The sequence below is a fragment of the Mercurialis annua genome, linkage group LG1-X (genome assembly GCF_937616625.2).
Source record: "Mercurialis annua linkage group LG1-X, ddMerAnnu1.2, whole genome shotgun sequence".
Taxonomy (NCBI): domain Eukaryota; kingdom Viridiplantae; phylum Streptophyta; class Magnoliopsida; order Malpighiales; family Euphorbiaceae; genus Mercurialis; species Mercurialis annua.
The window spans coordinates 44,699,414-44,771,502 of NC_065570.1; the positions used below are offsets into that span (position 1 = coordinate 44,699,414).

A 72,089-nucleotide genomic window follows, 5' to 3' on the forward strand; every position below is an offset into this window, starting at 1 on the left:
AATTTTAGAGGGAGATTTAGGATTTTTTTTAGAAACTGAGCGTGTAGTAACCATTTTGAGAAAACGAGTATGAAATTAAAAAACTGAACACGAACAACACTAAGTAATCGTGGATAAGCAGTTAAGTAAACAAAATTCAAAAACGAAATGGAACGGTTAACAGAGAAAACGAAGGAAATTCAAACATGCAATGACAGACACAACACCTAGATTAAAGAGAAAGGATTAATAGCTCTGAGATAATTAAAATGTGTTTAACGGTAAAAAAGGGAACAAAAAAGTACTGGTTTGCAATAAAAAGGAAGCAGAGCGTAAAAAAGATGAAGGTTGGGCCGCGTAGTGCTGATGAGAATATTTAGGGCTTTTGACGTGCTGGGCCTAATTTCCACTATGAGGAAATTAGGCTGACCAACGGACAAGCCCAATATAATCTCAATAATGTGGCCCGGTCATTCCGCTTATAAAAGTAGAGGAACTTGCACAATAATTAAGAGTTTAACTTTGATAGGAAATAAAATTGAACAAAGGATCACTTTACCCCCGAACTTGGCACAAAGTATCAAAAATGTCCAAATTAGCAAAATCGGATCACTTTTACCTTGAATTTGTCAAAACCGTTTCAAAAACACCCCTATGCTGATGTGACACCCTAATTGGAGAGTGAGATTCTAATTTACTCTAATTAACTCCAATTAACCATAATTAACTCCAATTAACCCTAATTAACTTAATCTAATTAAATATTTAACCCTAATTAATCTATTTTAATTAAAACTTTAATTTAAATTTTAAAAACGATAAATTCATCGGGTTTTGTTTACCCCACCGCTGCCGCTATCCGTCTTCCTCCACCTCTACCAACCACCACCCAAAATTCATCAACCACCGCCCAAACCCAACAACAACCGCCCGAAACCCACCCGCCACCCATCTCAATTTCTCCGGCGAACCCAGATCTGGGTTCGAGTCGGTTCGTCTCATAGAACTGAGTTTGTCTCTCAGAGACGAACTCAGCAGCTGCTGGAAAAGATTTCCGGCAGCTGCTGATTATAATTTTAAAAAAATTAAAATTATTTTATAAAAAAGTATGAAAAAGTCCTTCATATTTTTAGTTAATTTAGTTTTGATGTATAAGATTTTAAAATTAAATTTTTTTTAATTATTAGGGACTAATTTATAAAATATTAAAAAAATTAGGATCATTTTAAATATTTCACCATTAAAAACCACATAGGAAAAAAAAAGGGCTTTTTATATGAAATACTATTTTTTTTTCAACATTTACTTTTTTACCAGCCCTTTTAAATCCTTACATTTCATACCAACTTTTTTTTCTTTTATACTACTTTTTGGGCTAATAATCATGGACAGTCCTCGACCTTTGCACCAAGCTTCCCTAAACCCCCTCACCTTTCAAAAGCTTCACTAAACCCCCCTGACCTTTATGGCGGCGCCATTCACGGCCCTTCTGAAAAAAAAACACAGAATCGCGGCGCCGCCAACGATTTAATCGTTTGCATGCGTTTTCCTCGCCACCTGTCGACCCACGTGACCTGTCCTCTGTCAGTGGCAACAGTTCCTCCCTCTGACATGCCGGTTGACTTTTCAAATTTTAAAATCAAAAAAAAAAAATTAACCGACTGAGTTAATTTTCTCTCTCTTTTTTCACCTTCTGACATACTCTTTCTTCTTCATTATATTTGTTTTTGAAATCAGTCTTTTTCGATTTCCCATCTCCTCTGACCTAGACGTTTGTCATCGTCGTTTGGTTGCTCTTCATTTTGTCTCGTTCTGTAGTTCGCCTGCGTTGCATTTCGAGGAAGAACAAATCCGGGTATGAAAAAAAATGGTTGATCAATTTTTGTAGAGTTACTGTCATGTGCACACATTTTTGGTATTGATATCTTTATATGGTAAAACAGGCTAAGAAGATAATGGGAAAAGAAAAGATCTTCTTCGGCAGTGATGAGACGAAAGGGAAGAAACGGCCAGGTTCGAATTTTAATTTTAGTGTTTAGGGTAATTTTGTTGGTTTTTGGGTATGTGTTTTTGGGTACTTGAAATTGTGATTTTAGGTTTATTGTAAATTTTTAGGTTTATGGGTATGTTTTTTTGGGGGAGTTATTCTCAAGTTGGTTGTAAAATTTGTTGATTTGTTTTGCGTAATGTCTGTGAATGAATGTCTCTATATTGTTTGTTTGAACAGCCCGTACTGTGGAAGTGGATTCTGAGATCCTGGAAATTGTTCTGCACTATGATGGAGAATTTGGAGAAGGTGGTTATTTGTGGGACGAGGTGTGTGCAAGATGTTTTGACATTTCCCAACTGTCACTGAATAGACTTGATTTGTGGGCCAAAAAAATTGGAGTGCAGAGGCTGGTTATGTATTATTGGAGGCAGCAAGAGTTGGACTATCATCGAGGGATAAAACCTCTTGAACATGATAGAGATGTTGAGGAGATGGCAAGGGCTGGACTAAAAGAAGGTGTGGTTGATGTCTACGTTAGGTACTTAACCTCTGATGATGTGCATAATTTGGTGCCTGAAAGTGGACCCAAGTTAGAATTGAAAGAAATTGAAGAAGATGGTGGTCTAGTGGAGGCAGTTGAAGATGCTGCAGGAGTTGAAGAAGATCCAGGTGATGAAATATTGTTGCTAGAGTGGTACGGCACTGAATATGAGGGCCAAGTAGAAGCCTTGGAAGTGGAGATTGCTGCTGCTGAAGGCCCATCTGATGTGGCTGAAGGTCCAGAAGAAGGGTGCAGCAAAAAACAGAAGAACAAATAAAAATGGAAGAACAAATAAATGTAGTGTTGTTTTGTTTTTCCGGATATGTTGTTATTTTATTTTAAAACACTTATATGTTTTTTATATCTGCTATTTCATAATTTAGCATTGTTTATTATTTCCCGATATTATGTTATTTTATTGAAAGACACTTATATGTTGGAAATTTGATAAATTTAATTTTAGAAAAATGAAATATGTATGGTTCATGCATGACCACTGTCTTTCATTCTTATACTTTTGTTCACATAAGGTCTCTGACATTTTAAAATGGATTGAGCAGTGGACCCTGATATTTGTTACTCTGGACAAAAAAATGTACATAAAACATATAGAACATACATTACTTACATTACTTACAGAACATGTAAACTATAATTCATAAAGACATATAAACAAGCATAAAAGTAAGAATAATAATTCACTTCATTAAATATTCAAACATTTCAGAACGTTTAGACAAAAATTACATTAACATCCATCTTCACTAAAATTAACCCTGAACAAGAACAAAAACAAGAACAAAAATATCCATCTTCACCAAAATTAACCAAAATAAACATAAACAATGCTACATAAACCAGTCATCCTCTTAAGCAAGCTCCGGTGCGCGATAAACACAAAACTCCATCTTGATCAAACCGTCAGCAAAAAATTCGTGGTCACTATCAAGAAGGAACCCTGAAAAAGAACGATAGTAATTGCCGGTGCCTTGAATGTTCTGGGTAGTACTGTGAAACTTGTGACTTGAGTTGGCATTCACTTCAATTTCATAGGGGCAGCATCCAGCTGCTAACGGTCCAAGACAACAGATTGTAAGAATATTCCCATAAGAACACGTTGTGTTGTTCAGAACAAACACAATGTCTGTATTTTCCTCTTGGAGAATAAAGAAATTATCATTCAGCCGAACAGAAACAGGAAATTGACGACCAAAAACAAACGGCTTCATAAAATCTTTATGCATCACTTTACAGTGAGCATAAATCATTTCAGAGGTTCCCTTGACATTGCAAACTTCAATGGGGCATGAGCACTCTATGAAAGAACAGAACTTTTCGTGGTTGATCTTTTCGGGGTACCTAACAGTTGCTGGGCATCCATAATTCTTGAACGAGCAACAAACTCTCAAAGAGTCAGCAACATCTTCAAGAATCCGGTTCCTCATTCTTCTGATAGGCAGGGTGCAAGAATGGCACTTCTGAGTCTTCTCCGAGCATGAGTTGCATGTTGCATGCCCATTTTCACACTAAATATAATTACAGAAAAAATACAATTATTAAACAATACAATTACAGAAATAAATAACAGTAAACGGTAAAGATAAATAAATGGGTAAAAACCTGAATAATTGGAGTTGTTAAGGGTTCACAGCATATTGGGCAATCCATGAGTTCCATATTAAGTGAAGACACAACAATATTATCGGACATCTTCTGGTTATTTTGAGAATAAGAACAATTTGTGTACTCTGAAATGGTTGAATCAGTTGCTGTGGTTGCCTATTTAAATAAGTTACCATCATGACTCTTCAATTTCTTTACATGCCCTTTGTGGATGTAATGAATTAGTGGTTGTAGTTAACGAAGAGGCTGCATTGGAACAATACAACTGATGGAACGGGTGTAATGAAAGGGTTTCTTGGAAAACCCATTGCTAATCTTTGCCATTAAGTTTTCATTTTTTTGGCGGTTTATTTGTCTGTGAAGTCTAATATAGCCCTTGACATTTCGACCAATTATGAAAGACAGCACCTGAACTTATATTTAATTATGAAAGACAGCACCTGCACTTAAATTTTATAATCAACGACAGTACTGTAATTTAAATTTTTGAATCACACAAAGTTTTCCCAACAAGCAAATTAAATGAGTTTAAGATAATACAAAAAATTATTGGAACGCAGTTTACTAACAACACTGCACAAACACAAGCCATTGTCACTTAATAGAAAATGCATCATTTTTTCTTCAAACAAGCAACGGATAAACTGCAACCGGCAACTGCAAATGCCACAAAAAAACCAAGCTTCATGATCTTGTTTTTCCTCTCCATGTCTGAGCACTTGACTTCCATCAGCTTGACGTGTTCCTTCAGAGTGTTTATCTCCATAAGTTGCAGACCACTATCCTGGATCATAAGCACATTTTCTTCGTGGTACATCTCAATGGACTCATTCAATCCCGCGAAGGCCTCATTAAGTTGCTCCAGTTCGTCAGTTTTAGCTGCCACCTGAGTATGGGCACGAACTAGTTCCAGTAGAGCTTTGTTGCGTTCTTCAGTCATGCCATTAAGCTCACTTTTCAAATTCCTGACCATCGTCATCTGATAGGCCATGTCGTTATCCACCCACGCAAAAAAATCGCATTGATTCTGTGTAGTGTAGGTCAAACGACAGTTAAATGGCAACAAAGGAAGATTAAGTTTTAAAAAAATACTTACATTTCTCTTCGAAATGCCGTAAAATCTAAAATACTTACATTTCTCTTCGAACAGCCGTAAAATCTCCGTCCTGGATTTCGTTCGGTAGAGGAAATCTGCATACGGCATGGAATTCCACAGTCGCACACAACTTGTTTAGCTTGTCCTTCCATTGTCGTTATGTCTTGGGAGTGGAGATCTATGGGAAGGCTGATTAGAAAAAAAATGAGACGAGGGTTTTCAGAAAGGGGTTGAGTGTTCAGTTGAATAATGTGTTGCACCTTCATTTATGCAGGGTTCAGATTTGCTTTTTGTTGTCAGGTGTGACAGATGTCCCTTTTTTAATTTCTAACGAACCTTTATTGTTTTAATTATCAAGGTTAAGTACGTTAATTGATAATTCATTAAAAGTTGAAGTACCGTGGTTGATCCTGAAATAAAAGAATGAGGACCGTGGCCGATATTTAAAACATAGCATAAGTACCTTAGTTGATTATATAAAAGGTTGACCTTATGGTTGCTAAAAAACAATAGACAGACATAAACTGTTATAAACTGTTATAGACGTGACACCTTTCCATTTGTGTCGATTTTAGGGTTCTTTCTTGTGTCGATCTCCTAATTATGGCCGAAGGATTTTCAGAAGAGGATTATGTAGATGGATTCCCTGTGTGCAATGTTCCTAAATGCAAATGCGGATTGCAGGCGAAGGTCATGGTGTCTTGGACTGAAAAGCATCCTGGGAGGCGATTCTTTCGATGTCCAAATGCTAAGGTTAGTTGTATGAAATTCTTCTTCTTGTGTAAAACGGCAATTTTTTGGGTTTCTAATTTGGGTCATTTGGATATTAGGGTTTGTAAAACGGTAATTTTAGGGTTTCTGATTTGGGTCATTTGGATATTAGGGTTTGTAATTTTAAGGGTTTCTGACTCGATTCATTGTGATTTTAGGGATTTCTGATTCGATTCGTGTGGATTTTATTAGTTTTAGAGATTGTGTTGATTCAATGTGTTTGTATTTTTTATATGGCATTTTCTAAAGCCAACTGTTGTGTATAGATGCGGGTGAATCGATGCCCCTTCTTCATGTGGTATGACGAGGAATATGCTCCTCACCTGAAGCACATGTTGTATACTATGAAGAAATCAAATGGAGAGCTACAGAAAAAGAAGGGGAAAAGCTCAGAGGAGATGTATTCGAGCTGAAGCATTTGATTGACAGAGCAAGTATAATTGATGCAATTGAAGTGGAGGACGAGCTTATTAAAGCTGCTAACAAAATTGAGGGGATGGAGCTGGAGCTAACAGACTTGTATGCTGCAAATAGGGGACTGCAGATGGAGATTAGAGAATTGAAGAATGAACTCACAGCTGCTCGGATTAGAGAAAAAAAATAGGGGAACTGAAGGCTTATAAAGCATTTGTGAAACTTGTCTTATTGCCAGTGTACTTATTATCTTATGAACTTTTTAGAATGGTTGTTTGTAAGCTTATGTGGTTGTTGGAGAATGACTGTTTTAACCATATTATTATGTAATTGATCGTTTTATTATGTAACTCAACTTTTCTGGTGTTATTTTGGATTCTGAAGTCTTTAGTTGAGTACTTTTATATTAAGAATTTTCATGTCTGTACACTGATTCATGAATTAATTACATAACATTCCTAAGTTTCATAACATAACATTCCTAAGTTTCATAACATAACATTCCTAAAACTACCACAACATTGTGGCTCAAAACATTCTAAATCATGGTTCAAAATACTGCCTATGTGCACCACAATAATAATTAACAAAATAACTACCACTAATCCATGTTCCAGCACTACGTTTTTTTGGATCTCTTCCTCAGGATGTTCATGTATCTAGAGGGAACATCTTTAGCTCTCCGCTTCCCTTTTCCTTTTTCAGCTTGCGTCGGGATAGGTTGGGACGGAGCTCCATCTTCAACACTGCTCCGTTGGCTGTTGAAGGCATTCTCTTCTGCATCACCTGGGTGGTTCTGGTCTGGTTGGCCTTGGTCAGCAACCGGAGGTTCCGCCGGAACTGCTTGATCCACAAATGGAAAGGTGTCACGTCTACTCGGTGACCTATAAACGACTTGACTTGTACCCTGCCATGGAAAGACACAGACCGAAAAAAAAATTAATGGAATAATAAACCAAAAAACTAAAAACAATAAAACCACACATTCACTTACATCCATCATCCAGCGGAGGGTGACTGGAGAGTCATGAAGCACATGTTATCGTTCAGCAGACTGACCACCAGGCTCTCTTTCAGCAGACTGACCACCAGGCACTCTTTCAGCTGACGGACCACCAACCTCATGAGTTGACTGACCCCCACTCCTCTTTAGGCAACCCCTCTTATTGTGTCCAAATTGACCACATAAACTGCACGTCATTCTCATATTTCCTTTCCTTGGCAACTTTTCCCTACCTGCAGCGGCTTCCTTGGCTTTTTCAACCCTTTGTTTCTCTAGTTCCTCCGCCTCTTTTTTCCTGGCCGTTGGTATTCTGCCCCTCTTCTTCTTATGTACTGGGGATGGTGGGAGTATGATATTGAATGGCTCAGGGTCTGTTTCCCACATGTCTGGCCCATTCATAGGGTTGATTACATAGCTGTATACCCTCTGATACGTAGCTACACTGTAGCAATCATCCACAAACTCTTCAGGCCGTTGATTATTTCCATATATGCATGGTGTAGCGTGCGAACATGGGATTCCACTAAGCTGCCACCTTCGACATGTGCATGTTCTGTTAGCCAAATCAACCACGAACTGGCCCCCTGGGCCCTCTACCTGCCACTGAGGGCTACCACCAGGATCTGCGGTGAACTTCCAACCATAATCAATGATTTTAGCCAGCTTCTTTCTGATCTTTGGGCACAGCTCACTATCCATGTTTCCCCCAAACTTCTGCTTGTCATTAATCCTCTTCATAAGCTGCGTCCTTATCATTTCGAACATTGTCAACACTGGCTTCTCTCTTGCAGCAAGTATGTACTTGTTGAATGCTTCAGCCAGGTTGTTTAGGAGGATATCACATTTGACTTTCTCTTTGAACAGCGCTCTACACCAGTGTTTCCTGTCCCTCTCTTTGATCCATTGGTAGCCAGCGTCATGTTTGTCTTCCAGAGCTTTCATTGCTCTATCCATGGCTGCTTTGTATGTTGCTGTTCCAATGTTCCAGATGAAGGGCTTCATGTGTTGCGTGTGAAATGTGCTCCTGAAATTGGCCCACAAATGCCTCCAGCAAAATCGATGCTCTGAATATGGGAACAACTCCTTCACAGCATTCAACAAACCCTGCACAAGCGCACGAAATATAATCACCCATGCAATCAATAACACACCCTATAGTTTGTACATTATTCACCAAAGGACCCTGATCTTAATGTAAAAAATCTAATACAGCACATTAATCAAGATAACTACAATCAACTAAGATTGTTCAACCATGGATTGTACCTTTTGTTTATCGGACATGAAAACAGCGGCATTCGTAAGGTGCAGATCAGCTGATAGTAGCCCAATAAACCACATCCAGGTGTCAGTGTTCTCCGTTTTAACCCAGGCATATGCTAAGGGGTACATACAGTCGTTTGGATCAATCCCTGTTGCAGAAAGAAGTTGACCCCCGTATTTACCCTTCAACCAGCACCCATCCAGACAGACAAGCTGTCTCATCCCATTCACGAAGGCCTGCTTCAACCCATCAAAACATACATACATTCCCTGGAACTTCCCCCTTGCTTCTTTAAACTCCACCGTGCTGCCTGGGTTGGTTCTCAAAACCTCCCTCTTATAATCATACAGCTTCCCATATTGCCGGTCTTCATCACCCTCCAATTTGTCCAATGCTGCCCTTCTTGCTCTTCTTGCCTGCTGAATGCTTATTGATTGTTTTAGGTCCGTCTGAATCTTCTTCACAAACACTTCAGACTTATATTCAGGTTCGTTTCTAAATTCTTCTAAGTACTTGTCGGCGAGGACTGCACTAGTCAGGTGGAAGTTTTTGCTCACTTTAGGACATGTATGGCGCAGATCAAGGGTCTTCACTCGGAATGTGTTGTCATTGGGATCTTTGAGGTGCAGCTTTGAGGCAAACACGTAGAACTTACATTTGCTCTTTGAGTAGCACTTTGCCCTCACCCTTGTTATCTCATTTACAGGGAAGTGCAGTTGGTACCTGTGGTGTATCCCCCACTCACGGCAGGCCTTCTTAAACTGCTCCCTGTCAGTGAACAACATCCCAATAGAGAAAGTTGGACCCTCATGGTCGTGGTCTTCATCAAACACATTAAAATCCTCCCCCCCCTCTTCTTCTGAATCTGAAATAGATCTATTACCATCAGACTCTACGTACTCTGAATCACCACCCACAGTGTCCTGGTGAATTGTTCTGTCAACACCACCAGACTCAAATTGGGCTTTACCTTTGGGTCTCCCACCAGCCCTGTTCTGCGAAGCACCAATATTCTCTTCGTTCTCTTCATTCTGTTCATTCTCTTCAGGCAACTGACCGTTTGACCTCAACTCGGTAGTCAAATCTTCATCACCATCCAAGATGTCATAATCAGGATCCACAATGTACTCATCTAGATCATCATCCCAATCTTCAACCCATTCATGTGAATAATGAAGCTCTTCTTCAGTGGGCATCGGTGGCTGGTCTTCACTTTGCCTTTGCGGTAATTCCCTGTTCTGGTCCTCAAATAAACCCTCAAAAGGGGGCTGATGTTGGGTCTGGAAGAAATTGTCGAAGTCCACATCTTGAGTTTGTTGAGTAGGACCCTTATCATGCAGCCCCTCTCCCTCATCCATGTGCGGCCCATCGTCAGCCCCCAAATCCTGAGCTTCCTCATGTGGCCCCTGAATTGGAACTTCTTCCTCTTGTGGCCCATGCTGTTCACCAGCCCCAGCCTCAACCCCATTCACTTGCCAATCTTCAGCAGCCCCAGCCTCAGCCTCAGCCAAATCCATAGCCACATCCATAGCCTCAGCCTCAGCCCCATCCATAGCCCCATCCATAGCCCCAGCCTCAACCTCAGCCCCATCCATAGCCCCAGCCTCAGCCCCAGCCTCAGCCCCATTAAGTTGGCAATCTTCAGCAGCCCCATCCCCCTTATCATGGCAATCTTCATCAGCCATCTGAACGCTTGCCTCTTCATTTGCCCGCTCACCAGCAACCTCATCATTCCCAGTGTCAGTTTGTCCCAAAAAATCTCCCCCTTCATTCCCCTGAGCCTGCGTATCTCCCTGGACCATAGAAGCCCCTTCACTTACATATTCACTTACATATGGACTCATCCATGACCCCCCACTTTCTGAAGGACCTTCACCCACAGCCTTGGTACCCAGTGGTTTACTCCCACCAGCCTTGGTAGCCAATGGTTTACCCCTTACTTTTTTCACGGGAGTGGGATACACATAAGCTAAATCTTTGGGGTTTGGTATCTCCTCAATTACAACATGTGGGGGCGAGGGGGGCGGAGGGACTAAAGACTCAATGTCTTTAACGGTCAGTTTCCTAACATAGACATCCACTTCTCCATCCCTCTTCCCAGCACTTGCCATTTCCATAACATCATTTTCGTGATTTATCGGTCTAATCCAATCATGAAATTCCTTGTCTTTTTCTTTCCAATAATAATCAACTAAGCCCTCAACTTTTTCTCTTTTCACCCATCTATCTAATTTCTTCATAGTCATACTAGACACAGAATAAATGCCGGTGAACACTTCCCCATCATGGTAACCCCATTCCCCCAATGCCCCATTAATATGAAGGTTGATTTGAAAAAATTCAAAACCTGGTGACACTGCAAACAGACAAATATTTAAACACACCAACAACCATCAAGCAACACAAAAAGAATAGTAAATGCCAACCAACAGAAACGTGAAAACAATAAACAACTCGTACAAAGATTAAACAAATCAAACCAACTAGTGGTCCTACAGCAGTAAACAAACATAAAGCAACTTGTAGTCCTATGTCCAAAAGCGGCTAATAAATCAATGCATAGAATAACAAACATTTACAGAAACCAAAGTACTATGTGGTCCTACATACCTTCCACCACTTCGTCACTATCGCTCTCATCCATTAAACCCCATCCAGCAGTTCCAGGTGGTCCCGTTCGTTCTCTTTCCTTTGATTTTCCTTTTCCTTTCTTTCTCATTTTTGTAATTCTTTCACTATAAAAACCTGTGACACAGAGAGCGTAAATACACCACGTTAATCAAACCCTAAACCACATGAACCAGATAACAAGAGTAAAAATCAATCTTTCTCACTCTAAATTTATGTTTTGTTCCTTCGTTATTTTTTCTTCTTCACAATGCAAAAACACAGAAAGCACGGAAGATGAACAGGCAATCGAAGAAACAATGGCGGTGTGAAAATGAGAGTTTCAGAAGAAAAAAGGGAAGAGAAGGAGTTTCAGAAGAAAAAAGGGAAGAGAAGGATGAAAGAGTATGTCAGAAAGAAGATGAAAGAGAGATAAAAGTTACCGAGCGGTTAATTTTTTTTTTTTTGATTTTAAAATTTGAAAAGTCAACCGGCATGTCAGAGGGAGGAACTGTTGCCACTAACAGAGGACAGGTCACGTGGGTCGACAGGTGGCGAGGAAAACGCATGCAAACGATTAAATCGTTGGCGGCGCCGCGATTCTGTGTTTTTTTTTTCAGAAGGGCCGTGAATGGCGCCGCCATAAAGGTCAGGGGGTTTAGTGAAGCTTTTGAAAGGTGAGGGGGTTTAGGGAAGCTTGGTGCAAAGATCGAGGACCGTCCATGATTATTAGCCTACTTTTTGAAAAAAACTTTACTTTTTATATTAATTAACATTTTCCATCATTTTCTTTCATCATTTTTAATTTTTTTTCACCATTATATTCCTGCACTTAATATTTATCACATATTTTAATTTTATTTTTTTTTTAATTTTTTTAACTTTTTTAATTTTTTTTTAATTTTGACTTTTTTTTACTGCTGATGTTTTTCGTCAGTTTTAATATCGACATGAAATCAACAGGAAATCAACAGGAAATCAACATATGTAATAAATTCACTAATTTAAATTTTTTAATCTTTTTTGCACTAATTTTTATTTTTTTAACATTTTTTCAATTCGATTTCAAATTTTTTATTTTATTTTACATATAATGTGTTCTTTTTTGTTAATGTTAATAAATCAAGTAAATATCAACATAATATCAACACAATATCAACATAAGATCAACATTGTAACATTACAATAATTTAACATCATTATTGTCTTCTTCGCCGATGATAAAATCAACAAAATATCAACCAAAAATCAACACAATATCAACACTGTAACATTACAATAATTCAACATTATTATATGTTTTCTCCTTGATTCTACCATATCATTTTCTAGTCTCAATTTAATTTAATTTAATTTGTTTAGTTAATTTCGCAGACAATATTATCTTATTTTTCAATGTTAAAATATAAAACAATCAGTTGATATCAGCATAAAATCAACAATACTGTAACATTACAATAATTCAGCAATCAATCATCATCAAGAAATCGTTATGTAGAATAAAAAAGCGCAGAAACACAAAAAATTTGCAGAAATAACATAATTTTATTCCATAAAATCATAAAATTATTCTACATAACATGAAATGAGTATTAGATTTTTTAAAGATACTCTTTATACATGTTTAATGGTGAAAAAACAGTAATAAATAAACAAATTACAGATCTGAAAATAAAAAAAAGAACAAAAATTTCAGATCTGAAACCAAAACGATAAAAGAAAGCTAACGGCGAGACGAAGGCGGAACAGCGGAGGCAGAACGACGAAAATGGAACTGCGGAGGCAGATTGATGCAAAGAACAAAAGGTGAGTTGAGAGAGAAAAGAGAGAGAAATCTGAAGAGAGAGAAAATAATCTTGTTTATGAGGGTTTGTGCTATTAGGGTTCTATTTAGGCTTAATCACTCAAAAACCACTCAACTTCAAACTTTTTTTCAATTCCATCCCGACGTTGAAAATTTGTCAATTTTACCCACTTTTAAATTTTCCGTTTTCAATTGTACCCCAATATTTTAACTTTTGTTATTTTTTTTACTTAAATGATGAAATCATTCAATTAATTAAGTTTAAACATGAAATAAATTCTTTTTTATTCAAAAAAGTACAAATACTCCTTTATTTTTAAAAACTAACTAAAAACCATAATCAAATTAACACTAATTTAAATTCTTAATTAATTTAACTAAATTTAAATAAATTTTAAAAATATAAAATTAATATATGCGAGACATGGAGAATGTTTTAAACAAATTTCCAAACGCAGACGTTAATTTAATTTTTCAGGGTACAATTGAAACACAAAAATGCAAATTAGGGTAAAATTGACAAATTTTCAACGTCAGGGTATGATTGAAAAGGGGCTAAAAGGTCGGAGTTTTTTTTAAGACATTAGGCCTTCTATTTATATGAATGGTATAAAAGTAATATTTTTTTTTGTATGTTAGTTTTAAAATGTCAAATATGAGTCAGTATAAAAGTAAATCAAACTTGAATGTTGGTTATTTGAGTAAAAAGCACAAAAAAAAAACCACCTCTAAAACCAAAGAGTGTGGCTCACTCTCTTAGGTGAGAGTGGGGAGGGGGGGGTTTTGTACCAAATTTGATAAGTTCAGGATAAAAGTGATCCCGTTTTACTAATTTGGACGTTTTTGATTCTTTGCGCCCAGTTCGGGTACCATGTTTACGGAAAAACAATATTTAAGTAAATAAAAGAAGGGCAAAGTTATTTGGCCAGAATTTATGTGGACCGAATTTGACCACAAACATTTGTTAATTGCAAGTAGGGGCTGCGGCAGATTATATTTATACATAACCCCTTTCAATGAATGACATGTACTTTATATAAACCTTCTATTTGCACTTCATATAAACATGTCTGATGCATTTATTATACCAGATGAACAATTTAATTTAAGAAAAAAATACTACTGCTTTTACAAGTCTAGATTATAAAATAAAATAATTTTTTAATAAAATAAAATAAAAATTTGAACATTATCACTTGCAACTAATTATGTAGAATTTTAATTAAAAAGAATTAAAATATATTTAAATTTTATTTCACTTTAATTTAAACAAATAATTGTAAAAATTATTTTAAAATTTAAATTTAAATATATAAAATAAAATTAATTAATTGAAATTTAAATACTTCAAAAATTATTTAATTTGCAAAATGATCCTTTTCAAATTTTTGATAAAAAAAACAATTTATCATTTATATATTCCCAATAGGATCAAATTTTTATTCCCACTACAATTAACTCGGTGGAACTATCCCGATACTCATCTTGATCGTTGATTTGAGAAGTGGTATGAATTAACTCGGTGGAACTATCTCGAGACTATGCCACATGGTATTGGTTAACTCGGTGGAATTATCTCGGGACCTTACCATTTAAATTAACGAAGTTTTGTGATGATAGGTTTTGAAGTAGTTCAGTTCGTTTATGTTATAAGTTTAATATTAGGGTTTTGATCGGATCTAATGTTTGGATTGTTTTGTCATATGTTTATGCAAATTTATTTTGTATAATATCGTAAGTAAATGTGAACTCACTCTGTGTCGATTGATCCTCCCATAGTGTTTTCTTTTCAGGTAAATAGCATTTTGGTATGGCGGACTTTTATTCTTGTTCTAGAAGTACTTTTGAAATATGAAAAGGAAAAGAAGATTTCAATCGATAGAGCTGCAGTTGTCGAGTCCTAGTGATATGTTGTATCTGAAAAACAGTTTGATTGTATCGCTTATACTCTGATGTTTAGTATGATTGTATCATATTGTATTTTGTATACCGTTTGAGTTTGTTAAGGTTTGAATCATATTGTATGTCGTATTGGATGTATAAGATGATATTGATCGTTGTTTGATAGATGTCAGTCGTATAATTTAATCATTCAAGGTGAGTATAATTTAATCATTTAAGTTAAGAAAGAATGATGTAGTCGTATTAAATTGTATAAATGTGAAATTTTTTCCAAGTTTTATAGAATAATATTTTTTGTTATTTGTTGATTTTACTTATATTATATTTAGTATACAATTGGGAACATGTGTTAAGAGAATTAAAATATTATAATACAAAATTAAAATATTAAATAGTGGCAGATATAATTACATCCATGACATCTCATCAGTGACGTATGAGAAATCCGTGACATCTCAGTGACCTATGAGAAATATTAATTAGGGGCAAACTGTTAAAAATTGTCAATTTTTTTTAATACCAAATTAAAATTGAATATGAAAATGAAAATACCTTTTTTTTTCAAGGAAAAATTGCACCATATTTTTATTATGTTCATTTAAATATTTAAACTTGCTTGTTTTATATCAACCTAATATTTGTAACCTGTTATAGCAAAATTTGCAGGTTAAATAAAAATATATTAATGAATTGATTTTCAAATTTTTACAAAATATTTTTTTAAAATTAATTAGTTAATTTTAGAGAAAATAATAAGAAAAATCATAAATCATGATTCTTTTTCATCAACTACCATCTTAGCGAGAGTTGTTTCTTTATTATCAATTAGTACCACAAAACCCATTTACTATTTGAGTACAAATAGAAGTTTTGTGCATAAATATAATTTTCTCTATTTATAAAGTATTTAAATCCTCAATCATGGGATTCATTTAAAATGGTTATCAAACTAATTTAGGAGGTGTTTGATAACCCAACTTATTACTTAAATTAATATATTAAGCACTTAATTGTTTTAAGTTGGTTTGATAACTCAAAAAAGTTCAACTTAACTTATTCAGTTAAGTCACAAACCACTTAAAATAATAAGTCAAAAATTTTGACTTATTTTTTTTACTGAAAATATTAAATTATTAAATATTAATTTTATCATTCAATAAATTTTATATATTTAGTATTTTTAATTATTACTCATGAATAAAATTATTTTATCTCATATATATTAATTTTTTTTATTCTTTTCAATATCATAGTGAGCGTATTATACTTAAATCGACACTAAAATTTGCAAATTACTATATTCTTCATTATGAATATTTTATTTTCTATTTTTATTTTTATTTTTTTAGTATATATGTCATTTATTTAATATATTCGCTCTTAAGTATTATTTGGACTTTCGTTTGTAACACATAACATTAATTATCAGATTTAAACGGTTTTTCAGAGGTTTAAAAACTACTATTTATTTTAAGGACTAATTCTCAAGTTAAAAGGGTGCATCATTATATCTTTAAGGACTGATTATCAACATATTCAACTAAAATATATAATTTTTATTTATAATATGTGTAATATTCATAATATTATTTAAATATTATTTATTTATATTTTAAAAATTATTTGTATTTAGTAATTTTTTTAAAATAGTTAATTTTTAAAGGTTTCATATGCAAATATAATAATTTCAATAGTATTCAGTAATTGCAGAATTGCAGTTATCAAACAGACTTATTTAATTCAGCACTTAAAAAAATCAGCGATTATTATTTTCAACACTTAAAATTCAGCACTTAAAATTCAGCACTTAATTTTCAGTTTTATCAAACGCCAATAATACTTTTAAAATAGCTAAAATATTGCTTAATTTAGATAAGATACTTCTAACTTAGCTAAAATATTGCTTGCCAAGAATTACATATAAAAAAATATCCTAATAAGTAGTAAAATTTACGTAATTTAAGAAGTTACGAAAGTGTAAATATTAAATTGTGTTTGTATTTATAAGAAATTCAAGCATCTTTCTTTGAGAAGATAAATTAAAAATAACCAATGAAATGTAGCTCAAATGGTATAAACGCTCAGCAGAAAACTGCTAAGGTTGTAAGTTCAATTCTTTCCACAAGCGCTCCCCCTCCCTCAATTATTAAAAAAAAGATAAATTAAAAGTAGTAAATTTAATTTATGTTAGAAAAGGTTAATAATATTTGTATTTATAAGAAATTCAAACATCTTTCTTTTCAAAGATATATTGAATATAATAAATTTAATTTATTTTTAGATAGTAATGTTGCAAGATCAAATATTTGATGATGCCACACTTTTGGTAGAATTTAAAAACTAATGGATAGAAAAGGGTCACGCGTCTACGCAGCACAAAAATAATATTCCAATTGAAAGGCATGCATTTTAATCTATGTCTATAGTATATAAAAGTTTATACAGAGGAACAGTCAAATTATTAAATAACTCTCGATAATTAGGTATTCCCTCCGTTTTAAAATAATTGTCGCTTTAGCCATTTTCACACGAATTAAGAAGACAATAAAAATGTCTAAATTTATAAGTATCTTTACTAAATTAATACTTTTTGAAATTTGTTCATATTAATTATCATGAATCATTATTTGTATATTTTGTATTTTTTTAATGAATTAATGAATAATATATATGAAAAAAATAGCAATAGATGTTTTTTTGACCTTCTAAAATAGCAAATATTATGAAACAAAAAACTTTCTTAAAGGGACAACTATTTAAAAACGGAGGGAATATTAATTAAAAACCTAATTAATAATTTTATAGTTATCAATCAATTATTTATAAAATAAAAAAATTAGTTTAATTATTTATAATATCCCATAAAATTTTACATTATTTTTCGATAATTTTCGACAATTCCGGTCGTTTTGAAGTAACTTCAATGATAGCGGTTTGATTCGAGTTGGTTCGGGATTGGGGTTGATCTAGGTTCAACCATTTTAAACTTTATTTAAAAAAAAAAGATAGATTCTCGTTCGAGAATTTTATGATTCTCGAACGAGAATTGTATTTGAGGCCTGGTCTCGAACAGTTTCGAACGAGAATCAGGCCTGAAAGACTATTCTCGTTCGAAACTTTTCAACCCTTGCGTGGGGGCATTTTCGTCCTTCGTTCTAACCTATTCCGACCTAGTTATATTCGAGTTTTTGACGGATTAGTGCCTACGAAAATTATAAAATTCCATTCTTGTGCCTGTGAAAAAATTAATTCCAATTTAGTGCTTGGATCCACTCAATCCGCGATCTAAAATCGCGGATTGAGTGGCGTGCCATTAATTACTAATTAGGGGCAATTCGCAATTCATGAATGCGGATTGCATTCTCAAATTATGGCAAACATTACTATTTGATGCTTAACTTAAACCAATAACTTATTTATTCCTTCTTGTTTTTGTCTCTATTATCAATAGGAAATATGGTTAATGATCGCCTCAATCCTTCATTTCTTTAACTTATACAATATTTCTTTTAAATTTTTCTTTTAACTTAACGATCAAATACTCGATTAAATTCGATTATTTACGTATTATTTAAGTGTAAAATTAATATATAGGTGTCCTAGGAAGTAGGTCGTAATTGTAGGAATTTAAAATTTAAATTTAAGAATTTAAATTTTAATAATCGGTGTTGAACGGAACAAATGAAATTTAGAAGGTAAATATATCAAAATCAATATATCAATGTACATCTCTAAATGTAGAGTCAAACGTTTCGAATAGAACCTCAAAATTAAAATGTCAAAATATAAAAATTTCGATGTAATATGGAAGTATATAAATTAATATATATATATATATATATAAAATATAATTTATGTGTGAGGCGAAAAAATTTAGAGATTAAACCAACCTTTTTTTTCTTTTTTTTATTATATATATTTCTTAACTTATATGCTTCCATATTACGTCGAAACTTTCAAATTTTGACATTTTAATTTCGAGGTTTTATCCAAAACTTTTGACTCTACATTTAGAGGTGTACATTGATATATTAATTTTGATATATTTACCTTCTAAATTTCATTTGTTCCGTTCAAAACCGATTATTAAAATTTAAATTCCTAAAGTTAAATTTTAAATTCCTACAATTACGACCTACTTCCCAGAACACCTATATATTAATTTTACATTTAAATAATACGTAAATAATCGAATTTAATTGAGTATTTGATCGTTAAGTTAAAAGAAATATTTAAAAGAAATATTGTATAAGTTAAAGAAATGAAGGATTGATGCGATCATTAATCATATTTCCTATTGATAATAAAGACAAAAATAAGAAGGAATAAATAAGTTATTGGTTTAAGTTAAGCATCAAATAACAATGTTTGCCATAATTTGAGAATGCAATCCGCATTCATGAATTGCGGATTGCCCCTAATTAGTAATTAAGGGCAATCCGCAATTCTAGATCGCGGATTGCCACCAGGCACTAAATTGGAATTAATTTTTTCACAGACACTAGAATGGAATTTTATAATTTTCGTAGGCACTAATCCGTCAAAAACCCTAATTCATTCTCCTCACTGCAGACAATCCATAGCCGTCTTCCGTTCACTTTTTCTCTGAAGTTTAACGCTCCAAAATCCTTTCCAAAGTTGTTGTCCTGTATGTGTTCTTAAACTCCATTGATTTCAGTTTTCGGTTTTGAACGGCATTCCGTAATTTGATTCGTTCTCTCTCGTTTTTAGATCGAAATCGATACCGTTTGTTTCTAGACGTTCTAGACTCGTGTGCCTTCGATCCCCCACCTCGTTTTCGTTGAACGGTACGCTATCGATCTCGTTCCATTCGCCGTACGGTTTCCGTTTTTGGAATTGCCTTAACTGTTCTTGAGATTATGGTTTCTGCCGTGATTCTTTCATTTCTTTTGGATTGATTTTTTCATCCTTGGTGTTTATAATCTCGTGGCTTACTGATTGTTAAACGTTTGGCTTTTAACTTATGGAATTTTGAAAGAAATCAATAAGGATTGATTCGGGTTCTTTCGTTTCCTTTCGTCGAAATGAAACTGTTACATGGTTGGGATTTTGAGTTATTGTTAGGTTAGGATTAGTGATATGGATTGAATTGTAAAGCTTGGTAAATTGATTATGTTTTGAAGGTTGAAATCTTGTTTGAGAAATGTTACAATAGCCATGAAAATGGTGTTATGGTTAAGCTTTCATGGTGGGCGGGGATGGTTCTGTTTTTTATAAAAAAGGATGGTCAATTGCCGTGTTTGGTCACCAAAAATGTGTTGCTTAAATCAATTAAATCCTTAAGTTAGATTTTTAGCATTTGTTTGACAATAACTTTTACAATGGTTTGAATTGATTTGTTAACTTATAAGTAATAATTGTTTGCAATTAAAGATAATATAATTACTCGGGTAATTATATTGGGTTTCGAGATTAAAAGTGGCAAAGGTACAATTTAGCCCCTAAACATTGTAAAACTTATTTATATTAAGTTTTTGATTAGTAACGTTATATTTTGTATTAATTATAAACAAAATTAATTAATTTGATTTTAACTATCAAATTGGCTAAAATACAATTTAGTCACTAATTGGCAAAAGTACAGTTTAGTCCCTAATTGGCTAAAGTACAATTTAGTCCCTGAACTTTTATAAGACTTATTTAATTAAGTTTTTGGATTGTAACTTGGGTTACTTGAAATTTAAGTTATTGAGTTCTGCTTTTAAAATGGTTTATTATTTTATAAATATAAACTCGGGTTTATATTTGATAAATGTGTTGAGTCGGGTTAGACTTGGGTCACCCGACAAGTGAGGTTAGCTTGGTAGTTATTAGTAACTCGGCTAACCCACTATTTGGAAATTAATTATTATTTAAAGTTTATTAAATAATATTTATAAATTGGATTTTAAGCGAGAACTCAATAGACTTATATTAATTGGACTTTATTACCTTTTGGGTATTTTTGTGTTGCTTTGGATTATTTAATTCCGACATGTTATTTGTGCTAGTCCTATGTGGTGTCTAATACTCTCTAGAGTTAGGGTATGTTTTTAATAATTATTTTATTTGTCTAGACCCGTCTATTGTTCGTGCTCCAAAAGCGAACCATGATTAGTTGCTTGCCGGTTTTCACGTGGATTAGCAAGCAGTGAGTTTGTACTTACTATTTACCGCTTTATTAAGTAAATTGTTATTTTAATATTAAATATATATACTGTACGTATATTTCGAACTGTTTTTATATTATGCCTTCTAGTTGGAACATGCTACCTAATGGGCATCATTAGGACTGCGTGCGCACCGGTAATGATCTGGGTAAGGTATTTATGGAAATGTGGTAACTCGGTGTGAGCGTAGCTCTCGGGACCAAATAGAGTAACTCGGTGTAGCACAACTCTCGGGACTCTGGATATGGTAAGTGTGGTCATGAGTAACTCGGTGTAACTCAGCTCTCGGGACCAGACCTATTGGATTATGTCTATTATTTAGAATTGTGGATTAGGGTTCCAACTATTATTCGTAATATCGTTATTAAATGTTTTAAACGGTTTGAAAGGTTTTCCACTTAATAAATGTAGATAGTGGTATAAACTCATCTCAGTATATCTGACCCCGTTGTTTTCCCAATTTTTCCCAAGGTTATGATCTGAGAGAGTCTGGTGATCTCCGCATTTACTTTTCCTCGGAGGTTCCATTTATTTTTGATAAACTGTAAAACTGTTTTATTCTTAGACCGCAGTAACTAGACGTCTTTATTATTATTATAGTTTTGTCAGATTGATCTGACTGATTATTTATTGCTCTGGCATGTTAAACGATTATTCCGGATTATTTATGTTAAGCCGAGTAAATACTATTATCGGAAAGCATGTTATTTTAATTTTTGAATATTATAACTGCTAGATTTAGGCTGAAGTCTCGGTTTCCCCCGAGCATTGGTTTTCTGCAGGTTTACGTGTTTATATGTTAAATGAAAGGCTAGCTACGGGTTCTGGTACTACATTACCCATACCCTAGCGCCGGTCGCGATTCATGAAAATGGGTCGTGACATTATCAAATGGTAAAAATATTAATCTATTACTACTATTTTAATAATACAAGAGATTTAAATTGTAATATCCCGTATTTTTTTAAAATTATTTTTTAAAATTTTAATTATAATTTTTCATTTAATGTATTATTATTATTTAATTTTATTTGAGTCGTTCGTTGATTCGGTTGTGGTTCGATTCGTGTTTGGTTTGTATTATTAAATTTTGGCGTATGCATATTATTTGTATAAATAAATAATATAAATTATGAATGCATAGAATCCATGCATGCATAAATTAAAAAAAAATCCATGCCTTATTGTTTTGTTATCCACGTAACTTTAGCCCATTTTTCTTTTGGCTTAATACATAGTTTGACCCTTGAACTTGTACCCTTTTACCCATCTAACCTCTAAACTTAACGTCTCACCTATCGAACCTCTGAACTTGTTAAATAATCCGATTTAACCCCTGAACTTGATAAATACGTAAATATTGAACCTCTCCGTGCCACCTGTCACTTGAAACATTCTAGAAGAAATTGTGTACGGAGGGGTTCAATATTTACGTTTTTATCAAGTTCAGGGGTCAAATCGGATTATTTGACAAGTTCAGAGGTTCGATAGGAGAGACGTTATGTTTAGGGGTTTGATGGGTAAAAGGGTACAAGTTCAGGAGTCAAACTATGTATTCAGCCATTTTTCTTTTATTAGTAACATGAGAGGCCCATTCCTTTATCTTCATAGAAAGTCCAATACAAATTGTTACAGACTCATCTTCTTCTTCTTTTTATATGCTTATGTGTCATCGTTATGTTTTTTTTCGTTTGTATTTCTTTGGTTTGTTAAATAAAACCCTAGCCGTCAAATACTCTAAACTCATCTGCGACGTATCATTCTTCGTTCCATTCGTTCAATCCGGTAAGGAATCGTCTGCACTTTTCTTGTTATTATTCGATATCGTAATATCGTTCTTAACTCGTGCTTTTATTATTCTAGCATAAATCTGAAGTTTCTTACGACGTTTCATCCTTATTCTTCGACCTCGTTAATCCCCACGTGTTGGAATTGAATTGGGTGCGTAAATCTTATTTGTTTAATTGCCGCTACGGTTCATCGATTCATTGTTATATTGCTGCCATTATATAGTTGCCGAATTCTGTCCATTGTTGTAGTCATGACTCTTGTATAATTTATGATTATTATATCATGTATTTAGTTGTTAATTGGTTTACTGTTGATCGTTTCCACTGTTTGTTCTTTGTTTTCATAATTGTGGTTAAGCATTCTTCACTTTTTGGTTACTGTTGGGGTTTTAGATTCAAATTGTTTGGTTATGGTTGTTAATATTGATAGGCTAAGTGACGTGATTTGAGTAGAGACGAAGAATTTGAATTGTTATTATCAGTTGGGTTTTCCTTTTTATTTTGATTTCACAATTGGCTAAAAGGATTGATAATGGCGGCAACTGGTGGAGTTTATATTGATCCTTTCTTATTCAAATTGCTTTTGATTTTAATTGTCGGCAATATGGATTTTTGTCAATTTTGATGCTTGGCTTTTATTACTATTTCTATTTGATTACTCATTTTTATCATTCTTAATAAATTGATCATTATTCTTTCAAATCTAAAAATAATGTTAGTTTTATTTATTATTTAATTTATGTTGATATTTATAAACGGAAAGTGATAATTATATTTTTAATCAATAATTTATAATTACTTGGGTAATTATTATATTTGGATTTATTGACTAGACGTGTCAATTTGACGTTATAAATTTTGAACGTTCTCTTAATTTATTTTAATTAAGTAAATTGTTAGTAACTATTGGTTACTTGTGTTTTAAGTTATTGAGTTCCATTTTAAACATTAATTTACTATTTTATCAAATGGTTATTTTTTTTTATAAATTGTCGTTTATAATTTTGGATAAATGTGTGGGTCGGGTTAGACTTGGGTCGCCTGACATTCGAGGTTAGTTTGGTAGTTATCAGTAACTCGGCTAACCCATTATATGGAATTTAAATTAATTTATTATTTAAATAATATTTTCTGAAACGGATTTTAAAGCGGGAACTCAATAGACTCGATTTGTTATGGCATTTTAATTTTTCTGAGTATTGTGTTTACTCTGTGTGATTTTACCTGACTTGTTGTTTGTGCTAGTCCTATGTGGTGTCTAGATTCTCTAGATTTAGGGTTTGTTTTTAATTATGATTTTATACCTTGTCTAAACTCGTCAACTGTTCGTACTTCAGAGGCGAACCAGATTTAGATTGCTTTCCAGGTTTCACGTGGAATAGCAAACAGTGAGTTTATATCTCTATTTACCTCTTTATTAAGAAAATATTATATTTTGTATATGTATATGTATAAACAGCTTTTGAAATGTTTTTCAGCATTGTGGATTTGATTTGGAACGTGCTACTCGATGGGCATCATCGGGACTGCGTGCGCACCAGTAATGATTATGTTATTGAGGTAGGTTTGAGATACGTCTCACCTTAGTGAGGGCACCGGTGAAAGATACGTCTCCTGGGCTCACTATTTATTTAAGTGGTAGTCGGGGATCGGTTATTGAGATACGTCTCACCGACACGACAATGGATTTAGAATTGTGGTTTAGGGTTTCATTGATAATCCATAATGAAAATGTTTTATTAAACGTTTTAAAGGTTTTTAACTTAATAAATGTAAATGGTTATATAATCTCTACTCAGTAAATCTGACCCCGTTGTTTTCCCAAATTTTCCAGGTTTGTGATTTGAGCATTGGTCGATCTCCGTTTCTTCATTCTCGGAGGTTCTTTATTTTATTTCAGAATAAATGAGTCGAACTGTTTTTGAACTCTTAGACCGCAGTAGTAGTATCAGTATTTATGTCTTAGTCTTATACGTTTATATTTTAGACTATTGTTTGTTGGATTGGTCCATCTATTATATTATCAGCTTTGGCATGATTACAATGTTTATGGTATTTTATATATTGCCATGCTGTTGAGATTATTTGAGATAAGCGCACTTTAAATATATGTTGCTTTTATGTACTGCTAGACTAGGTTGGAGTCTCGGTTGCCACCGAGCATGTGGTTTTATGCAGGTACATTGTTGTTTATGATATTTATCTGTTATCCGCAAGGCTTGCTACGGGTTTTGGTACAACCATACCCATATCCTAGCGCCGGTCACGATTCATGAAAATGGGTCGTGACAAACTTGGTATCAGAGCTTTTGTTTCAAACCAAGGCCTTTTAAATGTTAAGTGTTTAATTGTTTTGGCATGTTAAGTGGTTACTTGCCTTAGGAACTACTGCGGAATTAGGATTCGAGTCTTGTCTTTGAAACGTCATCTTTTGTTTTCAAAACTTTCTGCCTACTCCTATAGAAATGTCGTGAGTCAGTCGTGTAAATTTATTTGCTTTATTACTTATTATTTGGTTGTTTTCACTTGGGTGATTATTGTTGCTTTTGATTTCTCGAAAAATCTTATATTGGCATTTTTTTTTAATTCATACTTGGGTATGATGTTGTTTACCTTATCTTGTTGATGTTGCATTTCACCTGCAAAAAAATTGTCGCTTAGTTGCCTTTAATGATTTTTAATAACGTTTAATTTTTGGTGAGTAGTTACGGCTTTGGCCGAGAATATTGATTATTAAAATTTATATTATTAGGCTTTAACCTTGTTTCGGGTGTAAATGATTTAGACCGTTAAATCATCTATCATGTTTCGTGGTCATACATTGTTTAGCCACATGTTGCTTAAAGGGTTTTTATTGAGAAAGAGGTTTTGCTTTGAATTGTGTTTTGACACAGAATCAGAAAAGGAATTTGATTTTTAATTCTTTAAAAGTTTGATTTTTGGTTAAGTTGCCAGTAAGAAGAAATTCTTGTATTTTTTGAAATATTATGTTTGATTTGCTTTTAACAAACGACGATTTCAAATGAAATTTTTATGAGATGAGTCCTTGTTTTGAAAATTTAACGTGAAGTTATTTTACCATGTTGTGGTATGTCAGCATTTTGAATTTTTGGGATTCACGGAATGGATGTTTGAGATCAAAGATTTTTCACTTGAGTTTTAAATTATCGTTTAGCGGTTGGTTTACGTTGAGCTCTAAATTTTGAAAGGATAGAAATTTTATCCAAATATTTCTTTTTGGATTTACAAATATTTTGTATACGTTTTATAAACAGTTGTATTGAGTTTGACTTGGTTTACCCAACTTTAGGAGTTGAGCTCGTTAGTTGTAATGAGTCGGCTAACTCGATAGTTTTATGGATTGAGGTACATTGTAAATTCTTTTAAGCAATGGTTTTAGAGGAATATATTTTCCGGATTCTAATTACTCCTCTCACAAACACTCTTTTTACTCCAATTATATAAAAAAAACATCTATAATATCATTACTAATCAAGTTTAGAGATAATAGTGAGATTGATTGAAAAAAGTGTTGCAAGACATTCGATAAAAAATATCTTGTTCCGTATGACACCTCATATAATGACGGAGCAGTACGTTCACACTGATTGAAGATGCAAGTTTTTCTTAAAAAAAATTGCATCAATGATGTATGAACTTTATAAAATCTTATATTTGGATGTATATATTTATTTATTTATTTTTTTAAATGTTCGAACTTCTTTGTTTATATCGAACGAGTATTTGTGACATATTATTGCATGCTTTTTGAGTTAAACTAAAAACAACTAGTTGAAATCTCCATTAAAATTGTTTTAAAAAATTATAATTGGTAACTAATATACATTAATTCACTTTTTTATTTTTTTATAATTATTAAAATAAAATTTAGATTAAACAAAATTATAATTTCTATTTATATTAAAATAAAATAAATATAAAGTGTTTTAATTATATAAACTAATAAATAAAAAATAATTTATACATTAAATTGGTGATATAAATACGTAGCCCTCCCGTTAAATCCGGAACCAAAACAGAAGATTGTTCTAGTCTGATCATGGTTTGGAATTTAAAAATTTGATTAGACATATCGTTGACCAATTTTGATAGGTGTTTTCTAGTTTTTTTCGATTTTTTATCGGGTTGATCAAAATGAAGTATAAACATTAAAAAAATCTATTAAATGCGTAGTTTTAAGATCTGTCAAACCAAGCGTTTGGTAATTGTATAAGTATGTAATTTATATAATTATTTTGATTTATTTTTAGTTTTTAATTTAATTTTTGAGTTTATACAATTACTACATAGTACGTATTAAAAATGAAAAGTTGAATTAAAATATTAAAAGTATATTTTTAATATAAAGATTAATTTTAAAAAAAATATTTTGTAAAAATTTGAAAATTTGAAAATTTGAAAATTGGAAAATTAATTCATTAATATATTTTTATTTAACCTGCAAATCTTGCTATAGTAGGTTACAAATATTAGTTTGATATAAAACAAGAAAGTTTAAACACTTAAATAAATATAGTAAAAATATGGTGAAATCTTTTCTTGAAAAAAAAAGTATTTTTATATTTAATCTTAATTTGGTATTAAAAAAAAATAAACAATTTTTACAGTTTGCCCCTAATTAGTATTTCTCATAGGTCACTGATGAGATGTCATGGATTTCTCCTACGTCACTAATGAGATGTCATGGATGTAATTATATCTGTCACTATTTATAGAAAATAAAAAAAAGAGTCAAAATATTACACATATATGATACCTTAATAAATGCATTGATTCGTTAGAATTGTACTGGTTTCTAATTTGGAATTTGGCTTCATAAAAAGTATTAAGGCTATTAATATGAATTGATTAAACTAATAAATGTGATAGCCTGGAAAAGTACTAAGACTATCAATGTGGATTAACACATTAATAGCCTTAGTACTTTTCTAGACCATCTCATTTATTGCTTTAATCAATTTACTTTGATAGCTTTAGTATTTTTAATGAAGTCAAATCCCAAATTAGAAACAGAGTCAAAATATTACATATATCATATTTTAATAAATGCATTAATTCTGTATAGTTGTACTGATTTCTAATTTGGAATTTACTTCCATAGAAAATACTAACGCTATCAATATAAATTGACTAAAGCAATAAATGGGGTAGTTCAGCAATAACCTTAGTACTTTTCCTGAACTACCCCATTTATTGCATTAATAAATTCATATTGATAGTCTTAGTATTTTCCATGCAGCCAAATTTTAAATTAGAAATAGAATCAAAATATTACACACAGAGGCGGACCTAAGAAGAGCGTATGGTAGGCAACTGTCCACCTTATAGTTTTGAGTCCCTTTAAAAAACGTTGATATGCAATTGAAAAATATGATTTTGTCACCTTAAATTATATAGTTTGCACACCTTAAAATTTATTTGTTATCAATTTTACTCATCTTATAAAGTTTCATTATAATTTTGACCACCTTATAAAATATTTATGGGTCCGCCATTGATTATGCATATATGATATCTTAATAAATGCATTAATTCTATTGAGTTGCACTGGTTTCTAATTTGGGATTTGGCTCCATGGAAAGTACTAAAGCTATTAATATGGATTGATTAAAAAAATAAATGTGGTACTAAGGTTATTGATAGCCTTAGTACCTTTTCTAGACTATCCCATTTATTGCTTTAATTAATTCACATTGATAGCCTTAATATTTTCCATGGAGTCAAATCTCAAATTAAAAACAGAGTCAAAATATTACACATATATGATATTTTTAATAAATGCATTAATTCTGTATATTTGTACTGATTTCTAATTTGGAATTTGCCTCTATGGAAAATACTAACACTATCAATATGGCTTAATTAAAGCAATAAATGGGGTAGTTCAGCAATAACCTTAGTACTTTTCCTGAACTACCCTATTTATTGCATTAATCAATCCATATTTATAACCTTAGTATTTTCCATGCAGCCAAATTTCAAATTAGAAATAGAATCAAAATATTACACACAGAGGCGGACCTAGGAAGAGCGTATGGTGGGCAACTGCCCATCTTATAGTTTTGAGTCCCTTTAAAAAACGTTGATATGCAATTGAAAAATATGATTTTGTCTTATATAGTTTGCCCACCTTAAAATTTATTTATTATCAATTTTACTCATCTTATAAAGTTTCATTATAATTTTGACCACCTTATAAAATATTTATGGGTCCGCCATTGATTACACATATATGATACCTTATTAAATGCATTAATTCTATGGAGTTGTACTGGTTTCTAATTTAGGATTTGGCTTCATGGAAAGTAGTAAAACTATCAATGTGGATTGATTATAGCCTTAGTACTTTTTCTAAACTATCTCATTTATTGCTCTAATTAATTCACATTGATAGCCTTAATATTTTCCATGGAGTCAAATCTCAAATTAAAAACAAAGTCAAAATATTACACATATATGATATTTTTAATAAATGCATTGATTCCGTATAGTTGTACTGGTTTCTAATTTGAAATTTGTCTCCATGGAAAATACTAACGCTATTAATATGGATTGATTAAAGCAATAAATGGGGTAGTTCAGCAATAGCCTTAGTACTTTTCATGAACTACCCTATTTATTGCATAATCAATCCGTATTTATAGGCTTAGTATTTTCTATGCAGCAAAATTTCAAATTAGAAATAGAATCAAAATATTACACACAGAGGCGGACCTAGGAAGAGCGTATGGTGGGCAACTGCCCACCTTATAGTTTTGAGTCCCTTTAAAAAACGTTGATATGCAATTGAAAAATATAATTTTGCCACCTTAAATTATATAGTTTGCCCACCTTAAAATTTATTTGTTATCAATTTTACTCATCTAATAAAGTTTCATTATAATTTTGACCACCTTATAAAATATTTATGGGTCCGACATTAATTACACATATATGATACCTTAGTAAATGCATTAATTCTATGGAGTTGTACTGATTTCCAATTTGGGATTTGGCTCCATGGAAAGTACTAAAGCTATTAATGTGGATTGTTTAAAGAAATAAATGTGGTAGTCCAAGAAAAGTACTAAGGTTATTGATAGCTTAGTACTTTTTCTAGACTATTCCATTTATTGCTTTAATTAATTCACATTGATAGCCTTAATATTTTCCATAGAGTTAAATCTCAAATTAGAAACAGAGTCAAAGTATTACACATATATGATATTTTTAATAAATGCATTAATTCTGTATAGTTGTACTGGTTTCTAATTTGGAATTTGTCTCCATGGAAAATACTAACGCTATCAATATGGATTGATTAAAGCAATAAATGGGGTAGTTCAGCAATAGCCTTAGTACTTTTCCTGAACTACCCTATTTATTGCATTAATCAATCCATATTGATAGCCTTAGTATTTTTCATAGAGCTAAATTTCAAATTAGAAATAAAATCAAAATAATACACACAGAGGCGGACCTAGGAAGAGCGTATGGTGGACAACTGCCCACCTTATAGTTTTGAGTCCCTTTAAAAAACGTTGATATGCAATTGAAAAATATAATTTTGTCAGCTTAAATTATATAGTTTGCACACCTTAAAATTTATTTGTTATCAATTTTACTCATCTAATAAAATTTCATTATAATTTTGACCACCTTATAAAATATTTATGGGTGCGCTATTGATTACACATATATGATACCTTAATAAATGCATTAATTCTATGGAGTTGTACTGGTTTCTAATTTAGGATTTGGCTTCATGGAAAGTATTAAAGCTATCAATGTGGAATGATTAAAGAAATAAATGTGGTATTCCAGGAAAAGTACTAAGGTTATTGATAGCCTTAGTACTTTTTCTAAACTATCCCATTTATTGCTTTAATTAATTCACATTGATAGCCTTAGTATTTTCCATGGAGTCAAATCTCAAATTAGAAACAGAGTCAAAATATTACACATATATGATATTTTTAATAAATGCATTAATTCTGTATAGTTGTACTGATTTCTAATTTGGAATTTGCCTTTATGGAAAATACTAACACTATTAATATGGATTGATTAAAGCAATAAATGGGGTAGTTCAGCAATAGCCTTAGTACTTTTCATGAACTACCCTATTTATTGCATTAATCAATCCATATTTATAGCCTTAATATTTTCCATGCAGCCAAATTTCAAATTAGAAATATTATCAAAATATTACACACAGAGGCGGACCTAGGAAGAGCGTATGGTGGGCAACTGCTTACCTTATAGTTTTGAGTCCCTTTAAAAAACGTTGATATTCAATTGAAAAATTTATCACCTTAATTTATATAGTTTGCCCACCTTAAAATTTATTTATTATCAATTTTACTCATCTTATAAAGTTTCATTATAATTTTGACCACCTTATAAAATATTTATGGGTCCGCCATTGATTACACATATATGATATCTTAGTAAATGCATTAATTCTATGGATTTATACTGATTTCTAATTTGAGATTTGACTCCATGGAAAGTACTAAAGCTATTAATGTGAATTGATTAAAGAAATAAATGTGGTAGTCCAGGAAAAGTACTAAGGTTATTGATAGCTTAGTACTTTTTCTAGACTATCCCATTTATTACTTTAATTAATTCACATTGATAGTCTTAATATTTTCCATGCAGTCAAATCTCAAATTAGAAACAGAGTCAAAGTATTACACATATATGATATTTTTAATAAATGCATTAATTCTGTATAGTTGTACTGGTTTCTAGTTTGAAATTTGTCTCCATGGAAAATACTAACGCTATCAATATGGATTGATTAAAGCAATAAATGGGGTAGTTCAGCAATAGCCTTAGTACTTTTCCTGAACTACCCTATTTATTGCATTAATTAATCCATATTGATAGCCTTAGTATTTTCCATGGAGCCAAATTTCAAATTAGAAATAAAATCAAAATAATACACACAGAGCCGGACCTAGGAAGAGCGTATGGTGGGCAACTGCCCACCTTATAGTTTTGAGTCCCTTTAAAAAACGTTGATATGCAATTGAAAAATATGATTTTGTCACCTTAAATTATATAGTTTGCCCACATTAAAATTTATTTGTTATCAATTTTACTCATCTTATAAAGTTTCATTATAATTTTGACCACCTTATAAAATATTTATGGGTCCGTCATTGATTACACATTTATGATACCTTAATAAATGCATTAATTCTATGGAGTTGTACTGGTTTCTAATTTGGGATTTGGCTCCATGGAAAGTACTAAAGCTATCAATGTGGATTGATTAAAGAAATAAATGTGGTACTAAGGTTATTGATAGCCTTAGTACTTTTTCTAGACTATCCCATTTATTGCTTTAATTAATTCATATTGAAAGCGTTAGTATTTTCCATGGACTCTAATCCCAAATTAGAAACAGAGTCAAAATATTACACATATATGATATTTTTAATAAATGCATTGATTCTGTATAGTTGTACTGGTTTCTAATTTGAAATTTGTCTCCATGGAAAATCCTAACGCTATCAATATGGATTGATTAAAGCAATAAATGGGGTAGTTCAGCAATAGCCTTAGTACTTTTCCTGAACTACCCCATTTATTGCATTAATCAATCTATATTGATAGCTTTAATGTAATACCCCGTATGTCTGGCGTTGCCAAAGTCGACCACGTGTCCGATTTAAAATAATGAAGCGGTTAGAAAAGAAGTTATCGGAAGGATTTAATAAGAAAATATTTAAAAAAGGACGAGAATAGGTTGATATAGAAATTTAAATAAGAAATTTAAATATTTATAATGCTTAAAATAGTTAGACGGGACTAAAGAAAATCGTAAGAAAAGTTGGAATTTAAAATAAGTTAAAGTCCCCGAGAAATTGGAAAATATAATTTTATTGCCGGAAAATATAATTTAAATAAATTATTGACGGGAATTGAATTGAAGATAATAATATCGATTAATTTGATACTGATATTTGTTAAATGAAAATAAGGACGAAAAAGTTGCAAAAAGTGCATTTTATTTCAAAATTGAATTTTGAGCGTTTTTAGCCGAAAATTGCTAAATTAAACTATCGGAAATAGAATTATGAGATATTAGGGTGATATTATTTATTTGGACATAAATAATACACAATTTATCGAGATCAAAAGATTAAGTGATCGACGGACTAAGTTAGACGAAAGAGAAGTTAGAAAGTGGAGTGTATGGAGGTGGCAACTTAAAGGATTCAAGGAGGTATTTTTCCAACCTATTTAAGGGTGTTGCTTATGGAATATTTCTCGTTTTAAATCATGTTTCCAGAATTTAGGTAGAGAGAAGAGTTCATCTTCTTCACCTCTCCACACCTTGAAAAAAAAAAAATCTTTGCAAGCTCACCGAATCTTCGTTTCTCATCGGAATTACATGATTCTTGCGACTGCGGAATGAGGGAGAGATCCTCTACTGATCTAAATCATCAATTGAAAGTAAAAATCACAATTCTCAGTTAGGGTTTAGAGGAATTACGGCTGTTTTCGTATTCATTAATGGTGTTGATGATTTTGATGCCAAGATCTTTAAAACATTGTAGATTCTTCGTTTGATATCGGAATTGAGCGATTCTTGCGGCAACGGAAAGAGGAAATTCATAGCTACTGAACTAGACTAATATATCAAGGTGAAGAACTCTGTTTATTGTAAGGGTTTTGGAACTTTAGTTCGGTTTTGGTAAGATTAGTGGTGATGATTAATCTAAATGCTAAATTGGTGTTTATGAGATAAATTGATGAGTTGTGATGGTTGTTTTTGAGTTGTGAGAGTTGTGTGTATGTTAGCGTATGGTATCTAAAATAAAGAATTGATGCCACCCTTCTTTGGTGTTTGAATGCGTTAAGTTCCACGTCAAATACAAAGCTACGGAGTTAGTAAACGAGTGCGACGTAAAAACAATTTTGAAATAGAATTGGAGTTTATTCATTAATGAGTTTAAATTCATGATAATGGCATGATTAGAGTCTGAATTATATGGTATAATGTTGAGTATATAGGCTGTTTTAATCAATCAAAACGTTAAAAGAATAAGTTAGGAATTTGATGATGTTGCTGGAATTATCGCGCTGCAAGACAGCCATATTGCAGGGGTCATATCTCGAGTTGTATACGTCCAAATTAAGTTCCGTTTATTGGTAAGAAAACTTAATGATGTTATCTACGAATGTCTAAGTTTAAGTTTTTGTCGAATCGGACTCTAAACTGCTCGTATAAGGCAGAACATTATGTTGCATATAGCAGCTCTAAATTTGGACAGCCCCAAGTTATTAACTTCAGGGCCAAATTCCGACACCTTCGGGTGCGAATCTCAGTCCGAGACCTAAATGAAATTTGTAGGCGACGTTCTGAATTTTAAGAATGTCAATTTTGTTTAGGAGTCGGACTGTTTTAAGTAAACGATTTCGATAGCCGAAGTTGGCTAGAAACCTACTTTTGGATTAATTAATTATAGTTAGAGTGTAATTAATTCGAGCTATTATCGAATTTGTGTAGACTTGACGAGGCGACTACCAATGGAACCCGAAACTTACAGAACGCGACATCGCTTAGCTAGTATCAGAGATTATGGATAGCAAGCAGTGAGTATATTTTACTCACTCTTATTATCGTATTAAAAACTATTTTATATATATACTATATATTATTATTACTAAATGCATCGCACAAATTGTATAGTTTGACTTGATTGAATTATTCTTGTTGGTTTGGATAATATTTGAATTGTTGATATATGGATTGTATTGCTTTGTTTATGATTTGTTAATTAATGCCAATGTGAATTTGTATACGATCCGAAGAAACGAGCTACCTATTGGGCGTCAATAGGCCGTGTGATCACCGGTGTTTATAAGAGTCTAGATATTCGTACATTGAAACGTTTGATATGAGCTCATTAAATGTTGATCATATTTATAATTATGAAATGGAATATGTTTGGGTATCGAAAAGGAGGATTATAGTTTTGGCAAATACAAGGTAACTCGGTCGAACTATCTCGAGACCCGTATCTGGTTGGTAACTTGGTCAAACTATCTCGGGACCCACAACTTGGGATTAAGAAGTGGCATGAGTAACTCGGTTGAACTATCTTGGGACTATGCCACGTGGTAGCGGTAACTCGGTCGAACTATCTCGGGACCGTACCACTTGGATTAAAATGATTTGATTCGAATACGATACATGTTAGGAAAGGTTAAGGAGTTTAAGATTAAGGTTTTGATCGGATCAAATACTTGTCTTAAATGAATTATTTGCAATTGCTGTGATTGTATACGTTGGAATTGTTTAAAAATGTGATTGTATTAATATTTTAAAAATGTTTTTAAAATTCGATGCTTATTTTGATAATATGGTAAGTAAAGTATAACTCACTCAGCTTAATAGCTGACCCCCCCCCCCCCCCCAATAGTGTGTTTTTCAGGTACCTTGATTCTAGACTTGACTAGAAGTCCGTCTTTGACCGGAAGTCCCTTTGATTATGTACAGTCCCGATTTCCGCAGTTGTTGCAGTAGTATAATGTCTGACAAGTGTCATGGCCTAGTAGAACAGTAAAATTTTACATTATTTATAGTTGCTGTCTGTTGTGTATATTTTGGTTTGTCTATGATACTTATGCTTTGTGCCACGGAGGTAGATTCCCATGATGTAACTTTGACACTAGTAGTATATGCCGGGTTAGTACGTACAAGGTATTGAAACGATAGACCCGAGCAAGTTGTAATGTTTTACCAGTGTATATAAATGTGTCTTTGTTAAATGCTTTTGTTTGTAGGTCAAGTTTTATATGATAATTGCGAAAACGTTTTAGTGAATTTCAGGCTTGCTACGGGTTTCGAAACTATAATTCCCATTCCCTAGCGCCGGTGGCGGCCCTCGATTTTGGGTCGTGACAAAGTTGGTATCAGAGCAGTTGGTCCAGTTACCACTGCCAGCCTTTGAAAAGTGTCTGTTTGACCCTAAGTACCTAGGAACTACTGCAACGTATAGAGTCGAGCCTTATTGATAATATGTGTCTGGTTGAATTTGCTTGATGTTATAGGCTGTCTATTGCCTAGTAGAACGCGTGTGTGTGAGATTGCTTAAGTGTTTAAGTGAATGTGATATGCTTAGATAGTTAGTCAAGCTTTAAGTTAGATAGTGCATATCATATATTAAATTATTGGATATTGTGGAAAAGTGGTTTGAACAATATCACATGATTAAGTATTGTTCTTGTTCAGCATATCTGAGCAAAATGGAGCTCAGCTACATGTTGTATCAGAAGAGGAGGAAGCGCCTCCTATTTATCAAATGGATTTCATGTGGATACTAACAGACTATCGGAGATACGTCATAATGAGTGCATATCAGATATTCAAACTCAAGGTGGAACCATTGTCCCGGAGATAGAAATTAGTGTGGAAAGCGAGTAAGACCCATCCGAAGAGGAAGCATCAGAAGAGGTGAACCGTTACTAAATTAGGGGTTTAGGACCCGACTTTGTTGAGCTTTACAACGATGCATCTAAGTATTTAGGAATGTTATCCAATAGAGCTCGTCTGATAGCAAGCGATCATGAGTGAAACGACGATTCCATTCCACCTTTCTCCTTTCAACGTGAGAGATCGACATTCCCTTTTCATAGGAGTACCGTTTCTAGTATTTGGCATAAACCCGCAATTTTGTATAGAGGTAGAGGCAGTGCTAGACGCGCTAGAGGACACGAATATGGCATTGCGACCCGAGAAGGGTAAGTCTAGTCAGACGCCTCCAAGTACGAAATGATTTCTATGCTTATGTGCCAAACATGTTTATGTGATTGATATGTTTGTATTGTTTTGTTTATTTTGTGATTGATTAATGTGGTATGAATTGATAGAATCATCATTGTTAGAATAATGCCTATAGAGATCGATTGAGAAACCCGCGAATATAGGCGTTATCCTAAACATAATTTATTATACAATAATTGAAACTAAGAATACATAAAATACATAACATACATAATATATATAGCGTGAAACGTAATCCCCTATATTACGTTTCTATTACCACAAGGATGGTAAATGATATTAAAGAAAGCATGGTATGAAAGATTGACACGTGAGCCTAAGGGCTACGTGGGATAAGAATATGATCGAGGTGGTGAAGTATAAAGATGGATGAGTATCGAAGACGGGGAAACGAAATATTTGTTTAGCAATGCGAGAAGAGGATGGCATTGACTATAAAACACCTAGATGAGTGTTAAAGGGTGACGAAAATTCCAATATCGAAATTATAATAAACCCCAATAAATTATAATGAAAAGCCATTAATGTCGCAAGATGTGTAATCTGAAGGGACTTACGACTGTTTTCAAGGAAAGAAAATCTTGTGATTTTAAATGGTGCAATTGTGCTAAGACCTTGCATATGATACATTATGATCACGTTAGCAATGCATACAAAAATGATTTTCAAAAATATAGATCATGCATCATATTTATTTAAACATCGAAAAGAACGTAATTTTATCCCGCAACTCTTTGGTGATGAGAGGTGTCATCACTCTGAGCTACAATTGTACCAATGTTTTCAAACGATTTAAAGTAAAAGAATTTGAGTCGAAAGAAGAGTTTGAAAGACTGGTGCACCAGCAATGTTTGAAATGTATTTGTTTTGTAAGAAACTCATATGTAAAGCCCTGCGACAACAATAATAACAGATTCTTGATAAACAAGAATGAACGCATGTGATAAAATACACCCCAATATAAGAATGAAGCCCTAATGATAATAAATATTATTGCAATTTGTCGATGTGAGACGTGTAAGATATTGTTAAGGTATATAAGATTGGTGCTTACTCAAGTATGATACGGGGTGAAAGTACAACATATAAGATTTATTTTTAGTTTTTAATTTAATTTTTGAGTTTATAAAATTACTACATAGTACCTATTAAAAATGAAAAGTTGAATAAAATATTAAAAATATATTTTTAATATAAAATTAATCTTATTAAGTTTAAAAAAATATTTTGTAAAAATTTAAAAATTAATTCATTAATATATTTTCATTTAACCTGCAAATCTTGCTATAATAGGTTACAAATATTAGTTTGATATAAAATAAGAAAGTTTAAATACTTAAATGAACATAATAAAAGTATGGTGCAATCTTTTCTTGAAAAAAAAGGTATTTTTATATTTAATCTTAATTTGGTATTAAAAAAAATCGACAATTTTTACAGTTTGCCCTTAATTAATATTTCTCATAGGTCACTGATGAGATGTCACAGATTTTTCTTACGTCACTGATGAGATGTCATAGATATAATTATATTTGCCACTATTTATAGAAAATAAAAATACAGAATCAAAATATTACACATATATGATACCTTAATAAATGCATTGATTCTTTAAAGTTGTACTGGTTTCTAATTTGGAATTTGACTTCATAAAAAGTACCAAGGCTATCAATATGGATTGATTAAAGCAATAAATAGGGTAGCCTGGAAAAGTACTAAGGCTATCAATGTGGATTAACACATTGATAGTCTTAGTACTTTTTCTAAACTATCCCATTTATTGCTTTAATCAATTCACATTGATAGCCTTAATATTTTCCATGGAGCCAAATCCCAAATTAGAAACAGAGTCAAAATATTACACATACATGATACCTTAATAAACGCATTGATTCTGTAGGATTGTGCTGGTTTCTAATTTGGGATTTGACTTCATGAAAAGTACTAAAACTATTAATGTGGATTGATTAAAGTAATAAATAGAGTAGTCCAAGACTTTCAATCAAAATTATATTGTTCCGTATTACACCTCATATTATGACGGACCAGTACGTTCATACTGATTGAAGATGCAAGTTTTCTTAAAAAAATTACATCAATGATGTATGAACTTTATAAAATCTTATATTTGGATGTATATATTTATTTATTTATTTTTTTAATTGTTCGAACTTCTTTGTTTATATCAAACGAGTATTTGTGGCCTATTATAGCATGCTTTTTGAGTTAAAGTAAAAACAACTAGTTGAAATCTCCATTATAATTATTAAAAAAATTACAATTGGTTTCTAATATACATTAATTCACTTTTTTATTTTTTTTATAATTATTAAAATAAAATTTAGATTAAAGAAAATTATAATTTCTATTTCTATTAAAATAAAATAAATATAAATTGTTGTAATTATATAAACTAATAAATAAAAAATAATTCATACATTAAATTGGTGATATAAAAACGTAGCCCTCTCGTTAAATCCGGAACCAAAACAAAAGTTTGTTCTAGTTTGATCATGAGTTGAAATTTAAAAATTTGATTAGACATATCGTTGACCAATTTTGATAGGTGTTTTCCAGTTTTTTTCGGTTTTTTCACCGAGTTGATCAAAATGAAGTATAAACATTAAAAAATCTATTAAATGCGTATTTTTAAGATCTGTAGAAACAAGCGTTTGGTCAGGCCAGATTGTTTGCTCTTACTTCTCAAGATGTGCGTGCATCAAATGCTGTGGTGCAAGGTACCATTCCGATTTCTTTTACTGATGCTTTGGTATTATTTGATGCGGATGCAACCCATTCGTTTGTGTCTACATGTTTTGCTGGGAAATTGGGTATGACACCATCCGTTTTGAGTGAACCTCTAGTTGTGTCTACACCTATGTCTGAAGGTGTAGTAGTGGACGTCGTTTATCCTTCTTGTCCAGTGGTTATTCAGGGTAGAGAATTATGTGCTGATTTGATAGTGCTTGACGTGCTTTCTTTTGACGTGATTTTGGGGATGGATTGGCTGTCGCGCCATTATGCTTCTATTGACTGTCGAGGGAAGTCAGTCGAGTTTAGGATTCCAGTTGATCTACCTTTTTCCTTACAGGGAGAAAAGGCGGAGACACCTAAGAATCTGATTTCCGCCATCAAGGCGAAGTGGATGTTAGGCAAGGGTTTCCAGGGTTTTCTTACTGTGGTTCGTGATTTGGAGGCTGGTAGTGGTGATATGCATAGTGATCCGATAGTGAATGAGTTCACTGGTGTATTTCTAGAGGAATTGCCTGGATTACCACCTGATCGTGAGATTGAGTTTTGCATTGATGTGGTTTCTGGTACAGCTCCGATTTCGATACCACCGTATTGGATGGCTCCTGCAGAGCTGAAGGAGTTGAAGGACCAGTTACAAGAGTTGTTGGATAGCGGGTTCATCAGACCGAGTACTTCTCCGTGGGATGCTCTAGTTCTGTTTGTGAAAAAGAAAGACGGTTCCTTTTGACTGTGTATTGACTACAGACAGTTGAACAAGGTTATTGTCAAGAACAAATATCCTCTTCCTTGCATCGATGATATGTTTGACCAGTTGCAGGGTGCGAAGTATTTTTCCAAGATTGATTTGAGGTCTGGGTATCATCAACTTCGGATCCGTGATGTAGATGTGCCTAAGACTGCTTTTCGGACTCGTTATGGACATTTTGAGTTTCTGGTTATGTCCTTTGGTCTGACGAACGCACCAGCAGCGTTCATGGATATGATGAATAGAGTGTTCAAGCCGTTTTTAGATCAATTCGTTATCGTTTTCATTGATGACATTTTGATCTATTCTCGGAGTGAGGAGGAACATGCTTACCATTTGAGGACTATACTACTGACGTTGCTTGAGCATCAGTTGTATGCTAAGTTCTCAAAATGTGAGTTCTGGTTGGATCAGGTTACCTTTCTAGGACATGTAGTGTCGAAAGATGGGATCAAGGTTGATCCGAAGAAGATTGAGGCGGTTATGGATTGGCAGAGGCCGAGGTCAATTACCGAGATTAGGAGTTTTCTGGGTTTAGCTGGCTACTATCGTCGGTTCGTGCAAGATTTCTCCAGAATATCTGCACCGTTGACTAAATTGACACAGAAGGGTGTTAAGTTTGAGTGGACTGACAAGTGCGAGGCGAGTTTTGAGAAACTCAAGGAGATTTTGACTACAGCTCCTGTTTTGGCATTGCCTTCTGGCATTGACGGTTTCACAGTGTATTGTGATGCGTCTCGGATTGGTTTGGGTTGCGTTCTGATGCAACATGGACAGGTGATTGCCTATGCTTCCAGACAGTTGAAGAAGCATGAGGTGAATTACCCTACTCATGATTTAGAGTTGGCAGCTGTGGTTTTTGCGCTGAAAATCTGGAGGCATTATTTGTATGGTGCTACTTGTGAGATTTTCACTGATCATAAGAGTCTGAAGTATATCTTTGATCAGAGAGAGTTGAACTTGAGACAGAGGAGGTGGTTAGAATTGCTGAAAGACTACGACTGTACAATTCAGTACCATCCTGTTAAGGCTAATATGGTAGCCGATGCGTTGAGTCGCAAGTCTTCGGGTAGTTTGGCTCATATTTCTGAGATTGGGCATAGACCCATGGTTAGAGAGTGGCACGGTTTGATAGCTTCGGGCTATGCTTTCCAGGTTTCTTAGGTCGGTTGTTTGTTAGCACAATTGGAAGTGCAACATGTTTTGATTGATCGGATCAAAGTTTTACAAGCTGAGGATCCACAGTTGAAACGGATTATAGAGGAGGTTCAGCAGGATGGAAATTCTGAGTTTACTTTTGTGGATGGTGTTCTGAGACATGGTTCAAGGTTGTGTGTTCCGGATTCAGATGGTTTGAGGGACCAGATTCTGGAAGAAGCGCACAAATCTGCTTATAGTGTTCATCCGGGTTCTACTAAGATGTACCATGATCTTAAGGGTACCTACTGGTGGAGCGGGATGAAGAAGGATGTCGTTGAGTATGTTTCTAAGTGTCTGACTTGCCAGCAGGTGAAGCTGGAGCATCAGAGACCTTTTGGCTATCTGTAGCCACTACCTATTCCAGAGTGGAAGTGGAAGCGGATTGCTATGGATTTTGTGGTTGGTTTACCACGTACTCGACAGGGGTACGATTTCATCTGGGTGATAGTTGACCGTATGACCAAGTCAGCTCATTTCCTTCCGATCAAGGTTTCGTATACTGCTTCGAGTTTGGCTCAGTTGTACATCGACAGGATTGTGTGTACCGGTTTCTATTGTTTCAGACAGAGGTTCTGTGTTTACTTCGAGGTTCTGGAAAGCATTACAGGAATCCTTGGGTTCTCTGTTGGATTTCAGTACAGCTTTTCATCCTCAGACTGACGGTCAGTCTGAGAGGACTATTTATACGTTGGAGCATATGCTCAGGATGTGTGTTCTCGATTTTCAGGGTAGCTGGGATACTCATCTTCCGTTGATTGAGATTTTTTACAACAACAGTTACCACGCGAGTATCGAGATGGCGCCGTATGAGGCTTTGTACGGGCGCAAGTGTAGATCTCCTATCTGTTGGGAGGAGGTTGGAGAGCGTAAACTCTCGGGAGCGGAACGAAGGTTAGAGACTGCTTTTAGTCAGCATAAGAGTTATGTTGATCCGAAGAGGAAAGACATTGAGTCTCATGTTGGTGATTTCGTGTTTCTTCGGGTTTCGTCTATGAAATGCGTGGTTCATTTTAGTGTTAAGGGGAAGTTGGCACCGAGGTATATTGGTCCTTATGAGATTTCAGAGAGGATTGGAGCCGTGGCTTATCGTCTGGTTCTGCCGCCAGACATGTCTTTAGTACATCCCGTGTTTCATGTTTCTATGTTGAGGAAGTGCATTTCTGATCCTTCGCACGTGATTGTGCCTCAGAGTGTTGAGATAGACCAGAAGCTGCCCTATAAGGAACAGCCAGTTGAGATTGTTGATACGCAAGTGCGTAAATTGCGGAACAAGAAAATTCCGATGGTCAAGGTTCTCTGGCGCAATCATTCGGTTGAAGAATGTACTTGGGAGACCGAGTCGGATATGCGAAATTGCTATCCTTTCCTTTTTCCGTGAGGTACGATATCTTGATTTTCTGTGATTTTTATGAATTTTTATTTGTGTTACATGTTGTCTGGTGTTAATTGCTTACCGTGTTAAATTCGAGGACGAATTTTTAATTAGTTGGGGAGAATGTAATACCACGTAAATTTTCAGCGTTTTTCCGACAAATTTTCCGATCGCTTTGAAGTAAAAATCGAAGTTAATGGTCAGGTTCGTGTTGCTTCGTGAGTGGGTTAATATGTGGTTCAACCATTTAATATTTTTAAATCAAAAAAGAAAAAAAAGGAATTGAATGAATTCCCGTTCGAGAATTAAGATTCTCGAACGAGAATCACTTGTAGGGCCTCGTCTCGTACGAGACCAGGGGTTCTCTTACGAGAACCAAGCCCAAATGGGCTGTTCTCATTCGAGAATAGCACAGCCATCATGAGCCTAGCATCCGGCCCTCTTCCAACTCGATTTCAGCCTGATTCCTCTCGATATTTAAAGGCGATTTCTAAATAGAAAACCTACATCACACTTCCCTTTAACCGTAGCCGTCATCCTCTCGCTCGTTCGCTGGGAAACGAAATAGTTATCGTCCTCCAAAGGTTGATGTCCGGTAAGTTTCTTAAACCATTGAAATTCAGTTTATGTTCAAAGTGGGAATTCCGTATTTTTGATCGTTCTTGCTCGTTTCTAGATCGAAATTCATTCCGTTTGATCTCAGACGTTGTGGACTCAATTCTCTTCGATACTCCACCTCATTTTCGTTGAACGGTACGCTATCGAGCTCGTTCCATTCGCCGTACGGTTTCCGTTTTGAGTTATTATATTTCTGTTTTGGGTAGTTGGAGTTACTGCCGATGCTTTTGATTACCTAATTGTTTTGTTTAAATCAAACAAATCCTTAATGTTAAACTTTAACTTATAGCTTGGAATTTATTTTGATTTATAAATTAAATATTTAAAACGATAATTATTTATAAATTAAGCTAATATAATTACTCGGGTAATTATATTTAATTTCGAAATTCGATTTGGTATAAATTAGTTAAATTACAACTTAGTCCCTAAACGTTTTAAAACTTAGTTAAATTAAGTTTTTGATTAATAACGTTATATTTTGTATTAGTTATAAACAAAAGTAATTAATTTGATTTTAGATATCAAAAATAGCTAAAGTACAGTTTAGTCCCTAATTGGCAAAATGTACAGTTTAGTCCCTAATTGGCTAAAGTACAATTTAGTCCCTAAATTTTTATAAACTTAAAATGGTTAGATTTTTGGGTGGTAACTTGGGTTACTTAAAAATTGAAGTTATTGAGTTCCGGTTTTAAAATGGTTTATTATTTTATAGAATTATTTTATAAATATAAACTCGGGTTTATATTTGATAAACGTTTTGAGTCGGGTTAGACTTTGGTCACCCGACAAGTGAGGTTAGCTTGGTAGTTAATGATAACTCGGCTAACCCACTATTTGGAAATTAATTATTATTTAAAGATTATTAAATAATATTTATAAAATAGATTTTAAAGCGAGAACTCAATAGACTTATATTAATTGTGTTATTCCGACGTGTTATTTGTGCTAGTCCTATGTGGTGTCTAGTACTCTCTAGAATTAGGGTCTGTTTTTTTAATAATTATTTTATTTGTCTAGACCCGTCTATTGTTCGTGCTCTAGAGGCGAATCAGGATTAGTTGCTTGCCGGTATTCACGTGGATTAGCAAGCAGTGAGTTTGTACTTACTATTTACCGCTTTATTAAGTAAATTGTTATTTTAATATTAATATATATACTGTATGTATATTTCGAACTGTTTTTATATTATGACTTCTAGTTGGAACATGCTACCTAATGGTTATCATTAGGACTGCATGCGCACCGGTAATGATCTGGGAAAGGTAATTATGGTAATGTGGTAACTCGGTGTGAGCATAGCTCTCGGGACCAAGTAGAGAAACTCGGTGTAGCTCAGCTCTCGGGACTCTGTTATAAGTGTGATCAATGGTAACTCGGTGTAACTCAGCTCTCAGGACCAGACCTATTGGATTATGTTATTTATTTAGAATTGTGGATTAGGCTTTCAACTATTATTCGTAATATCGTTATTAAATGTTTTTAAACAGTTTTAAAGGTTTTCCACTTAATAAATGTAGATAGTGGTATAAACTCATCTCAGTATATCTGACCCCGTTGTTTTCTCAATTTTTCCCAGGGTTATGATCTGAGAGAGTCTGATGATCTCCGCATTTACTTTTCCTTGGAGGTTCCATTTATTTTTGATAAACTGCCAGACCATTTTATTCTTAGACCGCAGTAGTTGACTAGACGTCTTTATTTTATTTTAGTTGTTGTCGGATTGGTCCGACTGGATTATTATTGCTTTGGCATGTTATAATACTATTCAGAATTATTTATGTTAAACCGAATTAATATTATTATTGGAAAGCATGTTATTTTAATTGCTGAATATTATAACTGTTAGATTTAGGCTGAAGTCTCAGTTGCCCCGAGCATTGGTTTTCTGCAGGTTTATGTGTTTGTATGTTAATTGAAAGGCTAGCTACGGGTTTTGGTATTACATTACCCATACCCTAGCGCCGGTCGCGATTCATGAAAATGGGTCGTGACAGTCACTGATGAGATGTCATGGATGTAATTACATCTTCCACTATTTATAGAAAATAAAAAAACAGAATCAAAATATTACACATATATTATACCTTAATAAATGCATTGATTCTTTAGAGTTGTACTGATTTCTAATTTGAGATCTGGCTTCATGAAAAGTACTAAGGCTATTAATATGGATTGATTAAAGCAATAAATGGGGTAGCCTGGAAAGGTACTAAGGCTATCAATGTGGATTAACACATTGATAGTCTTAGTACTTTTTCTAGACTATCTCATTTATTGCTTTAATTAATTCATATTGATAATATTAGTATTTTCCATGGAGCCAAATCCCAAATTAGAAACAGAGTTAAAATATTACACATATATGATATCTTAATAAACGCATTGATTCTGTAGAGTTGTGCTGGTTTCTAATTTGGGATTTGGCTTCATGAAATGTACCAAACCTATTAATGTGGATTGATTAAAGTAATAAATGGGGTAGTCCAAGACTTTCAATAAAAATTATCTTGTTTCGTATTCCACCTCATATTATGACGGAGCAGTACGTTCATACTGATTAAAGATGCAAGTTTTCTTAAAAAAATTACATCAATGATGTATGAACTTTATAAAATCTTATATTTGGATGTATATATTTATTTATTTATTTTTTTAAATTTTCGAACTTCTTTATTTATATCGAACGAGTATTTGTGACCTATTATAGCATGCTTTTTGAGTTAAAGTAAAAACAAATAGTTGAAATCTCCATTAAAATTATTTAAAAGAAATTACAATTGGTTTCTAATATACATTAATTCATTTTTATTTTCTTATAATTATTAAAATAAAATTTAGATTAAAGAAAATTATAATTTCTATTTATATTAAAATAAAATAAATATAAATGTTGTAAATATATAAACTAATGAATAAAAAATAATCCATACATTAAATTGGTGATATAAAAACGTAGCTCTCTCGTTAAATCCGGAACCAAAACAGAAGTTTGTTCTGGTCTGATCATGGGTTGAAATTTAAAAATTTGATTAGACACATCGTTGACCAATTTTGATAGGTGTTTTCCAGTTTTTTTTGGTTTTTTCTCCGGATTGATCAAAATGAAGTATAAACATTAAAAAAATCTATTAAATACGTATTTTTAAGATCTGTAGAACCAAGCGTTTGGTAATTGTATAAGTATGTAATTTATATAGTTATTTTGATTTATTTTTAGTTTTTAATTTAATTTTTGAGTTTATAAAATTACTACATAGTACCTATTAAAAATGAAAAGTTGAATTAAAATATTAAAAATATATTTTTAATATAAAATTAATCTTATTAATTTTAAGAAAAATATTTTGTAAAAATTTGAATATTAATTCATTAATATATTTTCATTTAACCTGCAAATCTTGCTATAATAGATTACAAATATTAGTTTGATATAAAACAAGAAAATTTAAACACTTAAATGAACATAATAAAAGTATGGTGCAATTTTTCCTTAAAAAAAAGGTATTTTTATATTTAATCTTAATTTGGTATTAAAAAAAATCGACAATTTTTACAGTTAGCCCTCAATTAATATTTCTCATAGGTCACTGATGAGATGTCATGGATTTCTCCTGCGTCATTGATGAGATGTCATGGATGTAATTATATCTGCCACTATTTATAGAAAATAAAAAAACAGAATCAAAATATTACACATATATGATATCTTAATAGATCCATTGATTCTTTAGAGTTGTAATGGTTTCTAATTTGAGATTTGGCTTCATGAAAAGTATTAAGGCTATCAATATGGATTGATTAAAGCAATAAATGGGGTAGCCTGGAAAAGTACTAAGGCTATCAATGTGGATTAACACATTGATAGCCTTAGTACTTTTTCTAGACTATCCCATTTATTGCTTTAATCAATCCACATTAATAGTCTTAGTATTTTCCATGGAGGCAAATCCCAAATTAAAAACAGAGTCAAAATATTACACATATATGATACCTTAATAAATGCATTGATTCTGTAGAGTTTTACTGATTTCTAATTTGAAATTTGGCTCGATGGAAAGCATTAAGGCTATCAATGTGGATTGGTTAAAGCAATAAATGGGGTAGTCCACGAAAAGTACTAAGGCTATGATACCTTAGTACTTTTTCTGGACTATCCCATTTATTGCTTTAATCAATCCACATTAATAGCCTTAATATTTTTCATGAAGCCAAATTCCAAATTAGAAACCAGTACAACTCTATCGAATTAATGCATTTATTAAAGTCATATATGTGGATAGCTTTAGTATTTTTCCTAGACTACCTCATTTATTGCTTTAATCAATCCACATTGATAGTTTTAGTACTTTCCATTGAGCCAAATCCCAAATTAGAAACCAGTACAACTCTACAGAATCGATGCATTTATTAAGGTATCATATATGTGTAATATTTTGATTATGTTTCTTTATTTTCTTTAAATAGTGGGAGGTATAATTACATCCATGACATCTCATCAGTGACGTAGGAGAAATCCATGACATCTCATCAATGACCTATGAGAAATATTAATTAGGGGCAAACTGTAAAAATTGTCAATTTTTTTAATACCAAATTATGATTGAATATGAAAATGAAGATATCTTTTTTTTTTCAAGGAAAGATCGCACCGTATTTTTATTATGTTCATTTAAATATTTAAATTTGCTTGTTTTATATCAAATTAATATTTATAACCTGTTATAGCAAGATTTGCAGGTTAAATAAAAATATATTAATGAATTAATTTTCAAATTTTTACAAATTATTTTTTTAAAATTAATTAGTTAATTTTAGAGAAAATAATAAGAAAAGTCATAAATCGTAATTTTTTTTAGCAATTATTATTTTAGCTAGAGTTATTTCTTTATTATTAATTTTTATATCAATTAATACATAAAACCCATTTAGTTTTTATTTACTGGCATCTTCCACAAAACACATAGTTCCCTTTCTCCATTGTAATACCCTTCCGTTTTAGGCTGCTGTTGCTGTGGTTCAGACAACATGGCATGCAGTGTCGTTTTAGCTCAGTGTTGCAAAGAAAAAAGGATTGGGTAAAGGGAGGGAATAGAGTTTTAATAGAATACATCTCTTTGGCATGATAACTGGACGGGTGATGGTATTGCAAGTCATTTGTTTCCGCGTCTGTACAATCTTTCGAACCAAAAACAAGCAACAATTGAAGATATTTGGAAAGGAAATTGGAGGTAGAGACGTAGATTACCGGGTAATGAGATTTTAATGCTTAATGAGTTTCAATCTATTCTTAATAGAATAAATCAAAACTCAGATCTTAGGGATGAGGTCAGATGGAATGCTGGTTTGGGTGTCTATACTGCTGCCTCCTTCTGTGATTTTTTGTCCAATTCGTTGGGTGATGATTCTGTTTCTAGACCTGCTGACTTGCTCCAGATTTTGGTTAATCCTGCTATTCAGAATGCTTCGGTTTATGTTGAGGATGTTGAGCTGCACAGAAATGGTGTCGTGACTGCTGGTGTGTCGTCTGATGTGTTAACTGTTCCATCGTCTTCAAGGTTCGCCGTGACTGCTGATTATGGTGTTATGACTGATGGTGCTGTTACTGATGATGCTGTGACGTTTATTATGTCTGCTGGTGCTGTGATGTTTGCTGATTATGGTGTCGTGATTGCTGGTGCTTCTGCTGTGTTTGCTGCGCTCACTGTTCCATTGCCTTCGGGTATAGCTGCTATGGACAATGAAGGATCTTCAATTTCAGCAGCTTTTACTTCCGGTTCAGCAGGTGTTTTGCCATTTGCAAGGTTAAGAATCGACAATCCGTTTATGCAAGTTTGGAAATCGATCGCTCCTCCAAAGATAAATTTTTTTCTATGGAAGAGTGCCTACTCTTGATTTTCTGGTGAAGCGTTCTATCATTCTGATAGGAAATTCTTTATGCTCTCTTTGTGCTAATGTTGAAACGCATGACCATCTTTTTATTCATTGCTCTTTTTCTTGGAGTATTTGGAATAATGTGCTAGCAAAGTTGGATATTGTTTGGGTTGCTCCTTCTTCGTTTCAGGATTTTTTACTTTAATGGAACAACATCATTCCTTTGAGTCGATATTCGAGGCTGTTTACACCGGCCCAAAGAATTGCTAGACAATGACATCGGATGGGCTCACCAGGGATTCGAGCCCAACAAAAAGCCTTTTTTGCTTTTATTATTATTCTTCTTTTTATTAGGAGTTTGTAACTCATTAGGAGTATTCTTCTTTAGAATTTTAGTCCTAGTTAAATTAGGAATCTTGATTATGAGGAGTTATAAATAGCTTAGAGCTTCATTATTTTTGTATCAACAAATCAATCAATCAAAAACCAAGTCCAGTGCTTTTTATCTCGCAATCTCCGGATTGTTTTAATTTAGGATTAGTTTTTCGGTATTAATCTCGCCTGAGTTTGTAGCTCCCAGATTATTACTTTTAGATCACGTGGTTAAGTGTTTTTAACCAAACAAGCCCTGTGAATATCTGCATAGGTTCGTTAAAGTATCAAACCTCAAACCGATCCCGATTATAAATTCAAAGATTCGAGTCCGGAATATTTCCAGGCGAACATCTTTTGGCGACTCCACTAGGGACTCAGTTTATGGTTAGCACAAAAACGGACTTTAAGGACGATTCCAGGCACGCATGGTCTTTACGCCTACAACAACTGAAGGGAGGTGACGTAGTAGACGAATCTGACTCGGAAAAATCTGAAACCATGGCCAAGGACAAACAGGTGAACCAATCAAACAAGGTGCCGAATACTTCAGACGCCGAGGGGCACCTTCCTAAGGACAAGAATGATGATGCGGTCAACGATGGGATGGATTACTCGCGCCAGCTTCCTCTGTCTCGCCCATCTTTATCGCAGGCCGATTTCTCGGCCATGAGGGGCGAGATAGCTCAGGAAAACAAGTAGATGTTCGACGGTGCGATGCATCAGATGTCTGAAGTAATGAGGAACATCATGGCCGACCAAACGTCGGTCCAACGACAAATCCAAGGAAACTTGGACGACCTCAACAAGACGATGGAAAACCTAGGACAACTCTTTTCTGGGCAATCCACTGCTGATCAGGGTTATAGGCGGGCCGAACAAAACCAAACACCGAACCGGTTCGGTTATCCAGATGGTTCGGCCGAAAAAACTCAGCAACCCAGTAAGTTGGGATATACGTATGGCTCGGTGAAGCTCCTGAAGAGGAATGAGACCGAATTTGCGGGAAGGGCCGAACACCCGGGGGCAAGCTCTTCGAACCCTTCAGGCGAATCCAGACCACAAGGAGCCGCCACCAGAGCCAACGCTCAAGAGCCCAACACGGGCGACCGCCCATTTTCTGAAGGGGGCGATCCAAATTTTTATAACCAGGGGCAGCTTGTGGATATGCTAGAGAGACTCGGGGTGGATCTGAGACCGATGCCTCGCCCGTCATACATGAAGCCGTATCCGGACTGCATCGATAAATTGTACCCTTTCCCAAGAGGATACAATGTGCCCGAGTTCAGTTTGTTTTTGGGCGAGGAAAAAGCGCAATCGACAGTTGAACATGTCGCCCGATTCTCAGCCCAATGTGACGAAGCTGCGGCGCATGATTTTTGGAAACTCCGACTGTTCGCCAGCTCGCTAACAAAGATGGAATTCACGTGGTACTCTAGGTTATCACCTAATTCGGTGGATACTTGGAAAGATCTCGAAATCCTCTTCCATGAGGAGTTTTACAGAGCATCGCCTTATGTCACCCTGGCCGACCTCGCCCGAATCTCGCAGCTACCGAGCGAATCGGCAGAAAAGTATATCGGCCGATTCAGGAACCTTAGAACAAGGTGCTCCACCAAGATGTCTGAGGCCGATTGTGTTCCGATGGTAGTAAGGGGAATGAGCTTCGCCATGAGGGAGCATTTCAAAGGCCATCGATCCCGTGACTTGTTTGAAATGACGAACAGGGTAACAAGCTACGAAAGACTTCTTCAAGAGAAGGAACAGAGGCGAGGCGCTTCTAAAGGGACTTACTACAAAAACCAGCTGGACGTGGCCGTGGTGTCGGACAACGAAGATAGTGGCTCTGAAGATGAAGTCAACATGGCCGAATTCTTAGGAACTAAGCCCCTGGAATGTTCGGCCTTAAGAAAACCGGGCTTTGTTAAGAAGAACAAAACCGCGGTGGTACATAAAGAGTATTCTTTTGATCTAACCAAGACCGACGATATATTCGATGCTTTATTCAAAGATGGGCAGATCGCCCTTAGCGAGGGTCACGTGATCCCACCACTAGAGGAACTGGTCGGAAAGGATTATTGCAAATACCACAATTCCTGGAGGCACAACACGAATAATTGTGTGAACTTCAGAAACGTGATCCAGAGGGCGATCAATGAGGGGAAACTTCTGTTTCCCACGATGAAAGAGGCCGATGCGAAGTATGTCTCCATTAACGCGGTTCGGCCACACTTTGACAGTTTCCTGGAGCAGGGACAGATCCAGAGTAAGTGGAACCCAAGACGACCTAAGCCCAGAGTGGAGACCGATAGCCCAAAATGGCGAGGAGAGAAAGGGCGACCTCAGCAACAGAGGAGAAAGCGCCATAGCTCGCCTACTGCAAAAATGACCTGCCCGTCATGCAGTACGTGTTTCAAAGCCAAAAAGGCCGAAAACGCGAGGGAGCATCCCAAGATATTCAAGCCTAGATCGCCCACAGAGCAGTGGCAGAAGCATCAGCCACAACGGGGGGTCTAAGACCACCGTGTTCAAAAGGATTTTTCGGCCAACGGAGGCGACCCCTCGTATGAAGAAAACCCAAAAGAGGCGAATGCAGAGCTTAAGACATGAGTCGAGGGCGAATCATGATGCAAGATTGGCTCCTAAAGACGAGCAAGGGAATAGACCTATAATTGAAAGGTTGGGAGGCAAGGGCCGAACCGATACGAACACCGAGCCACATGAGCAGCGAACCCCCAAGGTCAGAAAGATATGGGTCCCAAAGCAAGTAAGCCGAACAAATGATTCTGCCAATGCAACTCGCACGACAGAAGCTCATAAGAGCGAAGTAGATCCTGGTGAGAAACCGTTCTACAGAGATGTACTCGTATCTCACCAAGATGGTCAGTTAAAGGCAAAATTGCCCAAAGACCGTGAGGTCATTGTCTCGCACAAAAAGGGGGTGTTGAAAGCTTGGGTCCCGGTTGTGAGGGACGACTACGGAGTAAAAGTGGTCACGCTCCCCGATTCGTACAGAAGCAAGCCTGGGCGGAAGGCGACGTTGGAAGGCGATGTGATCGTTTCGGAAGGTGATAGTGCCGATAGCACGGCAGTGGTATCACTTAGCAAACCCCCAACAAGAATGACAAGGCACATTCGGCCGCTTTACATCAAGGCCAATTTGAATGGAGTATCGGTCAACATGGTCCTTATTGATAACGGACCTGGGGTTAATATATTACCGGCGAAGATGCTTAAGAAGCTCGGCATAAATCGGGATCAGCTTGATCCAACTGATGTCTACATGACCGATTTCGCCGGAGGCGAGACGCCGGCTGAGGGATACATTACCCTCTGAATAAGGGTTGGGCGAGTCGAAACCGAAGAAGGGTTTTTTGTGGTTAATCCCCGAAGCAACTACAACATATTACTTGGCCGAGATTGGATACACTCCAATATGTGTATACTGTCGACCATGCATCAAATGCTATTCATATGGCGAGAGGACGGTGAAGCCGAAGTCGTACAGGGCGATCCCAACCCCTTCGGCGAAGACGATAATGTGCTTGAAGCACGTTTATATGACGAGGAAGTGGGGAACATACAATCCCTTAGTTCAAAAGGGGAGACAAGTGTACCTCGCTTATTAGTCAACTCGCATCGGCCAGTATTAGTGACCCTAGGGGGCAACGGCCGATCTACTATCCTCAAGCGTTTAGAATGATAGCACGACATAAGGAATTAAGGGAGAAGATCAGACAGCTGGCCTCGCTGTACGACATTGCATCAGCCGAATACATATATGAAGACCAAGATCAAGATCCAACAGGATCAATTTAAAAGTTTGATTCTTACTCCAAACGCTAAATCATTCATTTCCTTTGAAATATAATGTTAGCTTTTATATAATTAGAAAATAAAATAACATTAATATTCACTGAATTCATTTTTTACTTAGAGTTGGATGCATGCATGTTTTTTTTTTGAAATGAATATATATATATATATATATATATATATATATATATATATATATATATATATATTGTCCTGATTTATTGCTGTTCGCGAGGTTTTCACCGACGCTCAAACCTTTGAATTTATTAATGGGTGACTTTAGGTATTGATGCTTTAACTGGGGTGATTCTGGATGAGGTAAACAGGATGTGAATGACGTAACCTTAATTCAAGTGACATGACCCGAATTCAAGTGACGCAACCCAAATTGTGAATGACGTTGCTGCCGTTCGATTAAACTAACAGTATTAATCTGGGAATCCGGAGATACAAGCGAGATTGATGTCAAATTTACTCCTAAATTAAAATTCAATCCGGAGATTGAAGATAAAAAGTCCAAATTTTGATTTTTGATTAATGATATGTTGATGAAAATAATAATACAATGATCTTAACTATTTATAGAGAATAAACCCTAATCAAAAGTCCTAATTCTAATGAGATTCAGTCTCTTATTTAAGAAATAAATAAATAAAAAAACCAAAATAAATATAGCTCTTATTGGGCTAAAATCTCAGATGAGCCTATCAGCTCTCTCATCAAGTCTTGGATTCTCTCGCCGTTTCTGGACTATGATATTTTTGGGTTTTCCAACATGACTTTTGGGCCGCTGCAAACAATTGCATATTTTAGTTTGTGGAAGAGTTTTGAGGAAATTACACCCTATATCTCATTTTATATAAAAATATACGTTAGCGACTCAAAAATAATAATTGTGCAGAAATCTCTCAGTTGATTTTTAAACTTTACATTTATACCTCATTATAATTTCAGTACCATTTTACCCCTCTTTTCTTTATTTTCTTTGTCACGCACTACACCTGTTATATATCTTCTTGTACCTTTATTATGTGGCTAATAAAAGAAAAATATTATTTTTTATGGATCTCTGTAAACAAAAATATACAACGCCGGAGGACAAGCGGCGGGGCACCGCCACCGGAGGAAGGAGAGGACGGTTTCCATCCATCACCTCCAATAGTCGTTGATGCTCCTTCGACCGCCGTTCATGCTTCAAAAGTTCACTTCCGTCCATATGCTTCCAAGGATCTGGTTCAATTGGCAACCTTTGGAATGGATTCTGTGATTAGTCTTTACTATGATGAGTAGGATTGATGAATATATCATTTTGGTCTTAATTTTACCATGTAAAATTTTGTAAATACAAAGTTTGTGTTTTATTTGATTTAGTTTAAAATCAACCAAACGTCAACCAAACGTCAACCAAAAATCAACCGAATATAGACCAAATATATATCAGCCAATTAAATTTTTATTTTTCTCCCGTAACACAGTGCAATATAGTTATTATCATTTTCATTTTTAATGTACTCCCTCTATTTAAGGAATACAAAGAAGAAGAAAATGAGATTTCAAATTTTTATAATTTTTAAAATTTGTATTGATCTAATTATAGGAAATTCAAAAAATATTTTTTTATGAGTTCTTTTTAATATATTGAACCTTTTCTTCTTTAATTTGACTAAATTAAAAAAATCATCCAATTGATTATATATATATATATATAAACAGTCAAATGTCAACTGAAAATCAACAAAATATCAACTCAAAATTAACCAAATGTCAACCAAATATCAACCGGTTGGCTTTTCATTTTTTTACGCGAAATAGTTCAAAACTATTATTATCAATTCCCCCTCCTTAAGGTTGACAAGTGTCAATTTCGACTGTTTTGACGAGTTTCTTTTAATTTGTCGGAACTCGTTTTTGTAATTTGGAAATTTTTTAAAAATCAACTAAGTGTCAACCAGAGATCAATCAAATGTCAACCGAAAATCAACCGAAGATCAACTGGATGTCAACTGAAGATCAACTGGATGTCAACTGAAGATCAACTAAGTGTCAAGTTTTTTACTGATACAGAATTGAGGACACAAATCAGTTTCAATTTGAATCGTGCAATTTTAATATTTTGAGAGAAAATTAATATCGTAGATTTGATAATTTTGAGATCAATTAAAAATCAACCTAAAATTAACCAAATATTAAAATAAAGTAGGAAATTCTAACAATTCGCACAATAAATACTAGAAAATATCAAAACAACTTATGTCAATTTTAGATTTTAAAACGCATTCGGTTTACATCAAATTTATTTTTAGTTTAAAAACAATTATACTAAGATTTTATTTTTGTTTAACCGTATTAAAAAAATATTCTTACTATAAAATGTCAAATGTATAGTCAAATATAAAAACATAAAAAAATATCAATATAAATATTAAAATTATTTAATTTCTAATATAGTTTACATCAACTTAGATTTCAGATTAATACAAATAACTGAAATTAGATTAAAACAAAAAAAACCTTCAAACAAAAAAACATTCAAACTTTATTGTACTTTTCCATTTTCTTCTACTACCTTTCCATGGTTTCAGCAGCTTTAGCATCCACATTTTCCTCTCTTATTCACCAAGTTTCTATATAAATTAGGAGAAGACAAGCAATTTTCAATTTCCACCAGAGTGGCTCTTGTTTATGGTTCAAAGGAGCATTACACAAAGCAGCAGACTTGCCAATGGTGTCGTCAATTGGCTTCTATTTTGTCCAACTAATACCAATTGCAATTATTAATTGGGTCCAGTTCTAAATTGCAATTCTTAAATTCATTAATGAATTTGGATTACAGACCTAAAACAAATGCAAATTAGTTTAAACACCCATATGCCCCAAAAATAAAAAAATAGATCGCAATTTATACTTTTACAAGATTATATACAGGTCACTGCCATTGCTCATGTCTCCAAAAAACGTTAGCCAAATTTGAAACAAACCAAAATCAAAGATAATTAAAGCAAAAGACAATTAAATTCATGAAATTAATTGCAGCAGCAGAGTGAAAACGATACTTTTTTTTCGAATCTTACAGATTGACAAAAGTGAAGAAATCATTCAAAGACCTGGCTTTTGAGTAACAATTCGCAGCTCTTTGACTCGAGAAGCTGCCGTCATGATCTGGACAGTTACACCGGCGACGAATTTCTTTGATTGTTGTCGACGGTGAACCTAGACCTATTGTTGAAGAAGAGATAAGATCATTGTGATATTACGTTTTCAATATAGAAGGGACAGAATTGTCCTATTATTATACCAAATCAGCTTATTTTGAAAATTGAGGTATTTTTGGGAACTTCTATTTTTATTTGAGAGATTTCTGCATATTTCTAATATGTGAGGTATGAATGAAAACCAATTAACTTTTTAAGGGATTTGTGTGCTTAGCCCAAGAGTTTTTCTTGTTTGCAATTGCCAATCTCTACAATTATTTATAATCAATGCACCAATAATCATCTTCAACAGGTATGCGTTTCTTTGTTTTCTTTCTTCTATAATTTGTTTATGAAATCACTTAATACTAGTATTAATTTAGATGTAAGTTATTAATGCTCCGGCTGCAATGGTGGCCACCACTTATTTTTCAACGACAATTATTTTAACCCAATCAACTACCAATTCGTTTCAAAGATTTTATCTCAAAAAATCATGGCCGGTTTTACTCATACTAAAAGATCTATTTCCTTCATATTGTAAATTATATTATAGGATCAGGATTCCTTTTGTCTAATCAATTTTTTAAACTTGGTAAGTGGAACCAGATTTACCACTTTTCAAATAAAATCCTATCCAAATTTTGTTTGTTATCATCTCTCCAGCCATAGGAAACCGCCTCCTCCATTAATAACTGCTTATTTTTCAAAAATCAAATTTCTCAATAAATGTTTTAGTAGATGAATTTTGATGTCTTACATTAATATTTTTTAGTTTTTCATGAACATTTTTCAGTTTTTCACTGAATTATATTTAAATTTGTTAAATCTTTCTCAGGTAGGTAAACTACATTTACTTAGTCATTTTCAAATTTAGAAATTGAGTTTTTTTTTTTTTACTTCAGCTTATCAAAATAGTGTTTACTTGCAGAATTTCTAAATGAAATGTACTTTTATTCAAATTATATTAATCTTACTAATGAAATTTTTAAATTTATTATTGACATTTTATAATAAATTTATGTAGAGATTAGGTTTATTCTTATTTTGAACATCTTCTCTTTGATAATTTTTGTTGCATGTCATTGTTTGATATCTTTGACGTTGGTTTACTTGTGAAAAATTGAAATTTTCATAAAAAAATATATTTTTTCGTGTTTATTATTATTTTAGCGTGATACTTCAATATTTTTACATTTTCTTAAGATGTTAAAAATCAATTTCGTTTTTTAATCAATTTTTTCTTAAATTTTGTGGTTTTATACATTTGTTTAATTACTTTTATTGGTATAAATTTTTGGTAGTTGTATTTGTTTTTTTTTTATGAGGGTAGAGGATTATGAGTTCTAATTTAGTAGTTATATTGTTTGGTTTAGATTATGGATTTTCTTAATATTGATGGGATTAGTTTAGTTTAGGTTAGGCTTTTCAATAATCCCGAGCGAAAAAAAGTGTTCTTTTTTATGTTTGAGTTTCTGGGTCTAATTTCGCTATATCAATACTGTTTACTGTTTCAGTTTCTGGGTCTAATTTCACTATATCAATATTGTTTACTGTTTCAGTTTCTGGGTCTAATTTCACTAAATTTTAGACTTTGACTCAAATTTTTCTTTGCAAACAACTAATTGCACATGTTATATCTTATTAACTAAGTTCAATTCTATTCCCCAATTGGGTGTTTATATCCCCTTTATGGGTGTTTATATCACATATGCATAGTATTTTTGCAATTTTTACTTAGGCAAGAGGGGCTTCTCATATGGCCCCTCTAACTCCCATTTCTATGTCGGCTACTAATGGAACTCTGCTATTATCAGAGGCAAAAGAGAATTTTGAACCCGCATTTGAAGAAAGAGATAAGATGGTGGTGATATCAAATCAGTGGAATTGAAACATACCTTTTATGGGTGTATTAAACTAGTTTAAATGTTTTATAAAATATTAATTTATTTATATAAATATTAATATTTTATTTGTTTGTGTTTTTTGTTTTTTGGACATATACTTCTAAATGAGGGGCCTACCAAACATTTCTTACTCTCTGCGTTGACAATTGGTGGAGTTTCTCTACTAATGGACCGGCTCTACTATAAGATAAGCTTTAAATTAAATTTTTTTACTATTTTTTAATTTAACTGTTCAGGTAAGCTATGACGGTGTGAGTTTGTTCTGAATGGTCTCGACAATTCAGTAATGCGCTCTACCGTAATACTTATACTAATATCTTTTTTAACGGTAAGTTCCCTCTTTTAAGTTTTTATTGTTCTATATTGCTACTGTTCGTTTAGCAAATTATTTACGCGTTCGTATTCTAATTTGGTAACGAATGTGTATTTAGATGGCTCAATAGTAGCCGCGAAATCCACTTTTATTTCTTTTACTTAAGATTGATTCATCATCTTCAGGAGATGACATTTCTTTTTATATATTTATATATTGCTATCTTTAGAAAAAAAAATCTCTACAATTATTTGATTTTAACAATCTGGCTTAGGTAAGAAATACAAAATTGAAGAAACTTATGTAACACATCTTGCCTAAACAAATGATTATTATATCAATCTAACCTGGGATTTGTATGTTGGAAATGCTTTTTCTAGATAGTTCACTTATGCACTTGCTGTAAATTAAATGTTTATTTTTTTCCATCGATTTCCACTGCATGTTTACTTCCAGGGTTAATGGGATTAGTTCATCAACTCTGCATCCGCATCATTGAACGACAAGGGTGTGGAAAATCGAATTGAATTGAACCGACAATTTCAGTTTGGTTTAATTGGATATTATAAAAAAAAAGTTATTTTTTCTGGTTTGGTTTGATTGTAATTGTGATAAAGAAATCAGTTAGTTTTTGTTTTATTACAAACTGAACTGTAAAAATTGAATCGAACTGAAAACGTTCAGTTTAAAAATATCAACTCAAATCACTTCATTTTCAAAGGCAAAAAACAATTGGTTTGATCTGCAACCATAGAAATGCCCGAAACGGGAAATTGTGCTTCTTTAAAATTGTATATTACATGGGAACAAAAACACTAAAATGAAAATAAAACTCGGCGAAATGACATATTGTTATAAAAATAAGTTGTAAAAATAAAATTTTGAAATTTCAGGAACAGTTTCAAAAATAGAAATGAACTCAAAGACTTCGATAAATAGTAACTAGGTTAATCGCTCTGCCAAACTGAATTATGAAGTGACCTTAATAAAACAATGGTTACAATTAAGTTGTGGTTGTGTATATCAGCTGAAGTTCTGAACACCCACTCTGTTCCTATTTTAAACTTTACATGGTTCAGTGTTAACTATCTAGTTTGCTGCAATGTTTATCAATTTGGTTAGTGATTAAAAGAATTTCTACAATACGGCATTGGAGCTTTATTGGTTTTCCTAGCAAGCACATGGTACAACAAATTTGAATCTTAGCTATGTATTAGCAGGCAAACTCGAAATCTTTAACTCGGCTCTATGGATCGGAGCATAGTCTGTAATTTGACTAGGCTTCATACCTCGCCTTATCATCTCATCCCGCAATTCAAAGGCCTTGCGCAGTTCCCCTGCGATGCAGCAACCATGTATCAAAAAATTGTATGCTAGCGTATCAGGTTTGATACCCTTGTCGTGCATTGTCTGCCATAATTCGATAGCTTCCTGTAATTTACCGCTTTTGCAGTGCTCATACATAATCGTTGAATATGTGATGCAATCTGGAAAAATCCCATTGTCTGTCATGCCATTTAGGAGTTTGGTTGCTTCTCGAATCTTGCCCAATTTACAAAAGCCTCGGATAAGTATATTATATGAAACAGTATTTGCTGAAAGCCCTTTAAGCATTGCATGATGAAGCTGTTCAGCTTTCTCCACGTCCCCGTCCCTAGTAAGCCTGTCAAGGAAACAGCCATATGTGATGTGATTTGGAGCTTCGTTGCCAACCAATATTTCTTTGCAAAGAAGCTCCGCCTTATCCATGAATCCCGCCTTGCACAAACCATTTATTAGAGCAGTGTAAGTTATAATATTTGGAATGCATCCTTCGTCGACCATTATATCCCAAAGGCCTAATGCCTCCTTTACATCCCCCACCTTGCTGTGTCTATCGATCATGTTTGTATATAATACATTATCGGGCCTCAATTCATGACTGTGCATCTCCTTCAAAAGGCCGAATAATGTTCTAGTGTCGCGTACTCTCATAGTTCCGTCTATAAGTATCGAATAGCAGACGAGATCCATATCAACACCTCTCGCCACCATGTCACGACAAGAACTCAATGCATCACGTAATCTTCCTTCTTTGCAATAACCATGCAGAAGAGCACCATAACACATCTCATTTAACTTGCGATGACCTTTGTGAAGCTCATCAATGAATTCTTTGGCTTCGGATTCCCTGCCTGCAGAACAAAGACCAGCTATGAGAGGTCTATAGGTATATGTATCTGGAACGAGACCTTTCTCTACCATTTCATCGAGCAATTTAAAAGCTTTAAATGTGTTTCCACCTGTACAATGTCCGTCGATCATAACATTGTATGTGACCTCATTTGGCATTATGTTTCTTTCTTTCATTTCATCAAACAATCTTGTTGCCTCAACCATCATACCTGTAAAAACAGATTTGAACTCACAACTGCTATACTGTTTCTGTATTACTCTGAGTTGTGTATACAAACAAAATCAAAATGGCCTTTATATAGACTTCAGCCACTACTCTGCTAAACAAAACTGAAAAGCAATAAATTCTATCAAAACCATAACTATCACCCTTTGGCCTTTCAACTACAATAGACCCTTGAACTTCACTAACGTCTAAATTTAAAACCCACAAAGTAGATAACATTTAATGTTTATTCAACAAAACTCCCCCATAAACTTAAATGATTCTACCATCTGTCATGCCAATCATCTTTTTGTATTTGTCGAGAAGTACTTTCGGTAGTGGTTTTGTGAAGATATCCGCTACTTGATCCTGACTTGCCACATGCACCAATTCCACACTTCCTTCCTTCACATGGTCTCGGATAAAGTGAAAACGAACATCGATGTGTTTGCTTCTCTCATGGTTTACTGGGTTCTTTGCCAACTCAATTGCTGATTTGTTGTCAACTTGAATTACGGTTGCACTCAGTTGCTTTCGCTCAATCTTGCTCAATAAATTTCTAAGCCATATCGCATGACATACACACCAAGACGCTGCCACATATTCAGCTTCACACGTCGAGAGCGTCACAATCGGTTGCTTCTTTGAAAGCCAAGTAAATGCAGTATCTCCCATAAAGAACACATATCCTGATGTACTTTTCCGATCGTCTATGTCTCCACACCAATCGCTGTCGGAGTAGCCAATTAATTTGTAATTTTCTGTTTGCGAGTAGAACAACCCGTGTGACACCGTTCCTTGGATGTATCGTAGGATTCGCTTCAACGCCTTCCAATGTGAATAAACTGGCTCCTCCATGAACCGACTTACAATGCCGACACTTAAAGAAAGATCCGGCCTTGTACATGTGAGATAGCGAAGGCTACCTACCAAACTCCGGTATTTACTCGCATCGACACGTTCTCCTCCATCAAACTTTGAGAGTTTTGCACCTGGTTCCATTGGTGTTGAAACTGGATTGCAATTTGTCATTTTGTACTTCTTCAAAATCTCTTTTGCATATGTCTCCTGTGATACAAAAATACCTGTTTCTACTTGTCTAACCTCCAAACCAAGAAAAAACTTCATTAAGCCCAAATCTGTCATCTCAAATTCCCGTGTCATTGTGCCTTTAAATTCTTCTATCATCTCATCATTGTTACCCATAAAAATAAGGTCATCAACATAAAGAGCAACAAATAACACGTTACCTCCATTCTTCTTTGTGTACAGGCCATGCTCATAGGGACATTGCTTGAACCCATTTTCCTTGAAATATGTATCGATACGTGTATTCCATGCTCGCGGCGCTTGCTTCAATCCGTAAAGCGCCTTCTTCAATTTCAGCACCTTCTTTTCTTCTCCGACTTTCATGTACCCAGGTGGTTGTTTGATGTATATGTCTTCTTCAAGTACACCATTCAAGAAAGCCGACTTGACATCCATTTGATATATCGGCCATTTGAATTGAGCAGCTTGTGAAATGAGTAATCGAATTGTTTCCATCCTCGCAACAGGAGCAAACACCTCGTCATAGTCGATTCCTATCTTTTGCTTGTATCCCTTCACAACTAGTCGCGCCTTGTACCGTTCTATCTCGCCTTAAGCATTCATCTTCTTCTTGAACACCCATTTCACACCTATAGGCTGACTTCCTTTTGGCAATTCTGATAGCTCCCATGTGTTGTTGCGATCAATCGCCTCAATCTCCTCGTTCATGGCAGTTTGCCATTTCTTGTCTCGCACCGCCTCTTCAAAGCTGATATTTTCAGAATCTGCCAAAAGACATACAAGGTGTACCTCATTCGTTGAATCATACAAATCTTGTAAACTTCGCATTTTGGGTTGTCGTGGCTCATCTTCATCATCAGTAGTTTCAGAGTTTGTTGGTATGCTTGTTGGTGCAACAACTGATGATTCTCCAACTTCGATGATAACCTCCGTTGAATTGTTCCAGTCCCACTCGCTTGCTTCGTTTACTCGCACATCACGGCTCACTGTAACCTTCTTGCTTAATGGGTCGAGTAGCTTGTACCCTTTTGTCTTCTCATCATACCCAATAAAAATGTACTTTTTGCTTTTGTCTTCGAGCTTCGTTCTTCGTTGATCCGGTACATGTGCATAAGCCACACTACCGAACACTTTGAGATGAGAAACTGTTGGCTTTTGTCCGCTCCATGCCTCTTGTGGTGTTTGATCATTTAACTTCACATGTGGACATCGATTTTGTACATAGATGGCACATTGTACAGCTTCTGCCCAAAATTCCTTCGGCAGCTTCTTGCTCTTCAGCATTGATCTAACCATGTCGAGAATAGTACGATTCTTCCTCTCAGCCACACCGTTTTGCTGAGGAGAGTATGGTGCGGTTAGAAATCTCCTTATCCCTTGCTCCTCGCAATACTCCATGAAAACCGTCGAAGTATACTCGCCACCTCTATCGGATCGTACGGCTTTGATGTGTCTACCAGTTGCCTTCTCCACCATCATTTTGAATTTTTTGAACACCTCGAATGCTTCAGATTTTTCTTTCAAAAAATAAACCCAAGTTTTTCGTGAGAAATCATCAATAAAGGAAATAAAGTACCTTTTACCACTAAAAGATTTGGGGGTGATTGGTCCACATATATCGGTATGAATCAACTCGAGAGTATGTTTAGCTTGATATACTGCCCTCTTTTGAAACGAGATTCTCGTTTGCTTTCCAAGCACACATTCTTCACAAAATTTGCCCTCGTAGTTCAGGTCCGGCAGCCCGTGCACCATATTTTTATTTGCCAACTCTTTTATACCACCATGATGTAGGTGACCAAAGCGGAGATGCCATAACGACGCCTTGTCTTCTACATCTATTTGCAAACATTTTTCTCGCACGCTTCTCAAATTCAGTTTGTACATCCGATTTCTTCCCATCTCGACTCGAGCAACCAGACGCCCTTTGTTGTCCTTTAAGTGTAGTACCCGGTCTTTTAAAAGTATCGAGTAACCTTTCTCCGTTAGTTGCCCCATACTCAAAATGTTGGTCTTGAGATCTGGTACGTAATAAACATTTTTGATAGACCCTATCAAGCCATCTTTTTGCAAGTAACAAACAGTACCTTTGCCTTTTATTTCCACCTTTGATGCATCTCCAAATGACACATATCCATCTTCAAGATCTTGCATCTTTTCGAATAGGTACCTGTGACCGCACATATGGTTGCTTACTCCTGAGTCGAGGTACCACAGAGTGCCATTATTGAACTCGACTTCATTTTGAGCCATCAAGAGAACGCCTTCATTCACTTCGTCTTCTAAAGCTAGATTGGTTGTTTCTTCCACCTGTTTATCGGTTGTACAATCTTTTGCAAAATGCCCCATTTTACCACAATTATAACATTTGTCGGAATTGCAATCCTTCGCATAGTGACCATACTTGTAACACTTGTAGCACTCGATGTTGGAATAGTTCGACCGACCGCCTCTTCCTCGACCACATCCTCTTCCACACCAATTTGGCTGGCTGGACTGTCCTTTCTCCTTATAGTACCCTTCATGACTGTTGCCTTGACCACCGCGACCATTTCCACGACTTCCACGGCCACGCCCTCTACCTCGAAAATTTTGAGAGTAGTACCTTTTCGTCTTTGATTGATGCCTTGGTTTGAAGTGCTTGCTCGAGTGTCTCCTCCTTTTTCTTCTTACGCTGTTCGTGTGCCTCGAGAGAACCGGCAAGCTCGTCGACTGTGAGCGTTGTAAGGTCCTTTGACTCTTCTATTGCACACACAACATTCTCAAAATTGTCAGTTAATGATCTCAAATCTTCTCCACAACTCGCGCATCCGTCAACGTTTCGCCATTGCGAATGAGTTGGTTTACCACAGCTTGTACACGCGTGATATAGTCAGATACATTTTCTGACTCCTTCATCTTCATGCTCTCCAACTCGCCACGAAGAGTTTGGAGACACACTTGCTTAACTCTGTCGGCTCCTTTGAACACTTTTTCTAAAATGTCCCACGCTTCTTTTGAAGTAGTTGCACCAGCAATTTTCTCAAAGCCCGACTCGTCAACGGCTCGGAACAGCATGTATAGTGCCGCCTTATCCTTCGATCGCGCCTCTTTCAACGCCTTGTTTTGAGCCGCCGTATATCCCGTTGTATTTGCTGGTTCTTCAAAACCTTCTTCGACCACCTCCCACGCATCTTGAGATCCGAGAAGAGCTTTCATTTGAATGCTCCAGTTCTCGTAGTTCGCCTTCGTTAGTCGTGGTAGCGACATCTGACCCATCACATTCGCCATTGGCTCCGATACCAATTTGTAAAAACAGATTTGAACTCACAACTGCTATACTGTTTCTGTATTACTCTGAGTTGTGTATACAAACAAAATCAAAATGGCCTTTATATAGACTTCAGCCACTACTCTGCTAAAAAAAACTGAAAAGCAATAAATTCTATCAAAACCATAACTATCACCCTTTGGCCTTTCAACTACAATAGACCCTTGAACTTCACTAACGTCTAAATTTAAAACCCACAAAGTAGATAACATTTAATGTTTATTCAACAATACCTGCCCGACAGAAACCTGTTATAATCGCAGTAAAGGTGTATGTATTTGGAGCAATTCCCTTTCCAGTCATCTCATGATACAATCTAAATGCCTTACGGAAATCTCCTTCATTGCAGTAACCAGTTATCAGCGATGTATATGTCACGACTGTTGGAGTCAATCCTTTGTCAGTCATCTCGTCAAAAAAGTACTTCGCTGCATTCACATTTCGCAACTTGCAGTAACCATTAATAAGGGAATTAAAGGGATAGACAGTGAAATTTACTCTTGCTTCAGTCATTTTATCTAGAAAAGTAATTGCAGTATCCATTTCACCCCTTCTACAAAATGAATCAATCAAAATAGAGTAAGTTATATCATTTGCACATAACCCTTTCCCTCCCATTTTCTTGAAAAGCAACTCTGCTTCCTCAAATTTTCCAACTCTACACAAAGAATTAAGCAATGAATTATATACAAACAAATTAGGCGCCACTCCAACTCTCCAAGCATTGTTTACCAAATTAAAAGCATCATTGCTCCTCAACCCCTCAACCAAAGCCGTAACAGCTGCCTCACTAGGTACAAATCCTAACTCGATCATTTCATCCAATATCCGCACACCAAACTCAAACTCCTGCACCTTGCATGATCCAATCACTAATGTACTATACGTCACCAAATCCGCCTTCAACCCCTTCTTAACCGCAACAGCCTCCGAAAATCTACGGCTCTTACAAATCCCATGAATCAACACATTATATATCACTACACTCAATTCGCATTCACCGGATTCCATCCATCGAATCATTTCTTCCGCCTTATCAAAATCCTTCAACTCGCACAAACTTCGAATCACAGCCGTATAAACATAAGCATCAGGCTTAACATCAGCACTAACACATCTTGCCTAAACAAATGGTGGAACACTTAGTTACACTTCCAACTTTTGTTGCTATCCCATGGAAAATTTGTTATTTCACATTGAAAGAAAATGGGTTTCGTGGGGTCATCTTTTATAAAATGTCAAAAAGAAATATAGATTTTGTATATTTTAAATGTGCCAGAATGATCCATGAATTGATTTTTCAAAGCTTAACATTGATATTTTAAAGGCAGAAGGTACAAAAAAGCCCTCGAGTTTTTCTCAAAAGTACAGATCAGCCCTTTTACTTTATCTGTGCACAATTAAGCCCCTGTGTTTTTAAAATTGAACAATTAAACCCTTATTATTTTAAAATCGAACAAATAAACCCTTTTAATTTACTCTTGGGACACTTACCCCCTCAAATTTTTGGTAAATATTTTAAATATTAAAATTATTTTTGAAATTTTTTCCTATATGATTATGAGAGACATGTCAACCATTAACGAGTGTTTCTAATGATGTTGGATGAAAGGGGTTATTTGTTCTATTTGAAAACAAAAAGGGTTTAATTATACCCCAAAAAAGTAAAAGGGCTGATTTGTACTTTTGTGAAAACTACGAGGGTTTTTTTGTACCTTTTGCCTATTTTAAACTTTAAATAAAGGTGATCCAAAACATCTATTAATGATTTCCTCTTTTGTTATTTTTCTTTACTTTGCTATTGATTTGTTGAAATTTATAATGGAAAATCAAGTTTTTAATATTATAAAAGAGTACATATCCAAGCCCTAGAAGTAGGGCTGAGCAGAAACCGAATCAGATCGAAAAACCGGACCGAACCGAACCGAAGTTCACAGCGTGGGGCGGTTTTTCGGTTGATATGGTTTGGTTTTTAAATATTAAAAAATATGGAGTTTGGTGTTTGGTTTGGATTTGATGGTTCAGCAACCGAACCGACCGAAAAACCGATGTAACCGAAGTTACAAAACGACGTCGTTTTGGTAGGCACGTGTGGTACGTGTGGAGGCTCTAACTCTAGGTGCATCCGACGCCGTTTTGTAAGGCTTTATAAACCCCCTTAACTTTTTTTAACCTAAATTCCTAACTCTAAACACTCGCCTCTCTTCCAGAATTTTCTTTACTCCTCTCTGACCCTCTCTCTCATCAAAAACCTCTACCCTCTCTCTAAAACTGAAACTGTTCTTCGCTCAAACCTTAATTTATCTACTCTTTCTTTCTGATTTACTCTAGATTATACTAGTATAACTAAGCCATAAATGATTTTTCTTAATCAGTTTAGCGCTCTGAATATGAATCGATAGAGATCCAACCTGTCGTTTGATGTTTATCATTCGATTAATCGCTCAACTTCTTTTATAATTCGTGAGTTTGGTTCTTTTTCTCTGTTTTCCATCTTTTCTGAGTTATGTGGTTGTATTATTTGTGTTTGATGTTGGTTTTTCCTACCTTGAATGTGCTCTCTGTGTTCGAAAATGGAGGCTTATGGAAGAGGTGGAAGCCTGATTTGATTTCTAAAAAGGTAAGAATAAAGGGTTCTTCGATCTATTTATTGTTTGTGTTCTGATTTCTATTCTTTCATTTCGTATTCTTATTTTTTCTTCTATGTTTGATGATTTTTTGTTTTTCCTTTTCATGATTTACATTTGAAAATGGAGGCTTGGCGGAAGCCCTAAACTGGATCTCTATCATTCGAGGTGAATATTGTGTCCTTCATTTCTGTGTTCTGATTCTTTGTTTCTTTATTTACTTTCTGTGTTTGATGGTTTGTTGGTTCTGCTTTTCATGGTTGGTGTGTTGGACTGGAAGCCCTAAATAGGATCTTTACGATTCATAATCATTTAAACAAGGTAATTATGGAACTCTAAACTTTCTGTGTTTTATTGATGGTCTTTGTGACTGAGTCTGTAATTTTGTGAGTTTGTGACTCTGTTTCTATGGCAACCTGATCACGAATGTATGTTTTTTTATCATGTATCATTTGGTTGGAGAATATTCACAGCCTCTGTGAATCATTGGTGGAAGCTCAAAGGACCCTTTTGTTGATCTGTTCATTTCTTTTGATCTGAGAATCACTAATCTGCTTTCAATTTTGGAAGTTTACTGCATTCTTTCTCTTGGTAAGTTCCTTTTCCCTGTGTTTGTGGTTTGTGTTTACTGTGTAGTTCATTAGTTGATTGAGTAGCATTTGATTGTGTTTTGTTGTGTCTTACACTTTGCAGATGTCTGACTCTGGACAACTTGGTGCTGCTAATGATCCACTTTTTGGCCTGCTTGATCCATTGCCTTTCCCTAGTGAGCAGCAACCTGTTGTTGTTGTTGATGATGAGGGCTCACCTCAGCCCAGGCTGCAGCAGGAGAAGGATGCAGCTGTGATTGGCAATAAGCCAATGGATAAAAAACGAAAGCAGATAGTGGTAAGATCAAAGGTATGGGAGCATTATGAGCGTATTGTTGATGAATCAACTGGAATATTGCTTATGACTAAGTGTTTATACTGTGCTAGAGTATACCATTCTGACACTAAACTTAATGGCACTTCAACACTTAGAGCACATAATGTTGCATCTCTTAAAAATCCACATAGTAAAGAAACTAGGCAAGCTTTGCTTACTTTGCAACCTGTGATTAAATGTGATGAGGGGGATGAGGGAAAGGGGCAGTTGGGAACATGGAAATTTTCACAAGCAGATGTTAGAAATGCACTTGCTTATATGATTATAATTGATGAACTTCCATTTAGATTTGTAGAAGGAAAGGGTTTTAGAAAACTGATGAATGTGGCTTGCCCTAGATTTAACATCCCCTCTAGATGGACTGTTAACAGAGACTGTTACCAAATGTATCTAGATGAGAGGTTAAAGCTAAAAACTTTTTTAAAAAATCAGAGTCAAAGGGTATGCATAACCACTGATACTTGGACCAGTATTCAAAGGGTCAATTATATATGTGTAACCTGTCATTAGATTGACAATAAGTGGAAGCTACATAAAAGAATTTTGTCCCTTGTTCCTGTTTGTGGTCACAAAGGTGATTATATTAGCAAAACTTTAGAAAATTGTTTGCTTGCTTGGGGGTTAAAGAATATTTTCACTGTGACTATGGATAATGCTGGAAATAACAATACTGCCATTGCTGCATTTAAGAAAAAAATGATTTCATGGGGCACTGATGTTTCTAAGTGTCAGTATTTGCATATGAGGTGTATTGCTCATGTAATTAATTTGGTAGTTTCTGATGGATTGAAAGAAATGAATTCTTCTGTAAAAAAGATTAGGGACTGCATAAGATATATAAGAAACAGTCCATCTAGGCTTAAACAATTTAAAGATCTTACTTTAGAGGCCAAACTTGGAACCAAAAAATCTCTTTGTCTTGATGTTGCTACCAGATGGAATTCCACCTATCTTATGCTGGATACTGCCTGTTTATTCAAATCTGTGTTTGATTCTTATGAGGAAGTAAATGAGAATTTTAGGAATGATATGGTAGATAACATTCCTAACATTCTTGATTGGCAAACTGCAAAGAAGTTTGCCACTTGCTTATCTTATTTTTACATCACTACTCTGCGGATATCTGGATGCTTATATGTTACCTCTAACATGCATTATTTGGAGATTTGTGATCTGTCTATAATGTTGGATGAAATGATTGTTAGTGAGGATGTGGATATTAAACAGATGGGTAAGAAAATGAGAGAAAAATTTAACAAGTACTGGGGTGATCCTTTAAAAATGAACAAATTAATTTTCTTCTCTCATATTTTTGATCCTACTTCTAAACTCAACGATCTTTTGTTTTCTCTATGCAATCTGTTTGGTAAGGAGCATGGTTCTGTGTTGTTTGATAGTGTTAAGTTTGAGCTGAATATGTTGTTTGATGAGTACCAAAGTGCATATCTGAGTGGGTTATCTGGAAGTGGAAGTTTTCAGTTCAGCTCCAGTCAACCTGAGGGGCTTGTTTCTAATCATGTGTCAATCCTATCTGTGCCTCCTGCTGCTAAGAGGCATACATCATTGATGAAAGTCAAATTTGCTGAGCACAATAAAGAGCAAGCAGAAACTGGGCCAAGGAAATCTGAGCTGGAAACATATTTGAGCGAGGCATGTGTTGAGAATGATGATGCCTTTGATATATTAAAATGGTGGAAGCTCAATTGTGCAAGATTTCCAATCCTTTTAAGGATGGCTCGTGATATCCTTTCAGTCCCAATTTCTACAGTTGCTTTTGAATCTGCCTTCAGTACCTCAGGCAGAGTGCTTGATTGTTTCAGGAGTTCTTTAACTCCAAAAATTGTGGAAGCTTTGGTGTGCACTCAGGATTGGCTCAGAGCAGAAACCAGCCCTCTTGTGGTTGAGGAATGCCTTGATGAGCTAGAACCTTTTGAGCAAGGTTATGCCTTTTACTCTGTTCTCTAATTTTTGATATTTTCAGTTTTTTAGTTTGTGTTTGTGTGGTTGCTAATCTGTATCTATTTTTTGATCCAGACTCGCCAAATTGAGGGAGTCTCTTGGACTCTTTATGAGTTTCATTTTGGTTTTAATGGTGGAAGCAAATGACAATTTGTGCCTGTGCTGTTTTGTCCCTTCTGAAGTATCTTTGTCCCTTCTAAAGTCTTTGTCCCTTCTAAAGTATCATTTTGAGAGGCTACTGGCAACTGAAAAAGGTGGAAGCTAAAACCTTTTCTATTCCTACTCTCTTTTTTCAATCTTTTTACCTTATCTCTTTTCCTGTTTTAATAGTTCATTAAAACTTTTAATATCTGCTTTTCAATCATTTTCAAACTTTTCTTTATTCTAATTTCTTTAATAATTCATTAAAAGACATCATTGCTGCTTTTAATTCTGGTTGGTTTTAATACATCATTAAAAATTTCATGTTGCTGTTTTCAATTCAGTTTCAAACTCATTGCTTGCTTTGCTATTTATCCTCTGCAATTTTTTTTTCTATTTTGAACAGCTTCATTTCAATTTTAACATCTCCTTTTCAATTTTAAGATCTTCTTTTGGGCTATGATGATGCTTCCACCTTAACTAACACATAAGGCCTTTTGATTTGCATGATGAGGCTAATTGCAACCGTGCGAATCAGATCGCATTATATTGATTAGAAAAAACTATATCTGAGCCCCATTTTTCTAATTATTTTAGTGGTAAATAGTAAAACATAGTAGATATTAAACCTGAAAAGGGACTTGTTTAAATTTCAGGACTTAAGTCTTGTATTTAGCTGCTGCTGATGGTTGCCTAATGCCTACATTTTGGATGGCAATGCTTGATTTTTGCAAGCAATGAAACTGTTGGACATTTTAGTATTCAGTTTCAG

At 34.4% G+C, this 72,089-nt stretch overlaps 3 protein-coding genes and 2 long non-coding RNA genes across 5 annotated transcripts; 2 read left to right on the forward strand and 3 right to left on the reverse strand.

Annotated features, from left to right (window-relative positions):
* Positions 1-1,785: 1,785 nt before the first annotated feature.
* LOC126681819 (uncharacterized) lies at positions 1,786-2,295 on the forward strand. The gene is made up of 3 exons (XR_007641388.1): positions 1,786-1,834; positions 1,923-1,992; positions 2,207-2,295. It is a non-coding gene; the product is annotated as an uncharacterized LOC126681819 (long non-coding RNA).
* Positions 2,296-3,379: 1,084 nt separating this feature from the next.
* On the reverse strand, positions 3,380-4,322 carry LOC126670986 (E3 ubiquitin-protein ligase SINA-like 10). Its single transcript, XM_050364672.2, has 2 exons — positions 4,131-4,322; positions 3,380-4,036 (listed from the first exon to the last, which is right to left on the reverse strand). Exons 1-2 carry the CDS (start codon positions 4,218-4,220, stop codon positions 3,380-3,382), a joined length of 747 nt encoding a protein of 248 aa, XP_050220629.1. The 5' UTR covers positions 4,221-4,322.
* A 6,631-nt stretch (positions 4,323-10,953) lies between these two features.
* Positions 10,954-11,617, reverse strand: LOC126681815 (uncharacterized). Its single transcript, XR_007641387.2, has 3 exons — positions 11,516-11,617; positions 11,292-11,426; positions 10,954-11,037 (listed from the first exon to the last, which is right to left on the reverse strand). It is a non-coding gene; the product is annotated as an uncharacterized LOC126681815 (long non-coding RNA).
* Positions 11,618-59,884: 48,267 nt separating this feature from the next.
* LOC126671001 (putative pentatricopeptide repeat-containing protein At5g59900) lies at positions 59,885-68,453 on the reverse strand. Its single transcript, XM_050364694.2, has 3 exons — positions 68,406-68,453; positions 65,897-66,785; positions 59,885-61,307 (listed from the first exon to the last, which is right to left on the reverse strand). The coding sequence occupies exons 1-3, from the start codon at positions 68,451-68,453 to the stop codon at positions 60,130-60,132; spliced, it is 2,115 nt and encodes a 704-aa protein (XP_050220651.1). The 3' UTR covers positions 59,885-60,129.
* A 194-nt stretch (positions 68,454-68,647) lies between these two features.
* On the forward strand, positions 68,648-71,182 carry LOC126671012 (zinc finger BED domain-containing protein RICESLEEPER 2-like). The gene is made up of 4 exons (XM_050364706.2): positions 68,648-68,676; positions 68,787-68,907; positions 68,984-69,658; positions 69,728-71,182. The coding sequence occupies exons 1-4, from the start codon at positions 68,648-68,650 to the stop codon at positions 71,180-71,182; spliced, it is 2,280 nt and encodes a 759-aa protein (XP_050220663.2).
* Positions 71,183-72,089: the final 907 nt, after the last annotated feature.

What these genes read in the sequence shown, in the direction of transcription:
- LOC126671001 (XM_050364694.2), bottom strand. Translation starts at nt 68,453, where the DNA reads ATGATAGAGATCCAGTTTAGGGCTTCCGCCAAGCCTCCATTTTCAAAT. An exon ending in CCAAGCCTCCATTTTCAAAT is followed by an intron (nt 66,786 to 68,405) that starts GTAAATCATGAA and finishes CCATTTGTTTAG; the next exon opens with GCAAGATGTGTTAGTGCTGA. An exon ending in AACAGGTTTCTGTCGGGCAG is followed by an intron (nt 61,308 to 65,896) that starts GTATTGTTGAAT and finishes CTGTTTTTACAG; the next exon opens with GTATGATGGTTGAGGCAACA.
- LOC126671012 (XM_050364706.2), top strand. Translation starts at nt 68,648, where the DNA reads ATGGTCTTTGTGACTGAGTCTGTAATTTT. An exon ending in GTGACTGAGTCTGTAATTTT is followed by an intron (nt 68,677 to 68,786) that starts GTGAGTTTGTGA and finishes CATTGGTGGAAG; the next exon opens with CTCAAAGGACCCTTTTGTTG. An exon ending in TCCTTTTCCCTGTGTTTGTG is followed by an intron (nt 68,908 to 68,983) that starts GTTTGTGTTTAC and finishes TACACTTTGCAG; the next exon opens with ATGTCTGACTCTGGACAACT.
- LOC126670986 (XM_050364672.2), bottom strand. Translation starts at nt 4,220, where the DNA reads ATGTCCGATAATATTGTTGTGTCTTCACTTAATATGGAACTCATGGAT. An exon ending in TAACAACTCCAATTATTCAG is followed by an intron (nt 4,037 to 4,130) that starts GTTTTTACCCAT and finishes AATTATATTTAG; the next exon opens with TGTGAAAATGGGCATGCAAC.